The sequence below is a fragment of the Hypanus sabinus genome, chromosome 15 (genome assembly GCF_030144855.1).
Source record: "Hypanus sabinus isolate sHypSab1 chromosome 15, sHypSab1.hap1, whole genome shotgun sequence".
NCBI lineage: Eukaryota > Metazoa > Chordata > Chondrichthyes > Myliobatiformes > Dasyatidae > Hypanus > Hypanus sabinus.
In genome coordinates, this window is record NC_082720.1 from 70216146 (window position 1) to 70288234 (window position 72089).

The following is a 72089-nucleotide window of genomic DNA, read 5'->3' on the forward strand; positions in this document are numbered from 1 at the left end:
GAAGTGTTTCCAGTTGTTAGTTTGATTGCTGGTAAATTGCAGAGGTGCGTGAGAACTTAGCTTACTTGTGACAGGAACTCGCAGCCTCTCAGCTGAATGCCTCTTGTTGAATCCGGTGTCAAGTCTGAATGGCATTACTGTCTCATTCACAATCACTGGAATGGTCCATTCTGTTTTACCAGCACCAGGAGTCTGGGAGAATGCACAGGACTAGCTCCTCACTTGCTGTATTACTGAACTGCTGCTCAACTCATGTGCACGTGCAACCAGTTCATCATCATGGCTTCTGATTCTGAGTACACCCCTTGCACTGCCCACTGGAAAATTAACTTCCTTATTATGCACACATTATAGCACAATTCCTACAAATAGGAAATTGAGAGAAACTAACTAGAAGACAGACGAGAACTTTTCTGCTAAAAAGAACCATTTATGTCTGTTGACAGGGACCGAGTGTTTATCTTAGCTTCTGATCCAGAACACAGCAGTCACATGTGACAATTCTTCTTTGTTACACAATTGAAGTGACAGCTATACTCAAAACAATGGTGAGGACTAGATCAATTACAGAGGCAGCTCGGTAGCATAATGCTGTTACAGTGCAAGCTGTAAGATCAGTGTACAATTCCTATCGCTGCCTTTAGGGCGATTGTGTGCTCTCCCTGTGGCTGTGTGCGATTCCTCCGGTGCTCCGGTGTTTTCCCACATTCCAAAAACATATAAGTTACTGTTAGTGAATTGCGGGCATGCTATGTTGATGCCAAAAGAGTGGTGACACTTGCATAATCCTCACTGATTTGATTTGACCGTATGTTTTGATGTGTATGTGACAAATAAAACTAATCTTTATAATATTAGGAGTCATAGAGAGAAACTGCTATCAATGAGCTGAGTTTGAACCTGATGGCAGGAATATTGATTTCTCCTTCCGGTAAACAAATTCCACATAGCCCATTCCTCTATACTCCACTCTGACCTATTACATGTGTTCCCCTGCCTATTACTTTCCACTGGGACCCCTCCTCCTTCCCTTTCTCCTATGGTCTAATCTTATTTCTAATCAGGATCTTTCTTTCCCACCCCCTGGTTTAACCTATCACCTTTCAGCTAGCTTCTTTCCCTCTTTCCCCTCCCCACCCACCTTCTTATTCTAACCTCTTCCCCCTTCCCTCCCAGTCGTGAAGAAGGGTCTTGGCCTGAAACATTGACCGTTCATTCTTTTCCACGGATCTGCCTGACCTACTGAGTTCCTCTGGCATTTTGTTCATGTGGCCAAGGACTGCAGACACTCTTTGCAACTCAGAAAAGAGCAGCAGATGAGTTTCAAGCTCCACTGGAAATAAAAATGGGCTGAGATTTAAAGTGAGCTGTCTATTCTCTGTCCTCCATTTCACAGAGTCTGGGTCAGTCCGGGTCCAGTCTCACTGTATGTGAAAATGATATATTTCTTTTGGCAGTCAGATAACTTGACAACATCAGCTGGCACGCCCATGTAGAGTGGCCGCTTGGGTGAGGTGCCAGGGTCAGCTTGGCTCCTGTAAAAATTGTGTTGTAACTTTTTATTGATGTCCATAGAAGATGTAAATAGAAGAAAGATGAAGAACTGTTAAAAAGTAAATTAAACAAACACATGAACTGTTTCTGCAATTGAAAAATGCCTTAAAGACTAGAAAAAGCTTGAAGGAATTTATATGTTTGTATGACAGGACTGAGATGAGTAATCTTATTCACAAAAGGTCTCGCCCCAAACCGAAAAAAACTGCTTATTTCTTTCCATAAATGTTGCAAGTCTTGCTGAGTTCCTCCAGCATTTGGTGTGTGTGTGTGTTGCTCTGGATTTTGAGCATCTGCAGAATCACTTGTGTTTATGAAACACTATAGTTCATAATTTTTCATGTAGTGCCAGGTGGAATATTCTATACTGTAGACTCCATAAAATGGCTACCTAACCCAAATATAATTATAAGCCAACCATGATATTTTAGAGCCTTAAACCACTTCCTATTCATCCTCTATTTGTAGAATTCCTAATCCAAGAATAATGTTTACGTAAACCCTGATCCGACCACAAAACGTTCCATAATTTTTTAACAATTTGCTCACTGAATATAATCATATTTTTACATTTGTTACTCAGTATCCTACTCCTTAAAGTGTTTCATTGATCTTTCCTCAGAGCCAAAAGTCTGCATATTATCTATTTTGCTCAGAGTTATAGATCAAAGTATAAATGTTCTTTGCAAACTACCCCTGTCTTTAAGAATACCAGTGAGTGAAGATTATGGTTTAGGACTAAAGTCTTCATGTAATTATTGTTTTCAGTGGGCATGATGTTGTTTTCTGCTCCTTTGATCATGCTTTGTGAAGTTGTTAGGTTTTGTTCTGAAGAGTCACACCCAGAATGTTCATTTGCATTCTTTTCCAAGGTGCAGACAGACACACAGTGCACATTCAGATCTCTGGGATAGCTTGTTTTTCGTGAATAAACAAACACATTACTTGATGCTTACTTAATGTTCAGCATTGACATGGAAGGCTTTCATGGCAAACCCCCAGGGGCTGTGAACGAGCTGCCAAAATATCAAAGATGCTGGTTAAAAATAGATAGTGCTAGACACTGGCCTTAATTGCCTTCTGGAAATGAGCTGTCTACTTTAAACAAACCAATAAATTAAGCCAGTTTAGCTAACACAACTACAATTGTGCAAATGTCTTCAGTGCACTGAAGTTGAATTTTCAGCCAGACTGGGAACACAGTGAGATTCAAGTCCGGTTTGCAACTATAATTTTGATGTATTCTTCTTAATTATAAACAATTTTAATGCATACTAAATATAAAGATGTCTATGATAGTATCTAAAGCAATTACTGATAGAAAACTATTTATTTATTTTACTATTTATTTCACTAAACGCCATACTTATAAGGTTAACTTTAGTTCATTTGTTTGTTTTGTGCCATGTTGCATGATCTTTGCATGACCATGATTATTCTTGGCAAGTTTGTTATTGTAGCGTTTTGCCATTTCCTTCTTCTGGGCAGTGTCTTTGAAAGAAGGGTGACCCCCAGCATTATCAATCCTCTAGCAATTGTCTACCTGGCATCAGTAGTCTCATAACCAGGACTTATGATATGCACCAGCTGCTCATACAACCATCCACCACCTTCTCCCATGGCTTCATGTGACCCTGATCAGTGGACTAAGCAGGCACTACTCCTTGCCCAAATGTGATCTTCAGGCTAGAGGAGGGAAGGAGTGCCCTATACTTCCTTTGCTAGAGAGGTATTTCCACCCTGTCACCTTCCATCAGTTCACCCCTGGTGAAATACAAACGGTGCAATGTGCATTCTCTGTAAATGCTGTACAAGTGTATCAAAGTTTCAGTCAAGGCACGAGAATGTGGCCCATTTTTTCTGGATTCTTCCCCCTTCCTTTCCCGACCTGATGAAGGGTCACAGACCAAAGTGTCAACTATTTCTTCCTCCCTATAGATGTTCCCTGACCTGCAGAGTTCCTCCAGCATTTTGTGTGTGTGTGTGTGTGTGTGTGTGTGTGTGTGTGTGTGTATGTGTTTCTCAAGATTTGCAGTATCTGCAGAATCTCTTGTGTTTATAATTTGCTGATCCACTCATATGTATGTCTGTATGTCTGCCCTGAAAAAGTTTAAATCTTCCTTTCGACAGGAAAGCCTCTCTCACTGCTCCCTTCTGTGATCGCTGCTGCTCTCTGACTCTGATCGTGTGCAGTACTCACCCAGCATTTATCACCAGCCAGCCTGTACTCCTTTCCTTCCTCCACCTTCTTAATTTGGTTGCTTCCCCTTTCATTTCCAGATAGCAACCTGGCCCAGCGATCTCCTCAAAGTATATAAACAGTGCACGATCGACCACACCGACACAGAGAGCATCCTTACGTCAGTCATTACTGTCTGCTTTGGTGCAGCAGCCTTTCACAATATACAAAAACGACAGCAAGCTCATGCCAACAGGAAAGGTCATTGACTGCAGTCTAACTTCACTGCAGGACTTGTATGTGTGCAGGACAAAGAAACAGGCAGGAAATTTATTGTGGACACCATCCAGCCAGCAAACTGCCTTTTCCAAAAGCTCCGTTCTGGAAAATGCTAGAGGGCTATTAAAACAAAAACTTTACACCACATTAGAAGTTTCTTCTTCCAGACAGTCAATATGACCGACAATTTTAGTTACCCCACCCTGCTCTTTCTATTACCCAGTCACTGCACTGCATTGTAGTAGCATTTATGCACATTTTATTCCATATCTGTACTTTAACCTTAAACAAACTTTATGTTTATATAATCTTTATTCTTCATAATTGTTGAATGTTGTTGTTTTATGTTGCATATAGTGGCTTGGCCAACACATCAAAGCAAATTTCTCACACATTTAAATATGTATGGTGAACAAATGTGATTCTTGATCCTTGACTAAGTGGCAACATATTCCAGTAGCTCCTTCCATTACCAAAAATAATGAACGGCTCAGCTTCTTCTCCCTCGGCAGTCCCTGCATGTTATTTTTTCATCATAGTGAAGGATGGAGACAGATGATCAAAATGGCCACTGGGTGTGTGCATGTAGTCTGCTGAGTTAGCCCATTCACTTCAGGATTCAAAGTGTCATGCATTCAGAGATGCTCTTCTACACAACACTGTCGTAACGTGTAGTTCTTCGAGTTACTGTAGCTTTCCTGTCAGCCTGAGCTACTCTGACCTCTCTCATGAACAAGGTGTTTTCACCCACAGGACTTCCCCTCACTGGATGTTTTCTCCCCCGTTATCTGTAAACTCTAGATTGTTGTGCATGAAAATCCCAGAAGATCAGCAGTTTTTGAGATACTCAAACTACCCCATTTTTTCACCAGCAATCATTCCATGGTCAAAGTCACTTAGATCATATTGTTTCCCTTTTCTGATGTTTGGTCTGTACAGCAGCTGAATCTCTTGACAGTGTCTGCATGCTTTTATGCATTGTGTTGCTGCCACGTGGATGGCTGATTAGAGATTTGCATTAATGAGCAGTGTGCTGGTGTACGTAACAAATTTGCCACTGTGTGTGTAACACACACACACACACACACACACACACACACACACACACACACACAGAGTGATTGATAAGTTCGTGGCCTAAGCTAGAAGGAGTCGATTTTAGAAAACCTAGTACATTTATTTTTCCTACATTTACACACTTAGTCCAGCAGTCGTGGAGCATACGGATCCCTTCTTTGTAGAAGTAAATGTCTTGGACCTCCAGAAGTGATCCACAGCATGGAGTGATTGATCAGTTCATGGCCCAAGGTAGACAGAGATGAGTTATTAACTTCAAACTTTCTGCATTTTCACTCAAGAGCTGAACTGCATGTGTGAGTAGCGAGAGCTGTATAACTCATCTCCTTCTACCTTAGGCAACAAACTTAGCAATCACCCCTGCTGTGGACCACCTGGAGGTCCAAGACACAAGCAATATTGTGCCTTCCACCCCTGTCACTGTCACTGCTCTATCAGCTCCTGGTATCTGGCTTTCTTGCACTCAAACATCTCCTCAACCTGGTCTTCCCAAGGAACTGTCAGTTCTACCATGACAACCTACTTCAATGTTTCTGAATTCATCGCATGATCATCTATGACGCCTGACATGATCATTCTGTCAGAAACATTGCAGTAGAATGATCATAGTAGAACTGATAGTTCTTTGGGAAGACCAGGTTGAGGAGATGTTTGAGTGCAAGAAAGCCAGATACCAGGAGCTGGTAGATCAGTGGTAGAGACAGGGGTGGAAGGCACAAAATTGAGCCTAAAGAGGTGGGGTGCAGAGGTTTTGCTGGCTGCTTGCTGTGCAGAGCCTACTGTATCCTTGGCATTATGGGCCTGCAAAGAAAAGAGTCACCAGGACCATCACAGAGGCTGCTGAACAAGAAGTATGACCAGTGGACCAGGGCTGCTGGGACACAAGCCAAGGCCTCATCAGCCCTGGCCAGGTCACTGATATATCACTCTTTCATCCCTGATGATGTGTTTCAGCATATCCAAAGTTGGACTTCACCATCAACAATACATAACAATAAAAAAACTATAAATTACAAGTGTTTTTTTAAAAAAAATTAAATAAATAGTGCAAAAAGAGAGCAAAATAAAATAAAAAAAGTATTGAGGTAGCGTTCATAGGTTAATTCATTGAAATCTGATGGCGGAAATGTCTCTGCAACAAATAATCTCAGTTTAAGGACTCTTTATCTTGTTATTTCATGTTCTTGTTATCATTACTATTTATTTATATTTGCATTTGCACAGTTTGTAGTCTTCTGCACTCTGGCTGATCTTTCATTGACCTTGTTATAGTTACTGTTCTGTAGATTTGGTGAGTACGCTTACAGGAAAAAGAATCTCAGAGTTGTATGTGGTGACATATATTGTACGCTGATAGTAAAGTTTACTTTGAATTTTGAACTTTACACTTCAAAGGGGAAAAAGCTATTCCTAAAACATTGAGTGTGTGCCTGTACCTCCTCATTGATGGTACCAATGAGACCAAAAGGCAGAGGAGCAGAATTAGGTCATGTAGCCCATCGAATCTGCTCCACCATTCAATCATGGCTGATCTTTTCATCCCATCCTCATCCCCACACCCCGGCCTTCTCTCCATAACCTTTAATGCCGTGTCCAATCAAGAACCTATCAAGCTCTGCCTTAAATACACCCAACAAACTGGCCTCCACAGCTGCCTGTGGTAATAAATTCCACAAATTCACCACCATCTGGCTAAAGAAATTTCTCCACATCTATGTTTTAAATGGACACCCCTTTATCCTGAGGCTGTACCCGCTTGTCGCAGAATCCCCCTCCATGGGAAACATCCTTTTCGCATCCACTCTGTCTAGGCCTTTCGACCTTCAAAAGGCTGATAACCCTTTCATTCCCGGAATCACGTGAAGAGGGCATGTCCTGAGCAATGAGAGTCCTTAATGATGGAAGCCATCTTATTGAAACTTCACCTTTTGAAGATGTACTGAATGCTGCGGAGGATAGTGTCTGAGATGAGGCTGGCTGAGCTTACAACTTTCTGCAGCTTTTTCTAATCTTGCGCAGTTGCCCCTCCATACTAGACAGTGATGCAACTAATTAGAATGTTCTGTCGAACTTCCTGTAGAAATTTGTGAGAGTCTTTGGCCTTCTCAAACTCATAAAGAAATATAGCCACTGTCATACCTTTTTTGTAATTACATGAATATGTTGGGCCCAGGATAGATCTTCAGAGATGTTGACACTAAGGAACTTGAAACAGCTCACCCTTTCCACTGCTGATCTCTCGATGAAGACAGGTATGTGTTCCATCATCTTCCCCTCCTTGAGTCCACGATCACTTCCTTGGTGTTACTGATGTAGAGTGCAAAGTTGTTGTGTTGACACCACTCATCCAGCGGATTTATCTCACTCCTGTACGCTTCCTCATCACCATCTGAAATTCTGACAATAGTTGTGTCATCAGCAAATTTATAGATGCTATTTGAGCTGTGCCTCATCACCCAATAATGGGTATAGGGAGAGTAAAGCAGTGGGCTAAGCACACATCCTTGAGGTGTACTAGTCTTGATTGTCAGTGAGTAGAACATATTATATCCAATTTCCACTGACTATGGTCACCTTGCGAGGATGTTAAGTGACATCTATTTGCAGAGAGGTACAATGGCCCAGGTATTGGAGCTTGTTGATTTGAACTGTTGCTTGTGCTGAACGCTGAGCTGTAATCAATAAACAGCAGCCTGACGTAGGTGTTGCTGTTGCCCAGGTGATCCATAGCTGAGTGAAGAGCCAGTCAGAATGCATCTACTGGTGACCTATTGTGTCAGATGGCAAATTGCAGTGGGTCCTCATCCTTGCTTAGGCAGGAGTTGATTTTGGTCATGACCAACCTCTCAAAGCACTGCATCACAATGATGTGACGGCAACTGGGTAATAGTCATCAAGTCAGCTCACCCTGCTCTTCTTTGGCACTGGTTTGATTGTCACCCTTCTGAAGCAGATAAGAAACTCCAACTGCAGTGGTGAGAGATTGAAGATGTCCTTGAACCCTCCTGCTAACTGGTTGGCACAGGCTTTCAGTGCCCTACCAAGTACACTACGAGGGTTCACCTCCTTGAGAGATGTTCTGATATCAGTCTCCAAGGCAGAGATCTGAGACAGGGTTACTAAATGCTGCAGAGATACACACAAGTGTAGTTTTATTCTCCCTTTCAAAGCACTGTTGAGTACAACAGTACCAAATAAATGACTTGTAATTAAATGTTACAAAAAGGGAAATTGGTTCAATAGTTCGAACATATTTCTGTTTTATTACTGCCACAGTCAGTAAAATTACCTGGAACTAATCTATAGTTTCAACCTTGCTTGTGTCATAAATTCCATAAATTACTTTGACTTTTCTAACTGCATGTTCCTCAATTACAGGTGTATTTTCACATTTATAATCTAGGTCTGACCTTCACGTCTTCTTGAATGTGACAGACCATTTATAGAGCACTGAAGGGAAATTCATGACTGATATAAGTCATACCTGCCTCAATAGATAGGCTCACTGCTCTGTGGGCTAATTCAAAATAAGATAATTTTCATAAGATTGCCCAAATTCTAATTTTGCTGAGCTTCAACTTTCCATTTATTGTTTGGGGTAATAAACGACTGCTTGATTTCAACTAGGGAGTAGCAGCATACTTAAGCATACCTGTTAAAGACATACACTCAGTGGCCACTTTATTAGGTACGTCTGCCCGCCTGCTTGTTAATGTATAGTGTATATCTCATTAGCCAGTCATGTAGGCAACTCAATGCATTAAAGTATGCAGACATGGTCAAACCAAAAATCAGAATGGGGAAGAAACCTTTGACAGTGGAATGACTGTTGGTGCCAGACAGGGTGGCTTAAGTGTCTCAGAAACTGCTGATAGTCTGGGATTTTCATGCACAAGTCTCTAGAGTTTAACAGAGCATGTGGGAAATTTTTTTAAAAAAGCATTGGGCAAGTAGCAATTCTGTGGGTGAAAATAACTTCTTAATGAGAGAGGTTAGAAGAGATAGCCAGGCTCGTTCAACCTGATTGGAAAGTAACAATTACTCAGATAACTGTGTATCACAACAGTGGTGTCCCCAGAACAGCACCTCTGAACACAACATGTCAGACCTTGAAGTGGATGGGTTACAGCAGCAGAAAACCATGAACGTACACTTGGCATCCACTTCATTAGGTACCTAATAAAATGGTCACTGAGTATGCATTGAACGGTACAGAATAGGAACTGATACTTTGGCCCATGATGCTGTGCCTAACTACTTACATCAATAATTAAACGCCAAATTAAACTTAACCCTTCTGCTTACACATGTCCACATCTCTCTCGTTTCTGCACATACATGTGCTTATGTAAAAACCTCTTAAGTGTCGCTATCGTACTTGTGTCCACCACTACCCCATGCAGCACTTCCAGTTGTCCACCATCCTCCGCGTAGAAATTTGCTTGCATATTTCCTTTGAACTGTCTCGCTCTCACCATAAATCCTTGCTTTCTAGTATGAGACATTTCAACCTTGGGAAGGCAGATACCCGCTGTCTATCTATGCCTCTCATAATCTTACAAATTTCATCTAGGCTTCCTCTTAGCTTCTACTGTTCCAGAGAAAACAACCCACGTTTAGCTAACATATGAAAGCTTTATTTTCCAGGAAATCATTACCATAGTTTCCAATGTAATTTCTAAAAACTCTTTTTGTAATGTTCTTATCAACATTCCAGAACTATAGCCGGAACAGTTCTAGGAATCGCAGATTTCATTAGGAAGGAAGAAGCCATTTCTGTTCTTGGACTAAATAAAGTTGAGGGCAGATTTGATAGTAGGGTTCAAGGTCTTTGTGCTAAAAAGCAGTCTTCAAATTTGTCGGTAATGGTTTATTATTTCACATGTACCATGATATAGTAAAAAGCTAGTCTTGTGTAATGTTCATACAGATCAAATCATTACACAGTGTATTGAGCTAGGACAGGGGTTCTTAATTGTTTATGACATGGACCCTTACCATTAACCAAGGCATTCATGGACCTAGGTTGGGAACGTCTGAGTTAAATTAAGGTAAAGCAAGAACAATGCAGAATAAAGTGTAAAAGCTACTGACAAAGTGCAGTGTAGGTGAACGATGAAGTGCAGGATCATAACGAGGTAATTGTGAGGCCAACGTTCACCACACGGGAGGTTCATTCAAGAGTCTGATCATAGCATGATAGAGTCCGTCCTTGAGTCTGCTGGTACGTGTTTTCAGGTTCTGCATCTTCTGCCCAACAGGAAAGAGGAAAAGAGAGAATGTCAGGGGTGGGTAGAGTCTTTGATTTTGCTGACTGCTTTATTGGGGCAGTGAGAAGAATAGAGAGATGAGACTGGTTCCTGTAATGTGCTGAGCTATGCCCATAACGTTCTGCAGTTCCTTGCAGTCACATGCAGTGCAGTTGCCACCCCAAACCATGATGTATTCAGACAGAATGCTTTTGATGATGCATTGTTAAGAGCTGATGGGGCATGCCAAGCTTTTGTCATCTGTTTCTGCTTCCACAGATAGAATCATAGCAAGCACAGAGGCAGGCTATGCTAGTCAGTTAAAAATAACTCTAACCCAATGAAAATTCAAGGTTGTATGTTAACCTTGGTTAATTTTAGTCCAAGTAATTTCCTGATAATAGATGTCCCACAAACACAACTGTAATCATAAGACCATAAGGCATTGGAGCAGAATTAGGCCATTCAGCCCAATGAGCTTTCTCTACCATTCCATCATGGCTGATCCCACATCTTACTCAACCCTATACACCTGCCTTCCCGCCATAACCTTTGATGCCCTGATCAATCAGGAAATTATCAACCTCTGCCTTAAATATACCCACGGACTTGGCCTCCACCGCAGTGTGTGGCAGAGCAGTCCACAGATTCACTACTCTCTAACGAAAAAGAAAATCCTCCTTACTTCTGTTCTAAAAGGTCACCCCACAATTTTGAGGCTGTGCCTGTAGTTCTGGATACCCCCACCATAGGAAACATCCTCTCCACATGCACCTTATCTCATCCTTTCAACATATAATATATAACCATATAACAATTACAGCATGGAAACACCCATCTTGGCCCTTCTAGTCCATGCCGAACACGGACTAGAAGGTTCTAGTCTCACCTAGGCTCACCTACCTACACTCAGCCCATAACCCTCCATTCCTTTCCTGTCCATATACCTATCCATTTTTTTTTAAATGACAAAATCGAACCTGTTTCTACCACTTCTACTGGAAGCTCATTCCACACAGCTATCACTCTCTGACTAAAGAAGATCCCCCTCGTGTTACCCCTAAACTCTTGCCCCTTAACTCTCAACTCATGTCCTCTTGTTTGAATCTCCCCTACTCTGGGAAAACCCACTGCACGATTCAATTAAGTCGCATTTTTAAGGAGGGTTGAAAAGGCATCAGGAAACAAACTTCTCTCCTGTCAGTTTCCTCTGGTCTAGTCCTTTACCCTTTACACATAACACATTCTAGCTTCTCACTTCATGCCCCTCCCTCACCAACCTGACTTCACCTATCAACTTCTTCCTCTCCCTTCACCTTCTTTTTCTGTCTTCTTACCCCTTCCTTTGTCCTGATGCTGTGCTCAGTTCTGTTCGCCTCACTACAGGAAGGATGTCGAAACCATAGAAAGTGTGCAGAGGAGATTTACAAGGATGTTGCCTGGATTGGGGAGCATGCCTTATGAGAATAGGTTGAGTGAACTTGGCCTTTTTTCCTTGGAGCGACGGAGGATGAGAGGTGACCTGATAGAGGTGTATAAGATGATGAGAGGCATTGATTGTGTGGACAGTTAGAGGCTTTTTCCCCAGGGCTGAAATGGCTAGCATGAGAGGGTATAGGTTTAAGGTGCTTGGAAGTAGGTACTGAGGAGATGTCAGGGGAAAGTTTTTTACATAGAGAGTGGTAAGTGCATGGAATGGGCTGCCAGCAACAGCGATAGGGTCTTCTAAGAGACTCCTGGATGGGTACATGGAGCTTAGAAAAACTACGGGGCTATGGGTAAACCTAGGTAGTTCTAAGGTAAGGGAATGTTCGGCACAGCTTTGTGGGCCAAAGGGCCTGTATTGTGCTATGTTTCTATGACGTAGGGTCTCGACTGGAAAGGGCAACTGTTTATTCCTCCCCACAGATGCTGCCCAACTTGCTGAGTTCCTCCAGCATTTTGTGTGTGTTGTTCTGGATTTCCCGCATTACCAGAATCTGTTTGTATCAGAAAACAAAACATTGCATTAGTTCTCATTGCGCTCCATTTCTGGATCTGAGTGCTAAAGCTGTCTCTTGGAAACCGTTACCCTGTTGTCATTGTTACTGTATCATATGATTAAAATGCTGTATCCTGCACACAGCTTCATAGGAGTTTGCATAATTCCAAGAAAATCTCTGTAACACTAGCCAAAGAATCTCTGAACATTTATTGTTGAGATTCATCCAAATTAGCTTGTGGCCAGAAGCTTTTATGTTCAACACATGATTATGTACTGTTATCACTTTGCAGTTTTCCACTTCTGGATACATGAAGCACATATGTGGTGGACAGATGAGGCAGAGATGGATGAAATATTCACAATGTTAAAGAAAGATTTTGATTCCAATACCCAAAGCATAGAAGACAATGGACCAAACACTGATAAATGGGGATTAATAAAGCTGGTGTCTGGCTTAGATGTGGTGGGTCACAGAGTCAGTTTATGATGTAATGTCTCTATGAATATCTCCATTCAGAAACTTTGAATATTCACATTATGGTTTGCCAAACGAGTAAAACTGACTTTCCAAATTACAGCTAAGAGATAGATTTTGGGTTCTGGTAGCAATTTAGATTCCCTCTCAAAGGTAATGTCCAATTGCAAAAACTGAACTATATGGACATTCTTGTCTTCTCAGGTGGAGATGAATGCAGTCCAACATAGTGAATTGTTTCTTGAAAACAGGTGTTATCTAAGTTCTATTGAATTCTTCAGTAAGACACTGTGGAGAACAGGTCATTGGCTTTATATCAAGCAGAGACTGAGAGCTTTCTAATTGGTAAGGTTTACAGGGAGATGGGACAGTGGAGTTGAGAAAAATCAGCCACGATTAAAAAGTGGAGCAGATTCATAGAAACACAGAAATCTACCTCACATTACAGGTCCTTCGGCCCACAATGTTGAGCCAACCACAAAACCTGCTCTAGAAACTACTTAGAATTTCCCTACCACATAGCCTTCTACCTTTCTAAGCTCCATGTACCTATCTAAGAGTCTCTTAAAAGACCCCATTGTATCTGCCTCTACCACCTTCCCCAGCAGTGCATTCCACACACCCACTACTCTCTACGTGAAAAACATACTTCTGACATTCCCCTTGTACCTTAAAACTATGCCCCCTCATGTTAGCCATTTCAGTCCTGGGAAAAGCCTCTGACTATCCACATGATCAATGCCTCTCATCTTCTTATACACCTCTATCAGGTCACCTCTCATCCTCCGTCGCTCCAAGGAGAAAAGGCCAAGTAAATTCAACCTATTCTCTTAAGGCCCTCTTAAGGCTATTCTCTTAAGGCCCCAACCCAGACAACATCCTTGTAAATCTTTTCTGCACTCTCTCTATAGATTCCACATACTTCCTGTATTGATGTGACCAGAACTGAACACTGTACTATATTCCATGGACTTGTATAGCTGTAGCATAACCTCATGGCTATTGAAGTCAATCGCACGGTTGATGAAGAACAACACACCATACACATTCTTAACAACACTGACAACCTGCACAGCAGCTTTGAGTGTCCTATGGATATGGACCCCAAGATCTTGCTGATCCTTCACACTGCCAATTAATATTATATTCTCTCTTCAAAGTTGACTTGCCAAAATGAACCACTTCACACTTCTTTGGGTTGAAGTCCATCTGCCACTTCTCAACCCAGTTATAAAGATCACTAAAAGGAGGGGTCACAGAACATGTCCCTGCAGAACACCACAGGTCGCCATCCTTCATGCAGAATATGAATCATTTACAACCACACTTTACCTCTGTGCACAAGCCAATTCTGGATCCACAAAGCAAGGTCTCCTTGGATCCCATGCCTCCGTACTTGCATTGGGAACCTTATCAAATGCCTTACTGAAATCCACGTAGACTACACTCACTGCTCGACCTTCATCAATGTATTTTCAGATTCAATTTATTCAGTTCATTGTCATTTAGAAACCACAAATGCAATGCAGTTAAAAAATGAGACAACGTTCCCCCAGAATGATATCACAAAAGCATATGACAAAACAGACTACACCAGAAAATCCACGTAATATTTGGCAATCCCCAATCTAGAGTCTGGAGAGGCTGCTGCATATTAATATCATGCCACCGTCTAGCGTGTCCCCCGGAAACATATAGTTACAACAGTGTAAACAATAGCATAATAAAAAAAAACAGACTATGGGCACAGTATAAATAGTCCAAGATGTTAAAGGACTGTAAGTTCAAAAGAAATCACCACAGTTTCCACAAGTCCCCAGGGTCCCGACAGACTCGTTTTGTTACATCCTCAAAGAATTCAATCAGTTTTGAAAGACATGACCTGCCCTTGACAAATCCATGGTGATTATCCCTAATCAGATTATGTCTCTCCAAGTGCTCATAGATCCACCCTCACAGGATCTTTCCCAAAAACTTACAGAAGTAAGACACTCTGGTCTATAATTTTCCGGGTTATCTTTACTCCATTTCTTGATCATGGGAACATCATTTGCCACATTCCACTCCTCTGATACTTCTCCCATCCCTATTGATGATGCAAAGATCATTGCCAGAGCCTCATCAGATGCTTCCCTCACTTCCCACGGTAACCTGGGGTATACTTTGTCTGGTCCTGGTGACCTATCTAACTTAATACCTTTCAAAAGCTCCAGCACATCCTCTTTCTTAATGTCTATGCACTCAAGCATTTCAATCAGCTGTAAGTCATCTGCAAGGTCCTTTTCACCAGTGAATACTACAGCAAAGTATTCATTAAGTACATCCGTCACCTCCCCCAGCTCCGTGTACATAGTTCCGCTCTTGCTCCTAATTGGTCCTATTCTCACACAGCTCATCCATTTGCTCTTCACAAGTGTGTAGAGTGCCTTCATGTTTTCCTTAATCCTGCCCACCAAGGCCTTCTCATGGCTGCTTCTAACTCTCCAAATTCCAATGGGCCAAATGGCCTAATTCTGTTGCTATATCTTCTGGTCTCGATTAGAAGCCTTCACATCTAAATTTGTAGCTGAAAGCAATATGTGAAGAGGTTCACATTCCTCCAATGAAGGATACTGTTCCAGATAGCCTGGTAATCCCTTCAGGATAGATCTGAATTCCCTATTAGACAGGGATGTTTTTAAATGATCTTGACCTGCTGCGATTTTCATGGAAATTTAGAATGATTTGTAAGTGTAGCCGTAAGTTCTCTAGCTTCAAAACAACTAATGGTGTCTTACTACTGGACCCTAAAATGCAGAGAAGGAGTTCCAGTCTAATGACTAATTGGAATTATGATGGGATAGCAGCCAGCGCAGTATGGACATGACCATATACAGGTTCAGTTTTCTCAATAGAAGAATATATGGTGTTGTGTCTGAGCCCCTAAAGCAAAAAAAAATCTACTTTCTATACAGAAGGAAATTTGCCTGGCAATTGTACTAGAGGAAATGCATTAAAGAAAATGATTTTCAGAAATTTATTTTTAATTATTCTATTCAAGGGAACTAGCTTCTGACCTACACCAGTGAACACAATACATATCTTTGTGTTTGATTTAAGGATTAATCAACTGCAATATATTTAGGCAAAATAAACAAAAGGTGTGTGTGTGTGTGTGTGTGTGTGTGTGTGTGTGTGTGGGGGGTCATTCAGTGGCCACTTTATGAAGTACACCTGTACACCTTATACCTGCTCGTTAATGTAGATATCTAATCAGCCAATTATGTGGCAGCAACTCAATGCAAAAATGCATGCAGACGTGGTCAAAAGTTTCAGTTGTTGTTCAGACCAAACATCAGAATGGGGAAGAAATGTGGTCCAAGTGACTTTGATTGTAGAATGTTTGTTGGTGCCAGATGAGGTGGTTAGAGTATCTCAGAAACTACTGAACTCCTGGGATTCTCACGCATACCTCTAGAGTTCTCTAGAGTTGAAAACAAATAACATCTAGTGAGCAGCAGTTCTGTGGACAAAAACCACCTTGTTAATGTGAGAAGTCAGAGGAGACTGGCCAAACTGGTTCAAACTGACAAGAAGGCAACAGTAACTTAGGTGGCCATGCATAAATCAGCGGTGTTCAGAAGAGCATCTCTGAATGTATAACATGTCAAACCTTGAAGTGGATGGGCTGCAGCAGCAGATGACTGCAAGCACACACTATGTGGCCACATTATTAAGTACTGGAGATACCTAATAAAGTGGCCACTGGGTGTATGAATGTAGTCGAACCAAAACCCCTAGAGAGAAGAAACAAAGTTCTGACATGAGAGACATGAAAGCAAAGATGAAAGACAGAATAAAATACTCAGCAGAATAATCTAAAGTTTGATGTCGGTGTCTCTGTTAATTATAAAGTAGCCACGCAAGTAATTCTCAGTTTCTTGCTAAGAGCTCTTACCTTCAAGTGACACTGATCCCTTTATGCTGTGACCATTAATTATCACACCTGGGGGTACTCTGCCCCATTATTTTCATAGTAAATTATAGGATATTACTGACAGTTAGTGATGAGTCTCATATTATCTGCAAGGACACTCTGTGCATTAGAATTCACTGCTTCCTTCAGTAACTTCCATCAATCACTGTACGCTGGCTATTTTTAAATAGCTGTCAAATTTGTGAAGACAGCTCTCATGAAGTGTGTGCAGTTTGAAATGAAACAGAAGCACCGATTTACAAAGAGAAGAAAAATCAGTATGCAATAAAATACAGAAACAAATTTCAGAGCATTACATTACCAATGTTTCAAACATCTCACCAATTAATATCAACTTCTGTACCATTTTGTTGTACAGGCTATAATTCAGCATGAAATAAGGTACTCCCTGGATGTCACTCTATCCCTTCTGTTTTCAGTATTTTGTACTGCTTTCCAAAATCCAAACTAAACGTATCCATTGCCAAACAACAGATTAGAGACTTTCTGGACAGTAGTTGTTTTCCTGGCCAAAGTCTGGTTTATGCTATGCTTGATCGGTAGATATGAATCCACTAGGAATAAACTGATGTGGTTACAGCAAAATGCTAGCATTTCTTCTCTTCCTCCTCAAACACAAAAGTTACTTGATTGAGCTATAAAATGTGAAAATAAAGAACCATTTCATAATCACATATACCCAGGCTAGAACTCTAGAGTATGACAGAAGAAAGACTGAATGTGTTCAAAGAAGATTGTCTCAACATGGAAAGCTCTACCACCTCGGGTTCTTGAAACTAAAAACATCATAAGATTTTATTTGAGTTGGAGAATGCAGTTATTGACACAGCTACACCTCTATGAACTCTTGTTCTTAGAGACTTGGACCTGACTTAATGTCAATTGTTGACTTCAGGAAGGGGAAATTGGAAGAACACACACCAGTCATCATTGAGGGATCATCGATGGAACCCATTTCACGTTCCTGGGCATCAACTATCCTGGACCCAATGCACTGACACAATCCTGAAGAGGGCATGTTAGTGTCTATACTTCATTAGAAGATTTTAGGAGATTTGGTATGCCATCAAAGACTCTATCAAATTTCTACAGATGTATGATGGAGAGCATTCTGACAGGTTGCATCAGCACAAAGTACAAAGGCTCCAATACTCAGGAAGAAAAGAGGCCACAGAAAGTTGTAGACTTAGCCAGCTTCATCATGGGCTCAGCTCTCCCTACCTTCAAAAGACAGTGCCTCAAGAAGGAAGCTTCCATGACAAAGGGTCCTTTCCATCAGTGACAAAGCATGGTAGCATAGCAGTTAACATAATCAATTTTACAGCACTAGTGACCCAGGTTCAATCCACCAGTGTCTGTAAGGAGATTCTACATTTTCCCCATAATCGTGTAGGTTTCCTCTGGGTGCTCTGGTTTCCTCCCACATTCCAAAGACATTTGAGTTAGTAGGGTAACCGGTCTCATGGGTATCATTGGGCAGCATGGGCTGTTTGTGCTGGAAGGCCTGTTACCATTTCGTATCTCTAAATAAATGAATAAAATATATAAAAATCGATGTATTCTATGATATATGCCAGTGATAGTAAAGCTGATTCTGATTTAGTGACTGCCAATTCAGGTTTAGCTCTTGCAGGTAGAGATGGAAAGCTGTAATGTAGTCACACTGAGATCCTGATTCTTGGGAACATGTGCTACATGAGCAAATAGTTTGTTATGATGCACTATTCTTTCAACAGTGCCTATGTTTGATGGAAAACACCTATGTAACATGATGTATCATGAAGCACTCATATACAATAAAGTCAAGAACACAAGAGATTCAACAGATGCTGTAAATCCAGAACTTTACACACAAAATGTTGGAGGAGCTCCATAGGTCAGGCAACATTAATGGAGAGGAATAAACAGTTGACGTTTTGGGCTGAGACCCTTCATTAAGACTCATGAAGTGTACTGATGATCAGCCTGATACATTGACTGTTTGTTCCTCTCCATGGATGCTGACTGACCTGCTGAACTCTCCAGCATTTTGCATGTGTTGCTCCGATACCAACAAAGCACCAAATTCAATTTTCCCTCTCGGATAAGTCAAAGGCCAGAGTTGGATGAATTACTTTAACTCCATCTTAAGGTCATTTCGATTGTCAGTCTGGCAAAGCCAAGCCATGTAAAATGTTGAAGAAGCACCTATTTTAATGAGACACAGATTCCACATACATAGCCTATAGCCAGCTCCAGGAGGTTATCACATAACATCCAACAACATCCTTCCTACTGTTAGGCACCTCCCACACCTCCTTATGCTAGAATATAATTCCACCAATTTCTTTATACCATGACTTGTGCTTCATGTCATTATGAAGAGCAACACAGTCCAACCTGATCACTTGCTTAATCAACGTGACTTCTATTTTACTGGATACATCTCTGGCATAAATCTGGAACTGAAACATTGGATGTCATTACCCCATGTAAGGATCAGTGACATCAGTTATCAAATTCTTGCCACTGCCTCAGAATGTATCAGCCAGGTTGGTGTGAACTTTTGGTTCATATGATATTTTTGATGCTTTCCTCCAACGTGCTCATGCTATCAGCTCAAGAAATGTGCATATCTCGAACCAGTTCACTGGAGTTAAGATGTGTTACGTTATATTTTTGACTTCTATGAAATTAACAAATATTTGAATGTGCCAAAAGGATAGTAACTCCTCCACATGTCAATGTGGTGATATCACTAACAAGAGAAAATCGGCAGATGCTGGAAATCCGAGCAACAGATGCAAAATGCTGGAGGAACTCAGCAGGCTAGGCCGCATCTATGGAAAAAAGTACAGTTGGCGTTTTGGGCCAAGACCCTTCAGCCGGACTGGAGAAAAAATGCTGAGGAGTAGATTTAAAAGGTGGAGGAGGGGAGAGAGAACCACCAGGTAATAGGTGAAACCTTGAGGGGGAAGGATGAAGTAAATAGCTAGGAAGTTGATTGGTGAAAGAGACAGAAGGCCATGGAAGAAAGAAATAGGGGGGAGGAGCACCAGAGGGAAGCGATGGCTGGGCAAAGAGATAAGGTGTGAGAGGGAAAAGGGGATGGCAAATGGAGAGGGGGGAGGGTTGGAGGGCATTAGTTTGCATCTAGTAGGATGGGACGAGGTGTAGTCTAGGTAGCTGTGAGAGTCCGTGGGTTTGTAATAAACATTGGTGGATAAGCTGTCTCCGGGGATAGAGACAGAGAGATCGAGAAAGGGAAGGGAGGTGTCAGAAATGGACCAGTTGAATTTGAGGGCAAGGTGGAAGTTGGAGACAAAGTGGATAAAGTCAGTGAGTTCAGCACAGGTGCAAGAAGCAGCATCAATGTAAGTGTAGCGTAGGAGAAGTGCAGGACGGTCACCAGTGCAGGCTTGGTACATAGACTGTTCCATGTAGCTGACAAACAGGCGGGCATAGTTGAGACCAATACAAGTGCCCATGGCTACCCCTTTTGTTTAAAGGAAGTGGCAGGAGTCAAAGGAGAAATTGTTTAAAGTGAAGACAAGTTCCGCAAGGCAGAGGAGAATGGTGGTGGAGGGAAACTGGTTAGGTCTGGTGTCCAGAAAGAAACGGAGAGCTTTGAGGCCTTCCTGGTGGGGAATGTAGTGATATCATTTGTGTGTTCAGTGGATTACTGATACTAACTAGTTAGATACCATGAAATGGCTCCTGGGTGTCATACTAGCAACAACTAACCAACCCAAATGATAGCTTTTGGAAAAAATAACTCACTTAGTCTTCAGGGGATCAAAGTTTAAGTGAGTTGTTTATTTTCCAGTTTTTAGTCTAAAAGAAAGATTAAAGATCCGTGTTGTTTGTCACATGCCCATCGACACGTACTGTGAAATATGTCATTTGCACTGGGCCACTCTTCCAGGACCAACAACTTACTAACCTTAACTGTACGTCTTTTGGAATGTGGGGAGAAACTGGGGGAAACTCGCATGGTCATGGAAGAATGTACAAACTCCTTACGGACACCAGCTGGATTCAAACCCTTGTGCTGTAAAGCATTGCACCATGCCAACGTCATTGGAGCTTACCAGTAATTTCCATATTTTCACCTAATCCTTACATTCCAAAGATTCAGTTTGTCCAGTTGTGATAGGTTGATCATTACTTACAGAGTACAATGAGCAGGTTAAATGGAAATAAAGAGTGGTGACATCAGAACAAAGCATAATAAAAGAAGCCAATCATGGAACAACGCTACAAAATGTCTGAGGTGTATGCAAAGAAACGAAAAGACTTGATATAAAAGCACAGTGCTAACAATTATATCTCCTTGCTCATGAAGTACAATAAAAGATTTGATGCACAGTATACTTTTGTTATAATGCTGACTGATTATTTCTAATATCATTTTGGTCTTCAACTAGGAATTCCAAATGGGGTTGAAAATATGTAACACCGTTGGAAAAGTTGTTATATAAAGTTCGCAAAAGACAGTGAATCAGAGAGAATTGTGGTTTCTTACAGAAATAGCTTTTGTATATCAGGAACCAGGCTGCAGTCTTTATTTTACATTATGGTCTTTTAAATAGTTTCTAGTAGGTTAGTTAATATGTTTATGAAAAGCCACTGGTGAATTCAGGGGTCAGGATCGGTCTTCTGAAGCGCAGCTCACCTTCTGACGGAGCAGCAACAGTCAGGATTTGTGATGAATGAGTACTGCAGAGCTGCTAAAGGTGAATGCAGCCCTGGGAAAACCATCAGGAGTCAACTACAGGCTAAGTTGAAAATAAATAGACCCCAAAAAACAGTGAAAAGGTTCAAAAATTGTAGATTAGTGAAAATGCTGGGTCAGTCGAAATTTTAGAACACAGAGCATAGAACATAGAATAGTACAGCACAGTACAGGCCCTTTGGCCCACAATGTTGCGCCAACATTTAAACCCTGCCTCTCATATAACCCCCACACATATAATTCCTCCATATACCTGTCAAGTAGTATTACAAATTTCAAGAGTATCCAAAGAGTTTTTTTTTCATTAAGTGAGCCTCTTAAGGGTTTTGAAGGAAACAAGAAATAGAGTTGAGACAGAGGCCATCCCCCGCATTACAAACATCCGACCTTATGAACAGCCCTACATGTGATCAAACTCTCATAATAACTGAATCTGGATCAGAATCGGGTTTATTACCACTAACATGTCATCAAATTTGTTGCTTTGTGGCACCGATAACCTTTGTGGCACGATCGCAAGAAACTGCTGAAAGATGGGGATACTGCCCAGCCCATGGCAGAAATCGGCCTCCCCTCTAAGGACCCTGTCTTTACTTTAGTAAAGCAGCCAGCATAACCAAAGATCCCATTAACCCTGAACAGTTTCTTTTCTCCCTTCCTCCATAGGATAGAAGATTCAGAAGTACCTGGCTCAAGGACAATTTCTACCCTGCTGTTATAAAATTATTAAATACAGTGCTGTGAAATAGATAAAATCCATCGACCTGGGCATATACTGTGCATACTGTGCCTAAGATCTTTGCACAGTATTGCAGTAATTTTATGTATTACACTGTACTGCTGCCGTAAAAAAAGAAATTTCAAGGCATATGTGAGTGATGATAAACCTGATTCTGATATAGGTTTCTATTCTGGATTGAGAGTGGGAAGGAGGCAGGGAGAGGGGTATCATGGTTGGGAAAAAGAGAAGGGAGGAAGGGGAGAGTGGGAGGCACCAGACAGACATTCGGTAATGATCAATAAACCAATTGTTTGGAATCAAATGTCCTTCCCTGGTATCTCAGGGCTGGGTGTGTCTGCACGCATGCCAGTCCCCGCCACTAGTATCCCTTCTCTTCCACCTGCCCCACACCCCTCCTGTGGTGTCCACCATCGCCATTCCCAATCCTTTGCTTCTGCCAGATTCACAGACGTGCTCTCCACTCCACATTGACAAATACAGTACTATGCGAAAATCTTAGATGCCCTAGCTATATGTATGCGCCTAAGAATATTGCACAACACTGTAGTTGCTTAGTATGGTAAGCTGGACTCCTGAGCTGCCAATCTGTCTTGGTATGATCATGCACCTTAGTGCTTACCTGCACTGTACTTTCATTCAAAAGTCTGACATACATACATTTGTTCCATCAAATGCCAGATCTAGTTTCCTCTCTCCATTTTCAACAGCTGTTCTTATCAGTTTTATGTGCTTTGGATGTCATTCATTGAAATATCTTAGAGTAATGGTTACCCCAATGAGTATTTTTTTCTTGTATTTTCTGACTTACAGACGAAATCAACTTGCAGACATCTATAATCGGAATCCACTCGTTACCTAGGATAGCTGGTACATGTCATCCATGATCTAACTGAAGGGAAAGGATTAGAATGAGCAGTTATTACTGGCTGGACACAAGCATAGATTTTGAAAAGAAAATCCTTATAAATATCCCACTCACTATAGTAGACATTGAGTGTTGGAAAGAGATTTAGATTTGGCAACCTGATCAGTGCAAATGGAATAAAGCAAACAATTAAAAGTTCAAAGTAACTTTTATTATCACAGTTCATATATGTCACCATATACAACCCTGAGCTTTATTTTCCTATGGGCATACTCAGTATGGAAGGCAGCAAATTGTACAGGTGCAAATATAAATAAATAGTAATAAATAACAAGAACATGAGATAACAAGATAAAGAGTCCTTAAAGTGAGATTGTTGGTTGTGGGAACATCTCAATGGATGGGCAACTGAGTGTAGCTATCCCCTTTTGTTCAAGAGCCTGATGGTTGAGGGGTAGTAACTGTTCTTGAACCTGGTGGCGAAAGTCCTGGCTCTTGTATCTTCTATCTGATGGCAGCAGTGAGAAAAGAGCATGGCCTGGGTGGAGAGGATCTCTGATGATGGATGCTGCTTTCCTGCTACAGCGTTTCATGTAGATGTGCTCAATGGATAGAATGGATTTAACTGTGATGTACTATTAAAGATTAAAGTTGATAAAATCTGCTTTATTTATCACAAGTACATTGAAACATACAGTAAAATGAATCACTTGCATCAAATCAAATCGGCGAGAATTGTGCTGGGCAAGAGTCACCATGCTTCCTGTGCTAACATAGCATGCCCACAACTCACTAATCCTAACTGTACCCATTTGCACAGTGGGAGGAAACTGGAGCACCCAGAGGGAACAAGACAGTTGTAGCGAGAACATACAAACCCCTGACAGACAGGAGCTGAACATGAGCGATATTGATGGTCCTTAAAAGGATAGTGCCCCCAAGAGGGGAGATTTAAAGAGAAAGAAGGACTTACATTTATTTAGTTCCTGTCACAACCTTATGAATTCTCAAGGATTTTATAGCCAATGAATAGTCTGTTTTAGATCTAATGGTTGACTCCTCCACCTATCTTGGGACAAGCATCACAAACACTCTGCCTCTTGATGCTGAGCTAAGCAACACAATAACCAAGGCTGCAGCTGCCAAGGCCAGGCTGAACGAGAGAGTGTGGAGCAACAGCTATCTGACTGAGAAAACCATGCTGCATGTTTACCAGGGCTGTGTTCTTAGCACTCTCCTCTACAGCAGTGCAGCCTGGACAATCTGTGCTGGTCAAGAGAAGAGATTGAACAGCTTTCACCTGCTTGGCCTCAGATGGATCCCTCAGATACCCTGGTACCCTGGCAGGAAAGAGACTCTAATTCAGAGCTCTTACAATGTGCAGGCATCCCCAGCATACTTGCACTACTTAGCCGGATGTGGCTCTGATGGTAAAGACAAGTAAGGTGAATGGGCTCTGGTTGAACCCCAAAAGACTAGGGCAGCTGACAAAGGATACATGCCCAGTTAGTCGTTCACAGCTTCACATCAAGGATGTCTACAAAAAGGATATGAAGCTGGCCAATATCATTGTGAACAATTGGGAAGATATAGCAGATGACCAGGTCAGCCAGTTTGAAAGGGCATGCAAACAGCAGAAAGTATTTGCATCAACAAACTGGCTGCCAAGAGCGGGTCACTCAAATCAGATGGCCATCTTCCTTCACCTGCAGCCAGCGTGGAAGAGATTGTCACTCCAGAGTGGAACTCCTCAGCCACTCTAGGAAGTGAAAAATCACAAGTCGACTCTTTCAGTGTGCTACCCACTTTCTTTCGAGACAGAAGGATGCCAACGGATGAAATCTAATCATGTGAAGTGAGAATAAATCAGTGATCCCAAAATAGAGAAACCTCTATGGAAGAATGATCATCAAATGATACAACTTTACATTCAATTTGAGAATGAGAAGTTGGTTCTGCATTGATTACCTTAAACTTAAATGAATGCATTTGCAAATGTATGAACTACAAGCATGAGAAAATCTGCAGATGCTGGAAATCCAAACAGCACATACAAAATGCTGGAGGAACCCAGCAGGCCAGGCAGTATCTATGGAAAAGAGTAAACAGTCGACATCTCAGGATGAGACCCTTCATCGACTGTTTATCTTTTCTAGAGATGCTGCCTGGCCTGCTGAGTTTAGAATCAGAATCAAGTTTATTATCACTGGCATGTGACTGAAATTTGTTAACTTAACAGCAGCAGTTGAATATAACACATAATATAGAAGAGGAAAAAACACAAAATAAAATAATAATAATAATAACAACAACAACAATAAATAAACAGATAGATAAATAAATAAATAAATAGATAGATAGATAGATAGATAGATAGATAGATAGATAGATAGATAGATAGATAGATAGATAGATAAATCACTGTATATGTATATATTTCAGGTAGATGAGGCTGGTCAGCCTGGGAAGGCAGTCCATCTAAGAGAGGGAAAACTGATTTTAAACCTCCACTGCCTTGCAGCATACCCAATCATGGGAAAGGCTTTGGGAGTAAACCCTGAGGACAAATCCGGAGCTGGAGTCCCTAAGGCAGTCCAACATTACCTTCAACCTCATTCTGGCAACTCCTGCGATGACACTGGTGCCAAGCTGTATCGGCCCTTGCCCTTCCCTTGGACAAAATCGGTGTCATGGAGAGGGAGTCTTGCCGCAGGGACAACAGCCGGTCTTCCATACAACCCTGCCCAGGCCTGCGCCCTTTCAAGGTGCAGATCTATGGTCTCGCCAGACTAATGGATGCCATACATATTTGAATAGATTAAAAATCGTGCAAAAAACAGAAATGCTATATATTTTTTTAAGAAGTGAGTTCAATGTCCATTCAGGAATCAGATGGCAGAGGGGAAGAAGCTGTTCCTGAATCACTGAGTGTGTGCCTTCAGGCTTCTGTACCTCCTACCTGATGGTAACAATGAGAAAAGGGCATGTCCTGGGTCCTTAATAATGGACACTGCCTTTCTGAGACACTACTCCCTAAATATGTCCTGGGTACTTTGTAGGCTAGTACCCAAGATGGAGCTGGCTAGATTTACAACCCTCTGCAGCTTCTTTTGTTCATGTGCAGTAGCCCCCCCCCCCCCATACCAGACAGTGATGCAGCCTGTCAGAATGCTCTCCACAGTTCATCTATAGAATTTTTTGCATGTATTTGTTGGCATGCCAAACCTCTTCAAGCTCCTAATAAAGTATAATTGCACGTTTCTTCCTGCTTTTTGTATGTGTTGCAAAGGTATGAAGGCAGAGTTGGCTATAGTTAATTCAGAGGATCAGACAAATGGGAGAGTACTTGAGAAGTGATCATCGACATTTAAGAAGCCATTGAAAGAAAAAAGGTAAGGGAGGAATAATTCAAAATCAGAGTCAGGTTTAGTGTCACTGGGTTATGTTGTGAAATTAGTTGTTTTGCTGCAGCATTACAGAACAGCAGGATGTGAGAGGGTCACAAAGAGTTTTCAAAGGTGTAAGGTAATGCTGAACTGGGAGGCTTAGCTTCACAACAAGGAGTTGCCACTTGAGATGGAGAGGTGATAGAATTTAGTTCCTCAAGGGATCATGAAACTTTAGAATTCTCAACTCGAGAGCTACAGAAGTTTGTTCAATTTATTCAAGACTCTGATGAATTTATTGAATGTGTTCAAGGCAAAGATGAACAGATGTTTGGTCTACAGAGGAACCAAGGTTATGGGAAGCGAGCAGAACTCACAGCTGCGGTCCTGGTCACAGCAGCAGTGATTTTGTTGAATGACAGAACAAGCTCAAGTTGCTATATGGACTATTTCAGCTCCCGTTTCTTATGTTCTTAATAAAACTACTTTGAAAAGTATTCCCTGCTGTAGTGTTGGGAAATGCACCAAGCCTATCAACACTGTGTAAATCCAGACAGCAATATGGTTCAGCCAAGATCTCTCACTTCGATTTTAGCTGAACGATTAATATTGGGCAGAAAACACGGAGAATCTGTGTTACTTCTCTTGTTACTTCTAATATGTTGCAGATAAACGAGAATATTCAGTTGGGTTTAATTTTATTAGAATCACAACCATGATCTCTGAAAATCCAAAAGAAGTAGACAGCCAAATAAAAAAATCCTGGAAAGATACAGACTAATTTGGTATATTTTCCAAAGTTTTATTGTAGGTGGCACACGTGTATTTGTTAAATATGCTAGTCGGTATTTGCTGAAATAGATAAAATCCTGGAGTACATTCTGGAGCAGTTCATGCTAGAAGAGTGTAACAGAGGCCACATACGCTGGGACAGATCGTGGTAATTAACGGCACTCCCTTCATCATTTCTGGGTTTAAAAAAGAATACATTTGGACACCCTGGATATGCAGTTGCCACGTTGACAGTATTCTCGCCATATAAACCAAATCCAGATGTTCAGATAATCAGCTAAGGCACAAAGAACCGATTGCTGAAGCAAGGGATAGCCCTTTGTTAATGAATCAATACGGCCAGATAGAACTAACAAACAGAAACGTAAGTGGAATTAATTAAAGGCTACGGTGCTCTTTCGTGCGGGCAGGCAGAGTTTTAAAGCCACTGAGCTAAATCTGTACACATAATGCTGTCGATAGATTGTTCTGGTCTGCATTCCACTAGTAAACTATGCTTTTGATTTTCCAGTCAGAACAATCCGAAGGGGGAGGGAAGGACTGAGACTGAAAGAGCCAACTCGCCGGGGATAGCATTGCTTCATTTCCTGCAGGCTTGCTCTAAAGACGGGAGCACTCGCATCGCCTCAGCCAGCCTGGTGTTCTCTCTCTGCTGTTCGGTCGTCCTCAGGTATGAGCCGCATTTAGTCTTAAACTGCAACACTATTCCCTAAGCTTTATTCCTAGCGCATTTTGCTCAGATTTTCTTCACAATCCACTCTTTTGTCGATGCTTTGCTTAAAAATTTGATTTCTGCATTTCACACGTACACTTCCATTCACAGCCTTCAATGGTCTTTAAATTGCTTTGTAATTCCCATCACTTGCTTACTACTGTTGATGCTTCAAAGAATGTTTGTTTATTTCTGAAGGACTTTGTTTACGGGATGGATACAAACTTCCGTGTCCTTTGACGGACTGGGCACCGGAGTTACGTAGTTTTATGGATCCTGGCTTCTTCCTCCTTCCTTTCCAGTTCTGAAGAAGGGTCTTAGCCCGAAACTTCGACTCTTCCATAGATTCCTTTCCATAGATGCTGCCTGACCCGCTGAGTTCCTCCTGCATTTTGTGTGTGTTACTGTAGTTTCACAGATCCTCTCTGATTTTAATCGTTTAGTCTACAGCCTCCGAGAGCCCCGTTAGGAAACAGGTGCTTTAGTTTTAATTGGACAATGGGAGACCCTTTGTTTGAGGAAGGCGGACTCAACTCTCTGAAGTGAGCTGTCTTCTACGACGAGCAGCGGGAGTGAGTCAGCCTGTGGGGGAAGAAAAGATCTGTGAGTGAGATTGCGTTCGAGATGGGACCAGTCGACGAGGAATCTGATATAATCTGTCGGCACAGACAAGCGAAGACGAAGAGAAGAAGCGAAATTTTTCTTCCTTCGACGACAAAGAGGCCCCTCCCATTGCATCTTTCCAGAAACTGTCGGGTGTAATTAAAACTTCCTTTGATGTGTTCGTAGTTTTCTTTAGAAGCGGTGAACCAGTAATCAATGTGGATCGCTAGTTTTGAGCCTTTTAAAATATCTAATCTATTACTAAAGAGCCTTATCAGAATTACTTAGGTATATACGTGAAGAAGTACGTTTCTATCCATATCAATGTTAACATACTTCCTCACTTGTCCCTGGGCCCTTTCAACGTAGACTTGCTTTAAATGTGGAAGTTTGCCAGACACAAGCCTTTATACGCGAGGATGATTTATAAAATATCTCTGTAAAGCATCTAACCTTCTACATTTAAAGGGGGGGGGGGGTGTCGAATGTACTGTAATTATCACAAGTGTGCAGCTGTTTATTGTAGTAACACTGCACTCATTTATTTTACCAGTCTTGACGACTGGGTTGGGAGAAGTAAATGTTGGACACAACGAGGCTTTGGGTGTGTTCTGGGACTCGGTTCTGGCCAGCAGGGGAAGACTCCCAGCTGTAAGTGGAGCTCTCGTTTCTCCGCTCCGGGACCGATCGACAGTCAGCTCGATGAGCGAGGCAGAAGTGTCAGTGTATTCACGTCATCCTATCGCCTCCTTGAATGAACAACGCATGAGCTGAATCCTCTGCTCTTTCTAACCACAACCCCAATCAACACCCCCCCCCCCCAGTTCTGAAATCTAAATCCAATTTCCCCTTGACCGTTTGTTCCACTCCCAACGGGAGGAGACTATGTAACACCCACGCCAGGAACACCGGACTCAAAAACAGTTTCCCCAAGTAGTAAGGCTGACCAACACCTCCAGTCACGAACCCACTCCACCACTACTTCATCATTTCCTGTCATTCACCTGAAGTACAGACACTCCTGTAGCGAGCATCACGGTATGGACATACAATTAATCGATGTATAGAAGCTTCCTTACGTATTTAAATATATTGTCTTTTTAATATATGCAGCATGGGATGCGGAGTAACAATTTCTTCATTCTCCTTTACACTTGTGTTCTGGAAATAACGTTGAACAATTTAAATCTTATTTAATATTGAGCAGGCCCCGCCCTTTCACCCAGTTTCCATGTCAAAACAGAAGGTAGTGCATCGAACATTGCTTACGGTGAGACTGCTCGATCCATTAACGTTAAAACAAAAAAAAACTCAGATCAAAAGCCAATTTATCATACTTACTAGAAATATCTAGAATGCCTAATTTATTTTGCGTGCACTATATGTGGGATATATATAAATATAAGACGTGTATTATTGGAGAAAGAATACAGTTCTGGAAGGTCAATTCGATAATTTAATATGTAGTGCGAAAGTACCGATGAATCTCCAGCGGGAAAATATAATCATCAAGTCCACTTCTCAATAGAGCAAGTTTCTTGTTAATTGTTCTCCTCTTGCTATTCATTAGAGATGAATTATATGGTCGGAAAGGAACTCGGATTGAGCAAAGCAGGAATCCCTATGAGGGTTAACAGCTCATGTATTGACGATAGTACGAAAGCCAGAATGATTAAAAGTGGTGCTGCATTCCTCACAGCCGAATGCGACCTTTTACTATCACTGACTATGCGAGGTTCTGAGTTTTACTGTGCGTGAGGGATTACACAGGATGCTGTTCCCAAATTGGGGAAATCTTTCAAAGCTCTTGTTTAAATCTGTACCGGTTGTGTGAGCGGGTCTAGCAAAAAGCACTGGAAAATGGGAATTCTGTTTTCGAATCTCACAGGGTGGATGGTTGCTTATTTTGGATAGGTATTAATTCAGTTTCCCTGTATTTCAGACCGCTTTTTGCAGTAAGTGGTCACAGAAACACAGCTGAATTGAACTCCTGTTCAGATCGTAACCAGAACTTCCGAAATCAGCACAGTTCATGTTGGCTCCAGGATGGGTTGAGAGGAAATTACCTGGGAAAGAGGATTTCCTGTGCGTTTTCAAAACCTTTTCAGAAGTCACTTTAGGGTACTCCTTTAAACACTTGAAATCTGATACGTCAGAACCCTAAATATGCGAAGAAAAATATCTCTGTTACATCTGCCAACACCAAACACCAACACATCTGAAACATTAACAGTTTCTCCCATCTTAGATGCTGCTTGATCCTCTGAATGTTTCCAGCCACTTTTGATTTTATTTCAGATCTCCAGCTGCTGCACTTTCTAAAGAATAATATATTTTCTTTCCCAGCATTCAGCTCATTCAAATCTTCCCAACCTTTGCAAATAAATGACCTCTATAGAAATTGTCCTATGTGCCAGAGCATCTGTTGTTCATTTCTCTATTAATCATACAGGCTTCTAAGAGAAAATTCATAGACCCATCCTTGTTAAAAGACTCTGAACTCAAATAAAGATCAACATTGCTTTATTTGGTGATCCAGCAAGGTAACAGACCTAATCACACACCTGTAACCAATGAACCTACCAACCCATAGGTCTTTGAAGTGTGGGAGGAAACCAGAGACCCTGGGAAAATCCACGCAGCCAATGGGAGAGCATTCAAACTCCTCAGAGACAGCGGCCGGAATTAAACCCAGGTCACCAGTGCTGCAACGGTGTGATGCTAACCGCTACATGACCGTGCCACCTCTGATAGAATGGGCAGTTCAATAGACAATAGATAATAGACAATAGGTGCAGAAGTAGACCATTCGGCCCTTCCAGCCTGCACCGCCATTTTGAGATCATGGCTGATCATCTACTATCAATACCCGGTTCCTGCCTTGTTCCCATATCCCTTGATTCCTCTATCCATAAGATACCTATCTAGCTCCTTCTTGAAAGCATCCAGAGAATTGGCCTCCACTGCCTTCCGAGGCAGTGCATTCCAGACCCCCACAACTCTCTGGGAGAAGAAGTTTTTCCTTAACTCTGTCCAGTTCTGTCCTCCTCTGTAATGTTCACAGAAAATTTTACAGAGCTTCCAGCCCACTTGCTGTAAACTTGGTGTGCTACTTCTGGGAATATACGAGGAGCAGTCTGAAAATATTAATGCTTGCTTATCAAAATTTGATTTGTGCGCTAGTGGGTTCTATTTTTCTCAGAATCATTCCCTTTTATTGATGATATTTAAAACATGTCATTATAGGCTCACAACCGCATACAATGAGTGCAGAATGATATGGTGTACACACCTGCTTATTATAACATTAAATAAATACAACACAGTTCTTGGTTGAGACTCTTAAATGCCCAAACAAGTCAAGGCATTCATTGTTGTAATGTTAAATGGTATTGTGACAAGATTTAACATCAGTAGGCAGAACATTAGTGCTAAAACATGGCATCTACATGAAACACAGTTGCAGGAAAGCAGCATCTGACATCAGGGACCCCCACCACCCAGACCATGCTCTCTTCTTGTTGCTGCCATCAGGTAGAAGGTACAAGAGTCTCCAGATTCTCACCACCATGTTCAAGAACAGTTACCACCCCTCAAATAGCAGGCTACTGAACCAAAGGGGATAACTTCACTCCACTTCACTTGCCCCATCGTTGAAATGTTCCCACAACCAATGGATTCACTTTCAAGGACTCATCATCTCATGTTCTCATTATTTATGGCTATTTATTTATATTTGCATTTGCACAGTTTGTTGCCTAATGCACTCTGCTTGAATGCCCTAGTTAGATGGTCTTACATTGATCCTTTGATAGATAGTATTCTATAGATTTGCTGATAATGCCCATAGGAAAATGAATCTCAGGGTTGTATATGGTGACATATGTGTACTCTGATAATAAATTTACTTTGAACTGTGCTCCCATTGATCATGTGTCATTTTAATGTGACTTTTGCATTTATTCAAAGTACAGGCTTGCATGAATACAACAGTGGCAGAATAACTCAAACCCACCAATCCCTCAAGTGGGTTGGACCATTTCTGTAGTCAGTGCTTATTTTTCATAAACAAGAGATTCTGCAGATGCTGGAAATCTTAAGGAACACACACAGTGTTGGAGGTACTCAGCAGGTCAGGTGGCATCTATGGAGAGGAATGAATGAACAGTTGATGTTTCGGACCAAGACATTCTCCATACTTTATATAGTCATTGTGCCAAAAATTTCTCACCAACATGCTTGAAAACCTCATCAAATATTTCATTAACTTAGAAATAGTACTGAGGAAATTTACAAGGATGTTGCCAGGACTTGAGGACCTGAGTAATAAAGAAATGTTGGATTGGTTAGCATTTTATTCCCTGGAGTGTAGGAGAATGAGAAGATTTGCTGGAAGTGTTCAAAATCAGGAAAGGTATAGATAGGGTAAATGCAAGCAGGCGTTCTTCCACTGAGGTTGGGTGAGAGTAGACCTAGAGGTCATAGTTTAAGGGTGAAAGGTGAAATATTTAAGGGGAACATGAGGGGGAACTTCTTCACTCAGAAGGTGGTGAGAGTGGAATGAGCTGTCAGCGGAAGTGGAGGTTGCAGGTTTGATTCCAACATCTTAAAGGAGTTTGGATAAGTACATGGATGGGAGGTTTGGTCAGTCAAACTAGTAATTCAGCATGGCATAGACAGGCTGAAAGATTCGTTCATTGCACTCTACTGCTCTATGATTCTAAAACTCATGGCCTTGCAGCAATGTAAAGATGGACATTGATTATGAACAATTTGAACTTTAGTGCTCTTCAGTTTTGTTAAACCCACTGAGCTATTCTGCCACTCAGACATTAACAATAAATCAAATCATTTAGGCAATTGCTTTAGATTTTGAAATCTTTCAAGTAAAATTGTAATTCTTCAGCTCAGTAAAAATTCAGACATGTTAGTACATTTTCTTATGGTTCTGCAAGTATGTGACAGCTCTGTACAGAACTGCTGCAAGCAAACATTTGACTTTTTGAATGTTACCTTTCCATTAGGGTTGTCTTCATTCACTCCTAATTTGTTCATCTAACATTTTTCAAGTCAGCTCACTGTGGATTTCCATTTGGACGTAAGAGGATATGTCAGTAGAAGAAGCTTTTCATCAACAAATAAAGTGAACTTTGTATATTTTTTGCACCGTGCGGTCTGGAACTTGTTTGTGCTAAAGCACGTTTCTGCTGTTTTGGTGATAGCTCTCAGTCGGTTCCTGTTATGAAGAAAAATCTAAAGATGGGAGAATGCAGAAGGGGATGTCGGGTGGCATTGATTCATAACCATATTACATCTCAGGAGCTGATAGTTCCAAAACCAAGAACCAATGCTGGGAAAATTTTCAATTTTGACAAACTATTTTCCAGTGCCCAAAGCATATCTTCAGATGCCAAATGTGGATTAATCAAAGTATTACTGACTTTCCTAGATAGCTGGCAAGCCTTAGTTATATAGGCACCAAGAGCCCACATTCTGGGGTATTTGCTCATGCTGTTTAATAAGAATCTCCAACCAAAGAAAGTCTTGTCTGCTCCTAATAGACATATATCCTATTTACCTGAATATTTTACTTCACTATCTTATTTCCAGCAATATTTTGCATTACATGCACTACTTACGAAAATTGTCCCTTTCCATTACTTATCAATCTTGTAAAATGTAACAAATCTCTATATTACTGTTTTTCGCCAAAGTGCTACAGACAACAAGAAGCAGTCACTTGTATTTTGTAAGAAAACATATATTCTAATTTTTATGCAGTAAATTCCCAAAATTAAGATATTCACAATGCTAAAAAATTGTAGAAATTGTTTAATGAATATGCAGAATAATTCTCTCAGTAAATCAATTGCTTGCTGAGCATTAGCTATGCAGTATCAGTCTAGCTTTTGTGACCAAATCATAAAATGTGATTAGAATTGGTGGTCTAATCATCTTGAGGAAAGAACGATGTCTCATTATTCAGTTCAAATCAAGTTAATTAAACATGTATTCAAAATGGTCAATACAGGGGAGGGGCTATTTAAATTACATGGTTAAATCTTTTGACAGTATTATCCAAGAAACTAAACAACTCTTGTATCACACACAGTGCATGTCATTGCATTATTTAACAACTGATATCATAAAGAAAATGATGTACATTACTTTTTATCTCAGTCCTTTGTTGTAAGAAACTCCTTAATAAGCCTCACTCAGTGTAGATAATAATGGGTGCCTGAATAATTCATTATTTTTAAGGCAGTTGAACTGAAACACTGACTGCTTATATCTGCACAAATGCTGTTTGTCTTGATCGGGATTTTCTGAATGTTCTATTCCTATATTATATTTTTAGCATCTGAGATTGGTTTTTCTGGCAAAAGTCATCAGATTGCTTTTAGAAATAATTGGGAGATTGTTGGTGAGATGGTCAAAAGAATCAAGTGGAAGGCAGGTGGGGTTTAAAGAAAATGGAAAGGACATCCATGAGAATTTAGATTTTGTTTAAAAAGTCAAGGCACTTAGTATCAGGAAAAGTGATTTAATAAGACCCAAGCAGCTAGAGTTAATCAGGGTGGGATAAGTAATGGTGAGTCAAAGCCATGGAACTCAATTCCATTGGAGAAACTGGAGGCCTGAGGCCTGAGGACTACGAGTCTCTGAGTCCAGTGCAGACTGGAGACCCAGAGGCAGCCTGTCTGTGTGTGTGTGAGTGGGTGGGTGAGAGGGAGAAAAGGGGATTGTGTTGCTGCAGTTTAGTTTTGTTGTTCATGTTGTCCTGCTGACCATGGTGGGCAAGCTATACTAGCTCTGTAATGTGTGGTGACACTTGTGGGCACATCCAATTTTTGTGTTGGTTGTTGATGCAAACAACAAATTTCACTGTATACCTTGATGTGCATGTGAAAGATAGATGAACCTGAATGTAATGGATGGGCTTCAAATGTTTGACTTGAAAGGATCTTCATAAACAAATGGACAGTAGATGTGGCAGGTGGTGGGGAGTTCGTTTGATCTACTCATCTCTAAACACTTTTTGACACTTTGTTATTGCAAGTTAAACACACACTTGGAACATGTTTCCATGCATGCAGTAATCTCATCATTGTGGAGCAGTCTTGCATGTAAAATGCTGAAGTAAGACCCCTTTGCACAGTTTCATAATGGAAAGTAAACATGTCTGCTTGGTACCAAATGAAGTGCTTGAGTCCAGTCCACAATAGCCAACAACTGCAACTCACCCATATCGATCCTATCATTTCTCTTAGTAACCCAATCATTAAAATATTATTTATGCTAATACAATCATTGTTCCATTACATCTGAGAATGTCAAATTTGTCCCACCTAATTCGGTGAATGGCTTTCATTCCTCATGCGTGTGAAAATCTTGCACTGCAATGATTAAATGTTCAAATATTTTAAAAATTATTCATAATATAAATGATCCTTCTCTTCTTTAGAAATGTGTTAATTTTGTATGCATAGAATTAGTGCACTGTTCTGTCAAAGAAAACTATAGGGATCAAGTACAAAGCTGCTCTTAATCTGATTACACACTTGACTACTCAAAATAGTCATTAAGGAAACATTAAACACAAGGGAGTGTGCAGGTGGTGGAAATCTTGAGCAGCAGCAGCACCTACAGAATGCTGGAGCAGCTCAGCAAATCAGATAGCATCAAGGTCCGAAACGTTGCTTCTTCTCCTCTCTAGATGCTACCTGACTTGCTGTGTCCATCCAGTATTAAGGAAGTGTTATGAAGATCTGGGTTGTGTGGGATCTTGAAGGCAAGAATGAGGTATAAAACTTTTTGCTTGTGACCGTTTTATTCCGTGTTACAAGAGTGGAAAATGAACAACAAAGAGCAGCAGCGAGAACAAAGGAAAAGAAGTTGTGGTCGTCCTATACTCAGACTAGAGAGAACAAATTTCAGTGATAGCAATTAACCTGTAAAAATAGCCAGATTCTAGAGGTGTCACTCCTACCACTGAAAACTAAGAAGTTTTGAGAAAAATACAGAAGCAACTATACCGTAATTGCTCAAAAATTCACTGAATAATTATATGTATATAGGTGATTTTATAAAAATTAAATATACAAGCAAACATAATAAAGTTAAAATACAAGAAAATTAACAATTTGACATCCCAATCCAAAAGTTGGCAGCTGCATTATATGCCTCTGGAACTCTCATATGATGCCATTACTGTCCAATGTTCAGACTGTTTTCAATTGCTATTGTACAAGAGTTGACTCCGTCACAAAACTGCATTTTGAATTGAAACAAGCCTTTTCTTTGAGGCAAGCAAACCAGAACAGAAAGTAAATGGCACTGAAGTCACTTTGTGAGATCCCAGCCCTGAGGCAGTCTCTATTCAGACAGCTGACTCCTGAAAGCTGTGACCTTGCAATGACCCTCCCATAAAACTTTTAAGTCACACATGGAACTCATCAAAGCACCAGCGCTCTCTGAATTTATTCCAGCAGCTGATTTCAATCTATTGTACCGCCTGAGCACCAGTTCTGGGGGCTCTTTAAATGCTTTGATTAGTTTTATTGGATTTGGTTTATTCATGTGTCATGTACTGAGATAGAGTAGAAAATCTTTGGTTTGCAAGTTTTTGTATAGATCATTACAAAGAGTAAGCTCATTGAGATAGTGCAAGGGAAAATCAATAACAAATTGCAGAATATCATGTTGCAGTTACAGACAAATTGCATTGCAGGTCAAAGGGCCAGGACAAGGCAGACTGGAGGTACAGAGTAGAGTCCCTCATTGATGTACAAGAAGTCCATTTGTGGAGTTTAATTAGAGCTGGTTAGAAGCTCTCCTTGAACCTCATGGTTGCTTTTTCAAGCTTTTATGTCTTCTGCCTGATTGAGGGGGTTGGGGTCAGGGAGAAGAGCAAAGTGGCTGAATATTTGAAGTGGCTGAATATTAATTATTTGAAGAGTACTCCCCAAACCTCCTGCAAGTCAAGTTTATTGTCATTTAACGATATGTGTACCATCATACGAGACAAATTTTCTCTGAACCAGGGTGTAAAGCACTGTAGTACACATAAACAAACAAACTGAAGTGTATGAATTAAGTATTGTAAGGTACAGAACAGATTGTCCGGTGACACTTCGAATACGATGCTGCAGATAGTTTAGAAGTCTAATAGCCCGTGGGAAGAAACTGTTTCCCATCTTGGCTGTTCTTGTTTTTATGCATCAGAGCCTCCTGCCTGATGGTAGAAAATCAAAGGGAATGCCGGATGGATGGTTGGGATCCTTAATAATACTAAGGACCCTGTGTACACAGTGCTTCTGATAAATGTCCCTGATGGATAGTAGGGAGCCCCTATGAGCCTCTCAGCCGTTCTCACAGTCCCTTGTAAGGGCTTCCGGTCTGATGCATGGCTGCTCCCATACCAGATGGGGGTGCAATTTATCTGGATGCTCTCAATGGTGCTCCTATAAAATGCAGTTAAGATGGTGGAGTGGTGGGATGGGAAAGTCTCACTTTCCTCCATCTCCTTAGGAAGTGGAGATGCTTCCATTGATTGCTCTCAAGGTGATAGACCTTTTCTTGCCCTTCTTTTGGTAGTGTCATGGGCTCACCAAAATTGTGAGCTAAGCTTGTTCTGATTAGCATAACGCTAAACCTTAAAAGTGTTCATCAAAGTGAGAGTTAACTGACTTTGCAATGCAGGGATTGGGAGAAATAAAGGAACCTGATTACTTATGTTGACATTGTAGGCAATGAAAGACAGAAGCAATATATGTTGCACATGTTTTTTTAAAAAAGAATTTAACGGACAATGAACATTATTGTTGTTGAAAGAGAGCCTGGTAGCTAATTTACAAAGGTGACTTAACAAAGGTGAAAGAGAGAAGTGGTTTAATAATTTGTGTTAATGATGTTGATTGGAGGATAAACCAATGACTAGACAACTAAAGAATTCTTTGATTCTCCTTCATATAGTGCAGTAGAATCTTTCAGATAGAGTTATAGAACTCTACAGCACCAAAAGAGGCCTATCAGTCCATGCTTCCATTGTACTGCACCCAGACCATAGTCCTCCATACACCTGCCATTCATTTATCTGTCCAAATTTATAGAGTCGTGGAAAACTACAGCCTATTAGGCCACCTACCTAGCAGAGCAGGTGTGCTTTTAATGTAGCCTTTATCACTGAAACTGCATTTCTCCAACTGTACAAGTTTTGGTTCTGTTCCCCTGTAAGGAGTGCAAATGACTTTCTAACACAGGAAAAAAGTAATTTGTCCCTCACTGAAGTTGTCACCTGTCTTAAGCTAAATGATTGAAGGGATTGATGAGTTCATTTGAAAGTGGAAAAGTTGAGGCAGACATCACAAATGATTCATTGTGGAAGACTAATGGCCAAGAATTGAATTAATATGCCCGATACATGGAGAATTACAATCTACAATGATTAGATCTTCAGAAAAAAAATCCCCTTAATACTGTATATCCTTTTCACAGTTCCTTGAAATCAGGCTACCTCAGCCACTTCCTCTCTAACTCCCTCCTACAGTTTGCACTATGAACGTTAACCCTGTGGCATTGGCTACCTCAACTTCATCTTCCAATTCTAATTCAAGAAATAGTTTTGGTGAAAACCTCCAACTCTTCCAGGTTTAGAACTGAGCATAATTAAATGAGGAAAGTGACGAGGTAGAGAATTCATGCATCAAAAGAATAATTGATTTCCTGTATATTGCTTTGTGTAAAAGCATTTTTGTATGAGCACACATTAATTTTTATAGTTATTTTTTGTTTCTCCTCAGATCTCAAAACACCAAAATGAAGGCCTGGATCATTCTTTTCCTCTGCCTTGCAGGCAAGGCACTGGCTGCTCCTGTAAGTACTTGTAATAAAAGACAAGTTTAGAGCTGTTGTAATCTGGAATGAGGGGTTGTGCAGTTTGAGCAAAGTGCATTTGCCAGTATGTGTGACCACTTGCCCAGACTAGGTTGCACTTGATGTTCAGATAGGTAATGATTTGTTTCTCTCCAACTGGAAACGCACGAGAACCTATGTATTATGAACTCATTGTGCAAATCCAGCAGGCATTCAGAACAACACCCACTTCGGGACACTACTGTAAAATTTCTTAATCATGACAGGTGGTGAGGTAGTGTAGCGGTTAGCATAACATTATTTCAGTGTCAGCAACCCATGATCAATTCCTCCACAGTCTGTAAGGAATTTGTACTTTCTCTCTGAGTTTCCTCGCATATGGATTAGTAAGTTAATTGGACATGGGTTTAATTGGGTGGCGTAAGATCATTGGGTCAGAAGTGCCTGTTACTGTGTTGGGTCTCTAATTAAATAGATAAATAGATTTTAAAAAGATTGTTTTAGGTGGTACTTTCCATGTTCCTTTCCATTTTTCATTTTAGCATATTCCATAATTTGTTTTTTCCTGATCTCTGCAATCCATCAAAGACTCCGTACAGGCATGTTGAATAAAAAGATTGGAGATGCGAGTATTGAAAATAGCATGTTGCAGTTTGAAAAGCAATTGCTTTAAGTCTGACAGCTGTTTTTTTAATTATTCCCGATTTCACAGGAGGAACCTGTGGCTGAAGTGGAGGTTGTTGAGGAAACCGAACCAGAGGTAAAGCAATTATATGAAATAATGATCAGTTTGATATTTAAATAAATTCCAAAAGCAAAGCAAACATATTCAGTTTTTACTGTGTGTTGATCCAACACACCACAGCAAATTCCTAATATATGTACATAAATGTATATGCTGAGTAAAGTTGATCCTTGATCTTAAACAATGAATTGTTTAGGAGCTGAACTGGTTCTGTGGCTGTGTCCTGCAGCCATCGGGCTCCTGGATTGGCTGTAGTGCTGAAGCAGCTCTTTGGCTGTGGATTCTGTGGTTCGTGTTCTGTGTAGGATTTGTTTACTTTGTTATTGTTTGTACAATGTGTTCTTTTTTCACACATTGGGTGTTGATGGTCTTTGTTGTTGGTATATATTTATTATTGGGTTCTATTGTGTTTCTTTGTTTTGTGCTGCAAGAAGATGGATCACAAGGTTGTATACAGTATACATACGTTGATCATAAATGAACTTTGAACTATGCACTTTGACTTACTGATGAATCTGATTAACAAATAGCTGCCACTGCAGCATGGCATATAAAAGATGTTTATCAGATGGGAAGCTGGTAAACAGCCCATTTTTATTGGCTTTCTCCAATTGTATCATTATACCATTGATAAATTTTATAGATTTTCTTATTTTGAGTCATTTGTTGCCTTTTTAAGAGAATTACTCATTATTTAAAAGTAATTGCCTTAAAATCCACACAATGATACCTTTTCCGTGCTTGATTTTTCTTGGATAGGATTTTTCAAATTGTTTGATTTTTTTTCTTGAGGAGTGGACTTTCTTTCTTTCTTTTTCAATCTTTTTATTGATTTTCACATATACACAAAAAAAATAACATAGTAATAAGTAAATTATAAATACAGTAGACTTGAAATCACATTGATAATAAGATAATAATATCCTACTAAACATCAACAAAAGAAAATACCTTAATCAAGTCCACATGATTATATGAAAAAAAAACAAAAATAACCATTAAAAAAGAAAAAAAAATATTAAAAAAATATGTGAGAAAAAAAATATATATATATTAAAAAAAATAAAACACTAAACTAAACTAACATAGGCAATAATAACAGTTTACAAGTATAAGATAGTGTCAAAGAACTCCGGAACTCCATACCTGAACATGAATAAGCAGAAAGGTCTGGAGAAGGCCAAATTAATTCATATGAAAATGTCGAATAAACGGTCTCCAAGTTTCTTCAAATTTAATTGATGAGTCAAAAATAGTGCTTCTAATTTTTTCCAAACTCAGACAAGAAATAGTTTGAGAAAGCCATTGAAATGTAGTAGGAGGATTTACTTCTTTCCAATTTTGTAGTATAGACCTTCTGGCCATTAATGTTACAAAAGCAATCATTCGTCTGATTGAGGGGGAAAACTGATTGCCATCTTCATTTGGTATGCCAAAAATTGCAGTAATAAAATGAGGTTGTAAATCTATATTCCAAATTGAGGAAATAGTAGTAAATATATCCTTCCAATAATTATGTAAAGTGGGACATGACCAAAACATATGGGTCAATGAGGCCACTGCTAAATGACATCTGTCACATAGAGGGTTAATATGAGAATAAAATCGAGCAAGTTTATCTTTAGACATATGAGCTCTATGTACAATTTTAAATTGTATTAAAGCATGTTTAGCACATATAGAAGAAGAATTAACCATTTGCAAATTTTTATCCCATTTATCTGTTGATATGTTGTATTGAAGTTCTTTTTCCCATTCTTGTTTAATTCTAACTGATATTTCTGGTTGTATCTTCATAATCATATTATAAATAAAAGCTACTAATCCCTTCTGACAAGGATTTAAGATAAAGATCAAATCTGTAGTGTCCATCAAAGTTGAATTAGGAAAAGATGGTAAAACTTTATGTAAAAAATTTCTAATTTGTAAATATCTGAAAAAATTAGATTTAGGTAATTCAAATTTATTAGAAAGTTGATCAAATGACATCAAAGTATCTTCAAAAAAGAGATCACGAAAACATTTTATACCTTTCCTTTTCCATATGTTAAAAGCTTGATCTGTCCAGGAGGGTTTGAAAAAGAAATTAAATAAGATAGGGCTATCAAGAACAAAGTTTTTCAAAATAAAAAACTTACGAAATTGAAACCAAATTCGTAATGTATGTTTAATAACAGGATTAAATATTTGTTTATTAAATTTAACTAAATCCGCAGGAAGACAAGAACCAAGAACAGAGAATAGAGAATAACCCTTTACCTCATTACATTCCAAATTTACCCACTGTGGGCACAGTGGTGAATCCAAATCTAATTTCCAATACAATAAATTACGAATATTATTTGCCCAATAATAAAATCTAAAATTAGGTAAAGCTAAACCACCATCTTTTTTTGATTTTTGTAATTGCTTTTTACTTAACCTAGGGTTTTTATTTTGCCACACAAATGAAGAAATTTTTGAATCAATGTTATCAAAAAAAGATTTAGGAATAAAAACTGGTAGGGCTTGAAATAAATATAAAAATTTCGGTAAAATCATCATTTTGACAGCATTAATCCGACCAATTAATGATAAAAACAAGGGAGACCATCTTGTAGTAAGTTGATGAATTTGATGAAGCATAGGTAAAAAATTCAGTCTAAATAAATCTTTATATTTCTTGGTAATTTTTATACCTAGATAAGTGAAGTTATCAGTAACAACTTTAAATGGTATCCTATCAGTCAATAAAGTTTGTGCATTTAAAGGAAATAATTCACTCTTATCTAAATTTAGTTTATAACCAGAAAAAGTACCAAATTGAACCAACAAGGATAAAATAGCAGGAATAGACCTATCAGGGTCAGAAATATATAACAGCAAATCATCAGCATAAAGAGATAATTTATATAACTTCTCATTACGGGTAATACCAAAAATATTAGGAGATTCACGAATAGTAATAGCTAAAGGTTCTAATGCAATATTAAATAATAAAGGACTTAAGGGACAACCTTGTCTCATACCACGAGATAATTGAAAAAAAGAGGATCTGTGGTTGTTCGTAAAAACAGAAGCAACAGGTTTATGATATATTAATTTAATCCATGATATAAAATTAGGACTAAAATTAAAATTTCTCAATGTATTAAATAAATATATCCATTCAACTCTATCAAAAGCTTTTTCAGCATCTAATGAAATAACACATTCTGGGATTGTGGGTGGTGAAGTATGAATTATATTAATCAATTTTCTAACATTAAAAAAGGAATACCGATTCCTCATAAAACCAGTTTGATCTTCTGAAATAATCTGAGACAGTACTTTTTCTAATCTAATCTAATAGCTAAAATTTTTGTAAGAATCTTAGAATCTACATTTAATAATGATATAGGGCGATAAGATGTACATAAAGTAGGATCTTTATCTTTTTTAAGAATTAGAGAGATATTAGCTTCATAAAAAGATTGAGGTAATCTCTTCTTAGCAAACGCATCATTAAAAATTTCACATAACCAAGGAGAAAGCAAAGAAGAAAAAGTTTTAAAAAATTCTACTATATAACCATCAGGACCAGGAGCTTTCCCTGAGTTCATTGATGAAATAGCCTCTCCTATTTCCACTATAGAAATAGGAGCATCTAACAGACTATGATCTTCATCAGTCAGTTTAGGAATATTCAAATTGTTAAAAAAATTATCTATCATGGACTGGTCACCATCAAATTCTGAATGATATAAAGATTTATAAAAATCTTGAAAGGTATTATTAATTTCTTTATGATCAGTAGTTAAATTACCGTCTGATTTGCGAATTTTAATAATTTGTCGCTTAGTCGAGATAGCCTTTAATTGATTAGCTAACAGTTTACCAGTACGGTCACTATGAATATAAAATTGAGCCCTGGTCCTAATTAATTGATTTTCAATTGAAGAAGATAATAGTAAACTATGTTCCATTTGAAGCTCAACTCTCTTCTTATAAAGTTCTTTGGTAGGAGTCACAGAATAAATCTTATCAATTTCCTTAATTTTATCCACCAATAAAGCAATATCTAAATATCTTTGTTTTCTTTTACCAACAGAATATGAGATAATTTGACCACGAATAAAAGCCTTAAAAGAGTCCCAAAGTATTCCTCTGTCGATTTCTTCAGTACAGTTTGTAGAAAAGAACAAGTCAATTTGCTGTTTTATATAAGTAATAAATTCTGGGTCTTGAAGCAAAGTAGCGTTAAGTCTCCAAGATCTGGTGTTATTGGAATAGTCCGAAATCTTAATAGATAACTTCAAAGGTGCATGATCCGAAATAGTAATAGAATCATATTTACAATCAATAACATCCGTTAATAACCGATGATCAATAAGAAAATAGTCAATTCTAGAGTAGCTATGATATACATGTGAAAAAAAAGAAAATTCTTTATCTTTAGGGTTCAAAAATCGCCATATTTCTGTAATTCCCGAGTCAACCAAAAATGAATTAATAAGTAGGGCTGATCTATTCGGAAGAGTGCGAATAGGTTTAGATCTATCCATCGAAGGATTCAAACAACAATTAAAATCTCCACCCATTATCAACATATATTCATTTAGATTAGGAAGAGAGGTAAATAAACGTCTAAAAAATTCAGGGCAATCAAAGTTTGGAGCATAAATATTAACTAGAACAACTTTCCGATGGAAAAGTAAACCAGTTATCAACAAAAATCTACCCTGTGGGTCAGAGATAATTTCATGATGTGTAAACGATATTGAGGGATCTATAAAAATAGACACACCCCTAATTTTGGCGGTACAATTCGAATGAAATTGTTGACCCTTCCAGAACCTAAAAAAACGTTGATTATCCTCCCTCCTGATATGGGTCTCCTGTGCAAAGATAATATTAGCATTCAGTCTATGGAATACTTTAAATATTTTTTTGCGTTTAATCGGATGATTTAAACCATTAGTATTCCAGGAGATAAAGTTAACAGATCTATCCATCATACCAATATTAATTGTGTGTATCATAAAAGGTTAAAAAGACACATAACCCACAATTCAGGAAGGAGGAAAATTGATTCAGGAGCAGCCGGAGAACATGACACCTCAACAATATTAGTAATTGAAAGTCGGCCCATAAACTAAAAGCAAAAAAATAAAAAGCAAAAGCGTGAAAAAAGATCCCTACCCCCTCCCCCCACCCTTCGAAAAAAAGCCAAGCGGCAGGCGCATAATCTAATACTAATATTACCCCCATTTCAAGATGGCAGCTCTATAAAAAAAAAGATTAGAAGAAAACTATATATCACCCAAATTAAAATATAGAGTTGCAAAAAAAAAATATATATCAATCAGAATAATAAAAAAAAACTAATATAATACAACAATCATTAATAAAAAAAAAGGTATAAACGTCAAAATTTAAAAGTGTAGTATACCTTTAAAAAAAAATCCCATATTCAAATACAAGATGACGTTTCAAGAGCAAAGACTTATGGGAAGAAGAAACGCCATTTTGAAAAAACCATATTACTAAATACAAATGTGAGTTCAGCAATCTGTTAAAAGACAAAATAACATTTAAAAAGAAAGGGATATAGTACAGTACAGCATATATATAAAAAAAACTAAAAGTCCAAAACATTCGTCCCATATCTGAGTACAGGCAAACAGATAAATGCTTGTAAAAAACAGAATCTTACGGGAAAAATAAACAACTTAAAAAAAAAGATAAATCATTAATGCAAAATATAAACGTATATAACCAAAACAGAAAGAAAAAAAAGAATATTATCAAAATTAAAAAAAAACATCTATAAACAATGAAGCTAGTAAAAAAAAACCGGACCCATAGATCAAAAAATAAAAAGTTATAACCCAACTTCATAGGTTAAAACTTAAAATAGAAAGATATCCTCTCTCCGAAAAATCTTCCACATAACACATAGTTCAAGTTGCAGTAGAAGATCGAAATTCTCCAACAAATTTCTTCGCTTCTTCCAGAGTGTTGAAAAATCGTTGACTGTAGTCGGGCAGCACAATTCTAAGCTTCGCTGGATACATTAAAGCTTGTTTAAGTCCGATCGAATGAATCTCTGCCATCACTGGTTTAAAAGCGATCCTGGCTCTCATTACTTCAAAAGAGTAATCCTCGACTATTCGAAACTGAAAGTTTTTGTAGGAAATCATACCTTTTTTACGAGCTAATCGAATTAGAAGCTCTTTCTCACGAGGATAATGAAGGCGAACAATCACCGCTCGTGGTTTATCAGGCACAGACGAAAACCTCGCAACTCTGTGAGCGCGGTCGATAACAGGTTTAGTTTGCAAACCTTCATCACCGAAAATTTCCCATAGTAAATTAGAGAAAAATTCAGTTAAATCACCGGACTCAACTTTTTCGGGAAACCCGATAATACGCAAGTTCTGTCTGCGAGATCGATTTTCGAGATCAGAAATTTTAAACTTATACTGATCTACAGTCTTAAGAGTCGATTGTACCTTCTTATCCAACACTTCAATTGTACGTACTTTTTCAACAATTAATTTTTCAAGAGTCGCCAACTTATCTTCATGCCGCTGAATAACCGATGCCTGCGACTGAAACTTAGTATCAAGCGATTTAACAGCTCCTTCAAGTTCAGACATTTTCGTGGTAAACGTGTTTTCCAAACTTGCCATTTTACTTTCCAAACTTGCCATTTTACTTTGCAGCTTGTTATCCAAACCTGCAAGTTTAGTGTCCAGAAGATTAGAAATTGTTTCAACAGATAAAGGCTCCTTAGACGATTTCTTACTTGTAGCCATTTTAAGTTCGGCAAAGTTAGATCAAATATAGTTTTAAAAGAAAAAAAAGTCAATCGAAAATATCAACTCATTTGATTAAATTCGAAAAGATTAGATTAAAGGGTGATTATAGTTAGAAAAGTGAAGAGCGCCTAAAAGGCAGATGTTTACGTCGCCATCTTGAAACTCCACCCCCCGGACTTTCATCAAAAGATTTTGACAGTCACTAATGTCCATCCTTTGATTTTTAAAAACTGTAATTGGGGTACAGCTCAGAAAACTCTCCAACAAAGCAACACACACAAGATGTTGGAGGAACTCAGCAGGTCAGACAGCACAAAGGAAATGAATATTAGGCCAAGGTATTTCTTCAGGACTGGAAAGGAAGGGGGAAGAAGGCAGAATAAAAAGTTGGGGGAGGGGCAGGATGATGATTAGAAGGTGATAGGTGAAGCCAGGCGGGTGGGAAAGGTAAAGGACTGGAGAGGAAGAAATTTGATTGGATAGGAGAGTGGACCACAGGAGAAGGAAAAGGAGGAGGATAGGTTAGAAGAGTTAAGTGGCCAGAGAGGGGAATAGAAGGAGGAGGCAGGGGGAAGGAATTTTTTTTACTGGAAAAGAAAATCAATATTCATGCCATCAGTTTGGAGGCTACCCAGACAGAATCTACAGTGTTATTCCTTTCCTCTGAGGATTGCACAAGAGGAGACCATGGGCTGACGTGTTGGAACGGGAATGGGAATCAAAACGTTTGGCCACTGGACGTTCCACTTTTGGCAATGGAACGGTCCCCCAATTTACAATGCGTCTCACCGATGTAGAGGAGGCAGCATCGAGAGCTCGAACACAACAGATAACCCCAGCAAATTAGCATTTCCTGTGCTTTCTGAGGAACTTGTTCATGACTAATATATGATGCCACATTTGGAGCCTTGTGTACAGCTTTATACATACCTGTTATAGATATGAAATTATTGTCCTGGAAAATATGTGGAAAAGCTTTACCAGAATGTTGCGTGGACTTGTGAGCTATTTACAAGGGGAGGTTGCTTAGGACTGGGACCTAGGAGATTGGGAGAGTGACTGGATAGAGTCTGAGGTTCTTGATTAGTAAGAGCATCAAAGGTTGTGGGGGGAAGGCAGGAGAATGGAATTGAGGGAGATGATACATCAGTCATGATGGAGTGATGGAGCTAACTCAAAGGGCTGTGTCACAAATAACTGTGGGTCAACTGTCTAAGAAGAATAACCAGATGGCTTGAGTCGCAAAAATAGATTGAGGTGCTTTTATTTACAAAAATAGTGGAAAAACAAAAACCTGGATGTCCACATCAAAACAAGAAAAAGAATGAAAAAAAAATACAATATATATACAGCTTGCAATTGTCACCTGTCTGGTTAACAGCCACTCTCAGGCTAAACAGAAAAAAAACACCAAAGCCTTGGTAACCTGAGGCTTATAACTCCTGAGCCCCTCCCTCAGACCAACCAAAAGCTCATTAATTCAATTATCTTCCATTTCACACAATCTGAAACTCTACTGCCAGTTCTCACAATAAACACAAATACCTCATTATAGGAGTCACCATTTCCCGGAATATCTTAACTAAACCACAAAACTTTACCACAAGATGAGTAATTAGGTAATATAACCCTTGACCCAGTTAAAGATGGTATCCTCCACCATCAGCACACCTGTGCAGGTTGCTGCTGCCCCTATATTAGACAGCTCTATGCAGCAGCTCCGTGTCCGACCCAGTGACTGTGGAGGAGAGAAACATCAGATTATCTTGACACTTCGGCAAAACACTTATTGGAAAGACGAATATGAATAAATTGACCTGAGATAATTAAACTGTGACATAGTGTGTTTCTTTTTTTTTCATACCTATTTCTGCTGGGGATAAGTGTAAAATTGAGACTGTTGATTTATTGTGATGCGTGCACTCACCACAATGACAGAGGGGAACAATGTGTGTGGATGACCCTTTGAGAGTTTTACTGAATGTGCCATGTGCCATCCATAATCAGTGACGGGCCTTCGTCACAGGCTGAATGGCCTAGTTCTGCTCTTATGTTTTATGATCTTATATAAGATTATGAGGGGTATAGACAGCGTGAAAGAACATGGTCTTTTCCCCATGGATTGGGTGCTAAAAACAAGAGGACATAGGTGTAAGAACAAGAAGCTTAAAGGAGACGTCAGGGGCATTTTTTTCACATAAAGTGTTACATTTTTGGAATAGGCTGCCAGAATTAACAGTTGAAGTGAACAAATTAATAACACTTACAAGCCATCTAGATAAGTACATGGATAGTGGGCTATGGGCGAAACACAGGCAGATGAGACTAGCTTGCTGAGAAACATACTTGACAAGGATGAGTTGGGCTGATGGGCCCGTTTCTACTTTGTATGATTGTATGACTAAACAGTCCAAAATCTGCACCCCAGAGTGAAAGATGGAGTGGGACTTACAATGATTTTCCACCGCTACATCCTGCCTACCTTTACAATAACCGTTTTGCAAACTCAGCCAGCTCCATCATGGGCACTAGCCTCCCCAGCATTGAGGACATCTTCAAAAAGCAATGCTTCAAAAAGGTGGTCATTAAGGGCCTCCATTATTGAGAATACACTCTCTTCTTATTACTGCCATCAGGGTGGAGGTACACCAAGCTGAAGAACATGCACTCAATATTTTAGGAACAGCTTCTATTCCTTCACTATCAGATTTCTGAATGGACTTGAACCTCACTACCTTTACTCTCTTTTTGCACTACATATATATGTTTATGTATATATAGTGTATATATCTTGCTGTAATTTATAGTTTTTTTTATTGCAGTGCACTGCTGCCACAAAATTACAAATTTCACAATTTGTGTCAGTGATATTAAACCCAATTCTGACAGTATCTTTTGCCATCTCACGATCTCTAAGTTTAAATCTTTGCTAATTATCCACAACCAACATTCATTCAATTTGGTCAGACATTTTGTACAGATCTGTTGTCCTTTGGATGATTTGAAGAAGACTTTCCTTGCTTATTTGACGTTCAAAGTGGGATGAGAAAATCAAGTTAGCTAACAAGCGATTTGCATTCAAATAGGCATTGCCAGTCGGAGCAAATCCAGTCCAAGTTGCCACGGGAGATTTTGAAGAAACTGACGATGATACCAAGAAGGATATTGAAACTGAAAGTAAGTAAAATTGTTTCCAGACTGTGGCTTGACTGTTCTCCAAAATGTAATTTGCAAGCAGGCAAATCAGTCTGATTTGGCCTTTGCTGGCTAACACAATCTAAATTGTTGGATCTAAATTCAATTCAATCTAAATCATTGAATTTGAGGCTTGAGTTTCAGAACATCACTGAATGTTGCGACTGATACCTTCCCACTTCCAACTCCGACACTGTATCTTTCTAAACTGAATGCTACATGATGCTACACATCACTGTTCTAACCATGGAAGTCTAGAAGCTGTGACCCAGTGGCTGGAGTCTGCAAGTCCACTGGGGAAGTCAAAGACCCAATGTTTCCACTGGAGGCTTGAAGCTGGGGACTGTTTGTCCTGGAGTTGGAAGACTGTCCGTGTGTATGGGAGGGAGGTATGGGGCTTGTTTTGCTGGCACTATTTTTGTTACTGGTCTTCCACTGAACATTGTGGGCATGCTGTGTTGGTACTGGAATGTGTGGTGACATTTGCACAACGTTAGATTGTGTTGGTTCTTGACACAGACAATGCATTTTGCTGTGTGTTTCATTATATATGTGATAAACAACTGAATCCTAATCTGATTTACATCATGCACTGGTTTACATGATGGAAAAAAAGGAATAAATACACTGCTGCAGAAGAGGCTCACTCAAAATGAAATAACTTGGAAGGCAATCTGCTTGAGGCCCACAGTCTGATTTGATGATTCAGTGTTTACATAATGTAAGGCTGAGATCTGACTTTGCCTTCCTAGATCCATGTGAGAACTTCCACTGCAAACGAGGGAAGGTATGCGAGGTTGATGAGAACAATGAGCCCATGTGTGTCTGCCAGAATCCATCAACTTGTCCACCCAGCACTGTTGAATTTGAGAAGGTCAGTTTCAAATGTTTGTCAAACAGAACATTGTAGTCGCTGAGGAAGTGAAGCAGGATGGACCATGATTGGTGAGGCAGAACTGAAATAACCCACCAATTAGAGGAGATTACAAAGTTGGAAGTTACTGAGGTTCTAGGCTGTAGTGACTTGAAGATTCTAAAGGGATATTAGTAACATATAACACAAAAATAAACCACAGAATGTGGAGTCTAACGATCTCCTATGGTGTAGCCAGCCGATCATTCAAAAGATAGACATTGGCAACTCTTTAGCAACAGTAAAGACTTGAATGACTGCGCAAGTCTGCTTGATGGAAAGGTCTGAATTGTCTGAAAAGTTCTCATTTAATAAAACATTGAATCTATAGGACTGGTAATATTTGCTAAATAGAGATATGGAAATAATGAAAATGATTATCCTTTCACTTTGGACATGTGATTTATTAAAAGGGATGAGACAAAATATAAAACTGATTAATTCTCTCAAGTTAATTGCCATTAGTAATATATGTGCCTTGTGTGCCCATAACATCGACAGACAACATCATAAAACCCATGATTAGGAATCTACATTAGGCAAATTGCTCGCACATGACTACTGAACATTCAGGAACTACCAGAAATGGTGACTTTTGTGTGGAAAAGGGCTGAAGATTTTAAACTAACAAGCAATAGGAATGGCTTGGGATCATGATGGATAATATTTGTGTATCTTACCCTGTTTTACACTGTATTGAAAATAATATGCAAGATCAATCAGAGTATTGTTTACTTTCCAAGCTTAGACTGATTAAGAATTAAAAGTTGGTTCAAACATCGTGTTTTGGTGAAGAGGGGATTAATTTTACATCACAATAGCAGTACTATTTTTGTGTTTCTTTTTAACTTTACTCCAGGTGTGTGGCACTGATAACAACACCTACGATAGTGCCTGCCAACTCTTTGCATCCAAATGTGCATTGGAGGGCACCAAAAAGGGCCATAAGCTCCATCTGGACTACATTGGACCATGCAAATGTATGTGAAGTGTTTAATTTAGTGAATATTTACAGAGACAAAATTGTGCACTTAGATTAAGTGTGAAGTTGAAACCCATCTGCCATTCCACTGTCCATCTCCATAACTAATTCCGTGTAACCTGTTTCTCTATCAACAAGACCCCCCTAGTGTAGTATCATCAGCAAGCTTGCTAATCAGATCATGTATAGTCACATCCCTATCATTTACATAAATCATATATAAAGACTGCACAAGCCTTTAATCGGATGCATTGCTCATTAAAATTTTAAGCAGGTAGATACTTTTTTCCAATGTGTTTACGCTAGTATGCTTTCTACATCAGATCCATGATTAATATGGCTTTTAGTTCAAGCAGCATAGTTCACACTAATGCATTCAGCTAAAGGAGATAGTTGTAGAAAGTGCTATCATAATTGAAGGCATTCTATGTTGTTATACTTTGGCTTTGTTACTGAGCACCATTTCATTTTCCTTTTTTGCCTTGTACCTCCCTCCAGCTTCAACCTTTCTTCCAATTCACTTAACTCTTCTTCAAATTGCCACCGATGTCATGTATTGCATATACGGGAACAGTGCTAAGCTGCTCATTCATTTTTGTTGGCAGTATAGAAGTACACACACAAGTTGCTGCATAATTTCTTCAGGGGTGAAGATGAACATGGGAGAAAGCTGAAGCATGAGAAACCTCGTCCTCTTGTTTTCCCTGCATGGATTCTGAATTAAAATCCTCAACATGCACACGCATTTCAGCCACAGTGTTAAGGATCTGATGACATTCTCTTCCAAAGCTGGCAAAGGCCAGCTTTTGGTTTTTGCCTTTTGACCCAGTCTTTGTAGATTCATCTGTATTTCTCATTTTCTGTTCGATTTTTCAGGTTTGGAAAGCATGGAAATTAGTACAGGAATTAATATATTAAAACATCATATTAGATAATATTTTATTATCTCTAAGTGAGCTCCTCTGAATTTCTTTGCAGTCATTCAACCCTGCCAGGATGGTGAACTGGCTGAGTTCCCTCTACGCATGCGTGACTGGCTGAAAAACGTCCTGGTGACCCTCTATGAGCGTGACAATGAGCAAAACAATCTGCTGACTGAGAAGCAAAAGATGAAGGCAAGATATGTGCATCTTCTCCAATGCATTAAAACAAATCTGGGAAATAAGACAATGCCAAGTAAGACAGGAGATTCTGCTGCTGCTGGAAATCCAGAGTAACACACGCAAAATGTCACAGTAGCATAGCACTCAGCGTGGTACTATTAGAAAATAGGTGGACAAATACAGAAGACGTTGACAGGCTTATGGATAGGTGAAAAATATCAGGTGTTACTGTTTTTGTAGGAAGAATAAAAAGGGGCAATATAAATGAAAGGGCGCTGCCCAAAAATGGGTATAACAGATGTGGATGCAGATTATTAAAAGTGGCAGACAAGTTGGAGTAAAGCATTTGGGGTCCTGGGCTTTGTAAATGTAGGCATTGATTGAAAGAACATCAGTGGTAGGGAAACTATTCTTAGTAATAGGGTCTGTAGGTTTTTGTTTATTATTGTCACATATAGCAGGATACAGTGAAAAGCTTGTCTTGCATACTGTTCATACAGATCAAATTATTACACAGTGCTTTGAGCTAGAGCAGAAGAAGGTAGAACAATAATACTGCCGAATAAAGTGTAAAAGCTACACAGAAAGTGCGATATCTACTCACATCTGGAAAAGCATGGCCATATTATGGACAGTCAGCATGGCTTTGCGCAGAAGCAGTTATGTTGTACCAAGTTTTGAGGTTTTTTGAGGTGGTGACAAAGATGATTTATGAGGATAGGATTGAGAATGTGTTCTACATGATTTAGTAAAGCCTTTGCCAAGAGACCTCATGGGAGACTGATTCACAGGATTATGGCAGATGAGATCTGAAAAGGTTTGGTGGATTGGATTCAACACTAAAAGATAGAGGATAGTGGTGGAAGGGTGTTATTCTAACTGGGGGTCTGTGAGGGCACTGTGGGCTCTTTGGGCCAGGAGGGTCTTTTACCGTGCTGTATCTCTAAATAAGATAAGTAAAACAGCGATGTCACACAAAGATTATTACTGGAACCTCTGTTTGTGAATAATTTGAGCACAAGTGTAGGTGAGCTGGTTAGTTAGTTTGTAGGTGACACTACAATCGGTGGAGCTATAGACAGTGAGAAAGCTTGTCAAAGAATACAGCAGGGTATAAACCAGTTGGAAACAGCAACTTCATTGAAGTCTGGAAGTGTGGTCTCTTTCATTCCTGTCCTAGTTGGCAGGCTCACCCCTTGTCCCACGATTCTGAAAGTCTGCTGCTAACGACTGCTCCAATCTGAAATGTCAACTGCTTCACTTTTGACAGATGCCACCTGACCCATTGTTTTTTTTCCAGCATCCGCAGGTTTTAAAACATAAAATCATAAGACATAGGAGCAGAATAGCAGAACTGGTCCATTCAGCCCATTGAGTTGGCTTTGCCATTCCGTCATGGTGATTTATTATCCCTCTCTGCCTTCTCCCCATAAGCCTTGATACTGACAACCAGGAACGCATTACCCTCCACTTTAAATATATTTAATGACTTGGCCTCCACAGCCATCTGTAGCAGTGAATTCCACAGATTCACCACCCTCTGGCTAATGAAATTCTTCCCCATCTCTGTTTTAAATGGATATCCCTCAATTCTGAGCCTGTGCCCTCTGGTCCTGGACTCACCCACTATCAAAAACATCGTCTCCGCATCTACTCTTCCTAGGCCTTTCAATATTTGATAAATTTCAATGAAATCCCCCTTCATTCTTCTAAACTCCAAGGAGTGCAGGTTCAGAGGCATCAAATGCTCCTCATATGTTAACCCTGTCATCCCCGGAATTACTCTCATAAACCTCCTTTGGATCCTCTCCAATGCCAATACATCTTTTCTTGGATAAGAGACACAAAATTGCTCACAGTGCTCCAAGGGAGGCTCAGTAGTGTCCTTTAGCATCACCCCTGCGTGTTCTGGTTAACAGGTGAAGAAGATGTATGAAAATGAGAAGCGTCTGCAGGCTGGAGAACACTCAGTGGACCTTCTGGCTCACGACTTTGAGAAGAACTACAACATGTTTATCTTCCCTGTTCACTGGCAATTTGGACAACTTGACCAACACCCAGCTGACAAGTAAGCTTCATCAGAAATGCTGCACATTTTTGATCACAGGTTTAGTTTCCATATACCTTGCTGTAAGTGAAGTCTAGGCAAATGTGAACAGTCGTAAGGCTTCTCACATGTATCTGCCAATGGAATCAATCCAAAAATAAAGAAAAGAAATTCTAGAACCCAAGCATCTTGCCTGGTCATCTTTGAACATCCAGTCAAGGCATATTGGACTTCCAATAACTTGACTGATTTTCTCCCCCAGTGATTGAATTGATATTTAAAAAATGTACTGTATGTACTCAACTCTATTTCTGTACCTGGAGGTCTTGTGTAGGCCCAAATTAGTGGGAGCAAATTAGTACTGGAGCTAGAAACACTAAGTATGTTACTACATTATTTTTCAAGGATTCAGTGAAAGCGCAAGATGCCCCAATAACTCTTTCTCTGATTATTAAGTACAATTGCACTATGTAGAAGCGCGAGGCATAATTTATGATGTCCATGCCCACTTTTTCATGGCAGTATCCAATTGCCAATAGACATTAAGACATTAGAATTAGGCCATTCAGCCCATCAATTCAGCTCTGTCATTCCAACATGGGTAATTTATTATCACTCTCAATTCGAAATTCTCCTGCCTTCTCCCCATAACCTTTGATGCCCTTACTAATCAAGAATCTATCAATCTCCACTTTAAATATCCCCAGTGACTCAGCTACCTTCACAGCCATCTGCGGCAATGAATTCCACAGATTCGCCACTCTCTGACTAAAGACGGTGTCAATCCTGGTCACTTGGGAAACCTATGTGGAGAGACTAAAATCTGATATTCAGCTTGTTTAGTACATCAGATCACCTTGCAACAGTTAAAATTCAGTATTAAATGAATCTAAACCTGCCTTGATTTTAAATCCAGGTACCTTTCTCACTCTGAGTTGGCTCCTCTCCGTGCTCCCCTTGTCCCAATGGAGCACTGCACCACTCGCTTCTTCCAGCAATGCGACGCAGACAATGACAAATACATTGCCCTGGAGGAGTGGGCCATGTGCTTCGGCATCAAAGAGGGTGAGTTTCTCAAGACAGCAGTAAACAGTCCATTGCTAAGTTTGAAGTTAACTTCCCATGAGCAGCATTTGGATTTTGAAAGGGGATTAAGGCAATTTTTTTTAATGCTGATAAGCAGTTCACAACCTTGAGGCAGTTATTTTCTTTTACCATGTGTATTAAGCAAGTATTTCAGGCGATAGATTAAGGATAGTAAGCGTACAAAGCAAGTTGTCTAATCATGCTAATAATATAAACAGGTTTAGATGGGAGTGTTTTTTTCGTATACATTTTGCACTTGTATGAGTGTTTTTGTGGTGGTGATTGGATGGGAGAAGCATGTAGGTATACAATTAACTATCGCTATGTGCAGACTAGATTTCCATCTCACCCTGGCAATAATAAAAAAATAATGGATAATACTATGCTGGTTAGAAAATCAACCTGATTTTCATTTCTATGGCTGTCAGTTGAACTGAAATTAGCAAATTCCTAAGACAAGTATCCAAAAAATAAAGTTTAACATTTCCTTAATGTCTTCTGTGACCCCAGTCATGCCAAAGGCAGGCAATCAAGCTTTTCTGTAGTGAAGTTACTACTGTATTGAATGAATTGTAGTAGCCAATTTGCATGCTGCAAGTTCCCTTGGAAATAATATGATAGCTGTAAGTAAAAAACTTCGCCAATCACCTTCCCCTTCCCCCACCCTTTTACTCTGGTGTTTTTCCCCATCCATTCCAATCCTGATGAATGGTCTCAGCCAGAAACATTGGTTCTTTATTAATTTCCATAGATGCTGTCTGACCTGCTGAGTTCCTCTGGCATTTTTTGTGTTTCACTATATATTATAACTTTGAAATTAAAATAAAACTCCAGAAAATTCAGCAGCTCAGGCTGTATCCATGAAAGGATAAATTTTTCAGTCTGGAGATTTCTTCATTAGAACTGGGAAGGAGAAAAGGATGAATTGGTACTCAATGGAGGTATGTGTAGGCCAATCCCTATGGTGAAGCTAAGTTTGCCGTGATGATCTGCTGTTGATGAAAACGCGTTGTCAGATTAATGAAGCCATCAATAATATATCCATCAGATGGCTTTATAAATGAGGTATTGTGTTGGTGACCTTGCCTTCACTCTTACAGAGATATTCCCTTTCTCTTATCCACTACTCTCTGCAACTTAAAACTAAATGGATGTCTCACTTTTCCAATTCTGATGAAGGACCTTTGACTTATTGGCTCAGTTTTCTGTCCAGTCATTATCATATTGCATGGGAATGTCTTCTTAGGGATTTTTGGTTGAAGAATAACATCCAAGTGTGTGGATAACTTCCCTACTCTTCTGGAGGGGTAGCCAGTCAATCTGTTTTTTTATGACTACCTAGGGGCAGGTATAATGTTGCATGCATAAGACTCTGCCTCCCAACAAGCTTAATACTTCCTATTTTGTACTGGAACATATATTTTTTCAGTTTTTTTATGTCTTTGCACTGTCCTTCTACAAAAGAAGTTTCAGATCATAAAAGTCAGTGATAATAAATCTGATGCTTCCAACCCAAGCCAAAGCCCTATTGCTTTGTCTATCATGGCAACAGGTCAAGCTTCCCCATTGAAAAGAGTATATCCAATTTTATGATAGAGAAAAATAGTTAATTTCCAACTATGGCTGCTTAACTGGTGCTAGTTTAGCAGCCTGGTGGTTTTGTTTAGAAGTGCTTGCTCTTTATTATTAATAAATTATTTAGTGTACAATTCAGGAGATATTGGTAAACTAATTTTGAATTGAAATCTAATTTCTGTATCACGTTTGTTTTTTCCACAGAGGATATTGACGGCAATCTTCTGATATAATTTGTGTTATTTCACCTGTTGCTGTCCATTGCTGCCTTTGGGTAGTGGTGCTATCTACAGACTGACTACACTAATGGTGCTACACTTACCTATTATCTATACCACTGTAACACAGTGCATATGCTTTCAGTAACACTTGTTGACAAAAAAGGACGCACATCTTCCTTCAATTGTTGAAATTCGATGGATTTCTTTTTTTCTTGGCTGTGTTTTTAATTGTCCTTGTCAATTAAAGGATTAACTTGCATGTGTTAACAGTATTGCCTGGATTGTTGCCCGTGTAAAAAGAAATGCCCATGTATCCATGTCCAGAACCCTGAAGGTTCATAGCCTCTCTCTTTCATGTACAGGTAGACGGTGATTGCTCTGATTCAATGGCTAAGTGTCAGGGAACTAATTTCAGTATACTGTCAGAAGTTGTTAGGGGTTTGTGTTACAGCAGGAGTGCTAATATGTACTTTGCATGTGTAAGAGTTTGTAAAGGGAAAAATAGAGACATCTCAGATGTTAATCAGAAAGTGTAAAAATTGGAATAAGGCTGTGGTTGTACAAGCTGAAGAAAGTCTACCTCGAGGTCCCCTTACGCTATCCACTAACACAGGATAAGCACACTTCTCATATTTCTTTCTAATAAAAAATTAAAACAAATAATTTCATGCATGCAGTTGCGATGTTGAGAGTGTCTTTTTTTACTGCAGAGATCCATGTTATTCCAAATTTTGTAACCTGTTATTTTGTACATGGATACTGAGCTTAAAAATATCTGTTATGTGCTTCTAACTGTTTACCGTACAGTGGAATAAAACAACACAATAGTGCCACATTATATTGCATGCCAATGCTTCTTCAGTACAGTCACAAATTACACAGTAATCTGGATTTCTTTTATAATGATGCACAATACAATGCACTGTGCAATGCAATATCAAACATATGATTTATAAAAGCATAATCATCCTAAAGAGAAATGTAACTTTTAAATTGGCAGCTTTGTTATTCAATTTTGGGAATTAGATATTACCGTCAAGGACATAATTCACTGCTCATCCATAATTGCCCCTGAGAAGGTGGTGGGTAGCTGTCTGTTTTAGCTGTTGCAGTTCCCCTGATGAGGGAGCAGCACAGCAGTGTAGTGGTTAGTGTAACACAATTACAGTATCAGCATCCCAGCTTCAATCTTGCCAGTGTCTGTAAGGAGTTTGTACGTTCACCCCGTGAACTTGAGGGTTTCCTTCGTGTGGTCCAGTTTCCAAAGACAAATGGCTTAGTAGGTTATTTGGTCACATGGGTGTAAGTTGGCAGAGTGGGCTCATTGGGCCAGTAAAGGCTGATTTATACTTGTGCATATGGGCTATGCCGTAGCCCTGATTTTCACTTCTGCGTCACTCTACGCTGTAGCAAGCATGCACTGGTGTGCGCCAAAACGCTAGTTGGCGGTGGGGTTTCTCTGCCACTGTGTTGAGTTTCTTCATGAGAGACATGGACGAGGAAATGCATTTCAAACATTTTCGCATGTCAGCAGGCAGATTTGACGATTTGGTTCATCTATTTCACATTGGTGTACAGACATGGTGGAGAAGAAGCAACCGGAAATGTGTAGGAGGAAATGCGATGCTACCAAGCGGACCAATCACAGTTGTTGCGGTCTGCGTCACCACAACGCATGACTTACCTTTTTGGGGAGGTGGTCGTCACCCTACGGCATAGGGTACATCGTACCTACAGCATAGATGTGACGCACAAGTATAAATCAGCCTTAAGGCCTGTAACCATGCTGTACCTCTTCAAAAGAAAATAAATAGAAAAGCACTGCTTTTTGGCAGGTGGATTTGGGATTTCAATATGGCAACAACGAAGGACATGTAACTTATTTCAAATCAGTGTGATGACTGATCAGGGGACTCTGAAAGGTACCTGTGTGGTACAGTGGTGGTAAAGTAGTTAAAGTAATACATCAGTGATCTAGCGACTGGAGTTTAAATCCCATGACAATCATGGAATTTAAATTCAGTTATTAATCCAGAATTTGTGGTTTTCAATAATATTTTTTAAAGATGACCATAAAACACTTAGCTTAGAGTAAAATAAGTATTCACTCAGTTTGCTAATGCTCTTTAAGGGTTGTAATCTGATTCCCTTGATTTGTCAGCCTACGTATTCCTCTAGAACCATTCCATGGGATTAATTCAAAACAGCTTCTGGTGGGCACTTACTTGTACCATTACTGTTAAGTTCAAAGGAAAAGCAGTATATCTTTTGCAAGACTACAAACCGCATCTAATACAGTCTATTAGAACAAATTAATTTCACATTGTACGTAGTATAAAACACATCCCACACAATATTAGCTGTATAATGGCAAGCAAATGTGGCACAATGCAATAGATTCACAATGTACTGTATGGCTCAATGCCAATTGAACCAGGCATGCAATAGCAATTTTGCCCTTTATAGAGAATATGAAACTAACTAGCAACTCCACACTGCAATCCTAAAAATCTGATTTACACCATAAATTGCATAAACATTGTTATAATAAAAATGTACTCTAAATAAAACGTGGTTAAACAGTAATCATGCAAGGCATTGCAAACCATATGAAACAGTTTTAATTATACAGTAATAAAAGACACAAGACTGTTAATATTGTTCTGAAAATGGGAAAGTGCCAATATTTCCCACACCAGGCTGTCAATCATGTGTTAATACACTCGGCAGCCTCTATTAAGCAACTCCTGCACCTAATAAAGTGATGACTGAGTGTAGAATTGCTAATAAATCATTCCATGCCTATAATATGAGCAAAGTTGAATGGGAAGAAATATTGTGGTAAAATGAAGGGAAGTACAAAGAGGTTGAATAGCTACGTGATATTTTTATTAGATATGTAAGATCTCTGGTAATTTTTACAGTACGAACAGATGCCATTTACGAAGTACCTTCAGCTGAGCAAAGCCTCCCAAGTTATTTCACAGTTGCATAATAAGGTTAAAGCAAATGCTGAAAGGAATGAAATACAGGATGATATCTTAAAATGATCAAAGCAATGATTCTTAAGAAAACAGGAATATGTGCCAGCATGGATGTCAGTGATGAGGTACCTTCTACCATGAGATGCACTGCATTAAGAAGATTTTTTTAATACTGTACACCACATAGTAGAAATATAGTTCACTGCCACATACTAGATGCGCGATAAATTCAGGCAGATGATAAACATACAGTATTTTGCTCCAGACAATAGAAGCAGATACTCTGAGGCAGAGTGGGAATGTATTCTACATTAACCCATATTCGAGGGATCTGATCGAGGATAAATTTCACACCAGAGCCTTCCACCACCCCGATCATGAATTGTGGATCAGCTGTAATAAGCACAGGGTGATACTGCAGTCACTGAAACCTATAACACAAGAGGGAGTTATTTACCGCCTGTGCCTATGAAAAACCCTTCAATTCTTTATCAGACACAATGAATTTGTGAAGACTCGCAGTTACTGTAAATGGATCCAGTCACAGTTAATGTGCAGATGAGAGATGTTGCAATAATCTAGAGAAGGTACCTTGTTCTAAAAACAGGGAAGGTTTATGCTATCCCACACCCTGTATATTTTCCATAATTCCTAATTTACTGGGGAAGACAACGAAATCCTATGCAGATTTCTGACAAGATTCTAGTTTTGTTTCTGAAGGGAAGTATTATTTTCTGTGAGGTGGAATGCTCTCACTTTATGCACGGGACTATTTCTAGAATCGTAGACCACAAATTGTAGAAAATAGATCATCTTCAGTCCAATAGTTTGGAATGGCTCATTATGTTCTGCCTGTCCAGAGGCAGTATTGAGAGACCATTGTTACTAAATATTCTGAGGATCCATTTACATAGTTATGTTTTTTTCAACAAATGATTCAAACCCTTTTTACTATTTTCTTTAATCATACTTTGCACCTCTACAAAGACAGCATATTTCAAATATTAAAACCCTTTAAATTAAATATTTTTGCTGCTGTAATAACTTTATAGAACACAGATTAAGGATTTCTTGCTTTCCAGTGGTGATCACCTATCGAAGGCCTTGCCAACCCATAGTGAATTGAAAATCGATTCCACACATCAAGAGATAGATAGATACTTTATTGATCCCAAAAGAAATTACAGTGTCACAGTAGCATTACAAATGCACAGGTATATAAATATACAAATATTAGAAAAGAAGTAAGAAAGAATTAAAAAAAAGTCACCTCAAACAGTCTAACAGGAGGGGTCATTACTTCCCTGGCTATAGTTTGACTCATTACGGAACCTAATGGCCAAGGGTAAGAATGACCTCATATAGCACTCTTTGGAGCAGCATAGTTGTCTTAGTCTGTTACTGAAAGTGCTCCTCTGTTCAGCCAAGGTGGCATGCAGAGAGTGAGAGACATTGTACAGAATTGCCAGGATTTTCCGGAGGGTCTTTTGTTCTACCACAGCTTCCAGTGTGTCCAGTTTGGGTCCTATAACAGAGCCAGTCTTCCTAATCAATTTATTGAGTCTGTTGGCATCGCCTGTGTTGATGCCATTCCTCCAGCACAGCAGTTCAAAGAAGATTGTACTGGCAACATCAGACTGGAGGAACACAAGAAGGAGAGGCCTGCATACTCCAAGTCTCCTCAGGAAGTAGTGACTTTGGCCCTTCTTGTACACGGACTCTATGTCGGTGCACCACTCTCGTCTGTCATTCAAGTGTGCACCCTCCGGGTACTTGTAGGTCCTGGTTTATACGAGGGTTCTGTTTCTGAGAAATGGCCAAAACCTGAATTTCTTTCTATAAATCAGAGATGTCCATTTTCTCCAGTATTCCATATCATTTCGCTCTTTATGTGTTTGCTGTAATTCTGTCATTGAACAATTACCTTAACAATCACATAGTTAAATAAATGTATATACTGTATCCAGTAATAATGAATTACCATGAAACATTCTTACTTGTTTGAAACATACTTTATAAATGTATGGGAGAATTTGTGTAAAGTTAGATTTCCATAAACCAGGTCATTACTAACCCAGACAGTCCTTGTACAAGTCATTCCACTTCAGTTCTATAAGATGGAGATAAGGATTGTGAAATTCTTTCTAATATAAAGCAGTTGAACACTGTGACCTCTGCACAGTTACTGGCAGCTATAATGTGTAGCCTCAGTACATTTGGAAGTTCTATGAACAGGCAGATATTCCTGGTATTCTTTGTGTAGCCCCCAGGCCAATGACTCACCAATGCTCATTGCCAGAGCTGGAAAATGCACTAATTTGTCACTAACATCTTACTTTGCAGCTTGGATGTATTAAAATGCAGTTGGATATCGACATGTCATAATCTAAATAGTGTGGGGGTTTATTCAAGGGCTGTGTTCCTTCTAAATCTTTGGCAGTGAATCAGTCCTTACTTCATCCCATAGCGAAGATTTGAATTAAACCTGCCTGCCAAAACTTAGAAAGTTAAAATGCTTCTACTTAACTGCCCTGAGGCTAGCAGGATTTCAGCATAATACACACAAAATGCTGGAGGAACTCCAGTTCAGGCAGCATCTATGGAAATTAGTATGTCACAAAGGTAATGATACTGTTGTCATGGGGGATTTCAACATGCAGGTAGACTGGGAGAATCAGAATGGTACTGGACCCCAAGAAAGGGAGTTTGTGGAGTGCCTCCGAGATGGATTCTTAGAACAGCTTGTACTGGAGCCTACCAGGGAGAAGGCAATTCTAGATTTAGTGTTGTGCAATGAACCGGATTTGATCAGGGACCTGGAGGTAAAGGAACCATTAGGAGGTAGTGACCATAATATGATATGTTTTAACCTACAATTTGAGAAGGAGAAGGGAAAATCAGATGTGTCAGTATTACAGTTGAACAAAAGGAACTATGGAGCTATGAGGGAGGAGCTGGCCAAAGTTCAATGGAACAATACCCTAGCAGGGAAGACAGTGGAACAAAAAATGGCAGGTATTTCTGGGAATAATGCAGAAGGTGCAGGATCGGTTCGTTCCAAAGAGGAAGAAAGATCCTAAGGGGAGTAAGGGGTGGCCGTGGCTGATGAGGGAAGTAAAGGGCAGTATAAAAATAAAAGAGAAGAAGTATAACATAGCAAAGATGAGCGGGAAACCGGAGGACTGGGAAGCTTTTAAAGAGCAACAGAAGACAACAAAAAAGGCAATACGCCAAGAAAAAATGAGGTATGAAGGTAAACTAGTCAAGAATATAAAGGAGGATAGTAACAGCTTCTTTAGGTATGTGAATAGCAAAAAAATAGTTAAGACCAAAATTGGGCCATTGAAGACAGAAACGGGTGAATTTATTATGGGGAACAAGGAAATGGCAGATGAGTTGAACAGGTACTTTGGATCTGTCTTCACTGGGGAAGACACAAACAATCTCCCAGATGTAATAGTGGCCAAAGGAACTAGGGTAAAGGATGAACTGAAGGGAATTTATATTAGGCTAGAAACGGTGTTGGATAGACTGTTGAGTCTGAAGGCTAATAAGTCCCCAGGACCTGATGGTCTGCATCCCAGGGTACTTAAAGAGGTGGCTCTAGAAATCGCAGACACATTGGTAATCATTTTCCAATGTTCTATAGATTCAGGGACAGTTCCTGCTGATTGGAGGGTGGCTAATGTTGTCCCACTTTTCAAGAAAGGAGGGAGAGAGAAAACAGGGAATTATAGACCGGTTAGCCTGATGTCAGTGGTGGGAAAGATGCTGGAGTCAATTATAAAAGAGGAAATTACGACACATTTGGATAGCAGTAGAAGGATCAGTCCGAGTCAGCATGGATTTATGAAGAGAAAGTCATGCTTGACTAATCTTCTGGAGTTTTTTGAGGATGTAACTTTGAAAATGGACAAGGGAGAGCCAGTGGATGTAGTGCACCTGGACTTCCAGAAAGCTTTTGATAAAGTCCCACATAGGAGATTAGTGGGCAAAATTAGGGCACATGGTATTGGGGTCAGAGTACTGACATGGATTGAAAATTGGATGGCTGATAGGAAACAAAGAGTAGTGACTAACGGGTCCCTTTCGGAATGGCAAGCTGTGACCAGTGGGGTACAGCAAGGTTCGGTTCTGGGACAGCAGCTGTTTACAATATACATTAATGATTTAGATGAAGGGATTAAAAGTAACATTAGCAAATTTGCTGATGACACAAAGCTGAGTGGCAGTGTGAAATGTCAGGAGGATGTTATGAGAATGCAGGGTGACTTGGACAGGTTGGGTGAGTGGACAAATGTATGGCAGATGCAGTTTAATGTGGATAAATTTGAGGTTATCCACTTTGGTGGCAAGAACAGGAAGGCAGATTACTATCTAAATGGAGTCAAGTTAGGAAAAGGGGAAGTACAACAAGATCTAGGTGTTCTTGTACAGTCAATGAAAGCAAGCATGCAGGTACAGCAGGCAGTGAAGAAAGCTAATGGCATGCTGGCTTTTATAACAAGAGGAATTGAGTATAGGAGTAAAGAGGTCCTTCTGCAGCTGTACAGGGCCCTGGTGAGACCCTACCTGGAGTATTGTGTGCAGTTTTGGTCTCCAAATTTGAGGAAGGACATTCTTGCTATTGAGGGAGTGCAGCGTAGGTTCACAAGGTTAATTCCCGGAATGGCGGGACTGTCATATGTTGAAAGATTGGAGCGACTGGACTTGTATACACTGGAATTTAGAAGGACGAGAGGGGATCTGATTGAAACATATAAGATTATTAAGGGATTGGGCACACTGGAGGCAGGAAGCATGTTCCCGCTGATGGGTGAGTCCAGAACTAGAGGCCACAGTTTAAGAATATGGGGTAGGCCATTTAGAACAGAGATGCGGGAAAACTTTTTCACCCAGAGAGTGGTGGATATGTGGAATTCTCTGCCCCAGAAGGCAGTGGAGGCCAAGTCTCTGTATGCATTCAAGAGAGAGTTAGATAGAGCTCTTATAGATAGCGGGGTCAAGGGATATGGGGAGAGGGCAGGAACGGGATACTGATTGTGTATGATCAGCCATGATCACAGTGAATGGCGGTGCTGGCTAGAAGGGCCGAATGGCCTACTCCTGCACCTACTGTCTATTGTCTATTGAATAAACAGTCGACATTTTGGGCCAAGGCTATTCTGTGGGACTGAAAAGAAAAGAGGAAGGAGCCGGGGGGGGGGGGGGTTAGGGGAAGGAAGACTAGCTAGAAGGTGACAGGAGAAGCCAGGAGGATGGGAAAGGTAAAAGGGCTGGAGAAGAAAGAATCTAAAAGGAGAAAAGAGTGGACCATGGGAGAAAGGGGAAAAGGAGGGCCACCAGGGGGAGGTGTTAGACAGGTGAGGAGAAGAGGTAGGAGGCCAGAGTCTGGAATGGAAGTGGGAAAGGAGTGAGAGGAAAAAAAATACCGGAACGAGAAATCAATGTTCATACCATCAGGTTGGAGGCTACCTAGACGGAATGTGAGGTGTTGCTCTTCTCTCTTGAGAGTGGCCTCTTCATGACAAAAGAGGAGGCTATGGAACATGTTGGAATGGCAATGGGGGAAGGAGGATTCCAGCATCTAGACTTGCAGCCCCCCACCCTGCCCGCATTAAGGACTATCCCCAATTTACACTTATAAATCCTTTAACATTGATGGATATCTCCAGGCATTCATAGGAATGTATTCAGACAAATAATTGGCACAGAGTTCAATAAAGAAGTAAGATAGATAATCAAAAGATTTATTAAGAGGATAGATTTAAATGCCTTTCTTGATGAAGGAGTGAGATGCAAAGTGATTCAGGCAGACTAAAGCTAATAAAGATAAAAACATGATTAATAACTCAAGAACAGCCATCACATAACCCAATCAGAAGCCCTGACTGAATGCAAAGTTCTGCTCCCAACTCCATACGTAGGATGCTGACTTCAAGCCTGGAGACAGAGCAGCCAAGAGAAAACTTATCCTAGGCATCAAGATGACAAAGACCACAAAGCATTAAATATTATTTTCAATCATTTAGTTCTGCTTCACACTTGTGTACTGGAAATTACCTTAAACAGTCTTGAATCTTGAGTACACTCAGTGGCCACTTCATTAGGTACATCTGTGCTCATTAATGCAAATATCTAATCAGCCAATCATGTGGCTGCAACTCAATGCATAAAAGCACGCAGCCATGGTCAAAAGATTCAGTTGTTATTCAGAACAAACATTAGAATGGAGAAAGAAATGTGATCTAAGTGTCTTTGACTGTGCAATGATTTTTGGTGCCAGATGGGGAGATTTGGGTATCTCAGAAACTACCGATTTCCTGGGATTTTCACACACAACAGTCTCTAGAGTGTACAATGAATGCTGTAAAAAACAAATAAGATGCAGTGAGCAGCAGTTCTGTGGGCAAAAATGCCTTATAAATGAGAGAGGTCAGAGGAGAATGGCCAGACTGGTTCAAGCTGTCAGGAAGGCAACAGTGACTCAAGTAACCATGTGTTTCAACAGTTGGTGCAGAAAAGCATCTCTGAATGCACAACAAGTTGAAGCTTGAAGTGGATGGGCTACAGCAGCAGAAAACCATGAACATACACTCAGTGTCCACTTTATTAGGTACAGGAGGTATTAAAGAAGCTGCATCAAAGATCACAATTACCTTGAGAAACTCATATGGTTAACTATGGAGTCCACAGTGATTCAAACTACTGTTTCACAGCACCAGAGCCCAGAGGAATACTGTTTCATTTGGCTGTATAACTGGGTATTCACATATGGTTAAATGATAATCAAACTTGAACTTGAATTTCTGACTTCCTTAATGATTCTACTCCAAGTTAGTTATTCAGTACTCTACTGTAACAAAAGAAGCCAATACATGAAAAGCCCTGAGCATGGATATGAGATTCTGCAATGCTAAATTGAGATTACTGTGTCTGCCACTTAAAGAAAGTATGGCAAAAGAGAAGAGAGGATCCTGTAATTCTGAAGCCAAACCAAGCACATGTAATGGGGTCCAAGGCAAGAAGGCAGAAATAACTCAATGAAATGCACTGAAAAATACTCAATTTAACATAACACAGGAGGTGTTTGGCATTTACTTAGATTGGATATATTTGTCAAATCAATCAACTTCATTTAAATTACTGATGAAAGTGCTGAAGAACAAACTGCAGTATTCCACGTATGAAAGAAGGCAATATTATTAGTGGACGTGGGCTTAGATTCATGCACAGTACTAACTATCTGCTGGTACCAAGAAATGCAGTTAATATCCTACGTTTATATTTCATGAGAATGGTCAGAATGGCTCTCTTCAAGTCCAAAGTAATTTTATTATCAAAGTACATATGTCACCGAATACTACCATGAATGATTCACAGTAGAACAAAGAAGTACTATAGAATCAATGAAAAACTTCACCAAAAACAAAGACTGACATTATGCAAATGCAAAAAAGTAATAATTAATTAATTAAACAGAGACCATGAGTTATAGAGCCCTTGAAAGTGAGTCCAAAGGTTGTAATCAATGATCAGTGCAGTGTTGTACTGAGTGAAAATGTCCATCCCTGACAGTGACTATTCCTGAACCAAGTGGTGTGGGATCTAAGACTCTTGTACCTCATTCCAGGTGATAGCAGCAAGACGAGAGTATGGCCTGGATGGGCCGGTCCTTGATGTTGGACGCCGCATGCTTCTGGCAGCCGCGTCCACTATTGGAAATATTTCAAAGATAAAAATGTGCTGGTTTGTATTTAGGGATCAGAGGAGGCAATTGGTGAGTATGTTATGAATCTGAGAGACTTTGCAAACTTGGTACATTCCAGGCTGTATCCTAAGGGACAGACTGGAAAATGGACTCATTCAGATGAAACTTTCAGGTACTCCACAGTTTACTTTCAGCAGATCATGTACAGTTGATGATTTGGCTACACAGGTTGATAGAGTGTCTAAGAAGGCATATGGCATACTTACGTTTATTAGTCAAGGCACTGAATTCAAAAGTCAGGAAGTACATACATAGTACAATAGTCTCTGACACACATCATAGTACTATAGTGTTTTATTATTCTGTACATTTATGTTGCACATCACTGCACATTGGTAAATTATTATTATGTATTATGCACTTTATTATTAGATAAGCCTGAACACTGGTAAGTGTGTTTTCAAATGAAGCTGCTGTAATGAAAGAATTCCCCACTTGCGATCAATAAAGTATTTATTGTTATTACTGTGTTGTAGCTTTATAAAACTCTAGTTTGGATGCATCTGGAGTATTGCATACAGATCTGGTCACCCCATTATAGGAAAGATATCAAGGCATTGAAGAGGGTGCAGAAGAAGTTTTTCAGGATGTTGTCTGGAATAGAGGGCATGTGCTATAACAAGAAGTTGGACTAAATTGGGTTTTTTTCTCTGGAACACTGAAGGCTGAGGGGAGATCTGAGAAATGTTTATATGATTATGAGAGGCATAGAAAGAGTAGACAGTCAGTATCGTTTTAAGACCATAAGATATAGGAGCAGAATTAAGCAATCTGGCTCATCGAGTCTGCTCTGCCGTTCAATCATGACAGATCCTATTTTTCTATCTCCTCCTCAACCCCAGTTCCTGGCCTTCTCCCCATAACCTTTGATGCCATGTGCAATCAAGAACCTATCAATCTCTGCCTTAAATACACCCCATGACCGGGCCTCCACAGCTTCATGTGGCAACAAATTCCACAAATTCACTACCCTCTGGCTAAAGTAATTTTACTGCACCTCTGTTTTGAAAGGGTGCCTCTCTGTCCTGAGGCTGTGCCCTCTTGTCCTAGACTCTCCCACCATGAGATGTCTCCCACAGACATCTACTCTGTCTAGAACTTGCAACATTCAAATGCTTTCAATGAGATCCCTCTCATCCTCCTGAATTTCAGTGAGTACAGACCCAGAGCCCTCAAACGTTCCTCATATGATAACCCTCACCAGTGCCTTATAAAGCCTCAGCATCACAACCCTGCTCTTGTATTCGAGACCTCTTGAAATTAATGCTAACATTGCATTTGCCTTTCTCACCACAGACTCAACCTGTAAGTTAACCTTCAGGGCGTTCGGCACAAGGAACACCCAAGTCCCTCTGCATCTCAGATTCCTGTATTATCTCCCTGTTCAGAAAATAGTCCACACGTTTACTTCTACTACAAAGTACATGACCATGTATATTCCAATATTGTATTTTATTTGCCATTTCCTTGCCTATTCTAAGTCCTTCTGCATCCTACCTGGTTCCTCAACACTACCTGCCCCTCCAACAATCTTCGTATCATCTGCAAACATGGCAACAAAGCCATCTATTCCAGTATCTAAATCATTGATATACAGCATAAAAGGAAGTGGTCCAAACACCAACATCTGTGGAACACCACTGCTCATTGGCAGCCAACCAGAAAAGGATCCTTTTATTCCCACTCACCTCCTCCTACGAATCAGCCAATGCTCTAACTGTGTCAGCAACTTTTTCTTGGGTTAAAATGTCTAATACCAGACAGCATGTGTTTAAGATGAGAGGGAGTAATTTAAAAGGAGCTGTGACAGGCAAGTTTTTCTACATGGAGATTAATGAGCTGCCTGGTCTGGTGATACAGGCAGAAGCAACAGGGACTTCTATGAGACGTTTAGATAGACACATCAATGTGAAGAAAATGGAAGGACATGGATCTTGTGCAGGCAGAAGAGATTAGTTTAGTTAGCCATTTGATTACTAATTTAATTACTAATTCAAGTGTGACACTGGAAAAGTGCATATGGACAAGTGTGACAGTGGAAAAGTGTATATGGAACTGGAGAAGATAGCAGAAGTACTTAATGAATACTGTGCTTCAGTATTCACAACAGAAAAGGATCTTGGCAATTGTAGGGATGACTTACAGTCGACTGAAAAACTTGAGCATGTAGATATTAAGAAAGAGGATGTGCTGGAGCTTTTGGAAAGCATCAAGTTGGATGTCACCGGGACCAGATGAGATGTACCCCAGTCTACTGTGGGAGGTGAGGGAAGAGATTGCTGAGCCTCTGGTGATGATCTTTGCATCATCAATAGGGATGGGAGAGGCTCTGGAGGACTGGAGGGTTGCAAATGTTGTTCCTTTATTCAAGAAAGGGAGTAGAGGGAACCCAGGAAATTATAATCTTACTTCAGTGTTTGGTAAGTTGATGGAGAAGATCCTGAGAAGCAGGATTTATGAACATTTGGAGAGCCATAATATGATTAGGAATAGCCAGCAGGGCTTTGTCAAAAGCAGGTTGTGCCTCATGAGCCTGATTGAATTTTTTGAGGATGTGACTAAACTCATCGATGAAAATAGAGCCGTAGATGTAGTGTTTATGGATTTCAGCAAGGCATTTGATAAGGTACCCCATGCAAGGCATATTGAAAAAGTAAGGAGGCATGAGATCCAAGGGAATATTGCTTTGTGGATCCAGAACAACTGGCTTGCCCAGAGAAGGCAAAGAGTGGTTGTAGCTCCGATCAGCCCTTGCCAGATTGTTGGCTGACTCTCAGAAAGAGAGGAACCTTGCTCTTCAACCCTGTATCTCTTTGTGATTCAAGTCTCCCAGGTCCTGACTTAGCCTGGTCTCGATTCTGCACTCGCTAAGGAGATTCTGCCTCCTGATCCTGCCTCCGTGTCAGAGTCCTGCACGTGGGTTCGTTCTTCCTCCTACGTCCCGGTAACAGAACAATCTGGCCAGCCATGAACCCAGCAGACTCGGATCCTGCGCAACAGGCCCTCACCAGCCAGGGCCAGTTGCTGAGCGCCCATGACCGATTGCTCCGGGAAGTTACGGAACACCTCCATACGCTGGCCACAAGTGTGGGGAAGGTCAGTGAGCGGGTGAACCTTTTATCCGACTTCCTTGGTCCACCTCAACATCTGAGAACTCCAGCCGACCCATCCGGGCAACCTGGACAGTCTGTGCCCCTGGAACCGGCAACAAGATCCCCTCAAG

General features: G+C 39.9%; 1 protein-coding gene across 2 annotated transcripts; it reads left to right on the forward strand.

Annotated features, from left to right (window-relative positions):
• The first annotated feature begins 2733 nt into the window (after window positions 1-2733).
• sparc (secreted protein, acidic, cysteine-rich (osteonectin)) lies at window positions 2734-58787 on the forward strand. Of its 2 annotated transcripts, XM_059990512.1 has the most exons (11): window positions 2734-2793; window positions 27784-27942; window positions 39390-39462; window positions 40175-40222; window positions 50076-50166; window positions 50937-51058; window positions 51957-52077; window positions 53058-53194; window positions 55102-55250; window positions 56146-56294; window positions 58095-58787. In XM_059990512.1, the coding sequence occupies exons 3-11, from the start codon at window positions 39406-39408 to the stop codon at window positions 58121-58123; spliced, it is 903 nt and encodes a 300-aa protein (XP_059846495.1). In that variant the 5' UTR covers window positions 2734-2793; window positions 27784-27942; window positions 39390-39405; the 3' UTR covers window positions 58124-58787. The 2 variants fall into 2 exon arrangements, with proteins under 2 accessions (XP_059846495.1, XP_059846494.1); XM_059990511.1 differs by lacking the exons at window positions 2734-2793; window positions 27784-27942 and adding an exon at window positions 36371-36390.
• Window positions 58788-72089: the final 13302 nt, after the last annotated feature.

Bases quoted from the DNA above. Each gene is read 5' to 3' on its own strand.
- sparc (XM_059990511.1), top strand. The intron at 53,195-55,101 runs GCAAGATATGTG...TCTGGTTAACAG, and splicing joins CTGAGAAGCAAAAGATGAAG to GTGAAGAAGATGTATGAAAA. The intron at 55,251-56,145 runs GTAAGCTTCATC...TTTTAAATCCAG, and splicing joins GACCAACACCCAGCTGACAA to GTACCTTTCTCACTCTGAGT.